Source organism: Hypanus sabinus, chromosome 16, assembly GCF_030144855.1.
Source record: "Hypanus sabinus isolate sHypSab1 chromosome 16, sHypSab1.hap1, whole genome shotgun sequence".
In the NCBI taxonomy this organism is placed as follows: Eukaryota; Metazoa; Chordata; class Chondrichthyes; order Myliobatiformes; family Dasyatidae; genus Hypanus; species Hypanus sabinus.
In genome coordinates this window covers 66,477,813-66,549,901 of record NC_082721.1, presented here as the reverse complement: position 1 = coordinate 66,549,901, position 72,089 = coordinate 66,477,813, and the positions used below count along the sequence as shown (strand labels likewise).

The 72,089-nt window shown below is 42.4% G+C and overlaps 1 protein-coding gene across 1 annotated transcript; it reads left to right on the top strand.

Annotated features, from left to right (window-relative positions):
* Window positions 1-21,776: 21,776 nt before the first annotated feature.
* Window positions 21,777-51,594, top strand: LOC132405909 (adhesion G protein-coupled receptor E1-like). Its single transcript, XM_059990888.1, has 15 exons — window positions 21,777-21,933; window positions 23,048-23,179; window positions 27,327-27,412; window positions 30,123-30,218; window positions 32,492-32,666; window positions 34,555-34,674; window positions 37,829-37,983; window positions 39,265-39,435; window positions 41,337-41,531; window positions 42,885-43,120; window positions 44,651-44,717; window positions 46,744-46,835; window positions 49,840-50,008; window positions 51,386-51,472; window positions 51,580-51,594. Exons 1-15 carry the CDS (start codon window positions 21,777-21,779, stop codon window positions 51,592-51,594), a joined length of 1,953 nt encoding a protein of 650 aa, XP_059846871.1.
* Window positions 51,595-72,089: the final 20,495 nt, after the last annotated feature.

Genomic DNA, 72,089 nt, shown 5'->3' with positions numbered 1-72,089 from the left:
CTTTCTGTCCCTGGCACACTCTTTTCCCTCCCCTCTACACTCCTCTCCCTCCCTGCCCTCCCCTCCCCATTAACTTTTCTCATCATATTTCTGGTGCTTCTCCATTCCTTTCCATTTCCAATTCTACAACACTACCCCCTTTTTTTCAGCAGGGTTGCAAAAATCTATCCAACCTTCTCTTAAATATATTTACTGAGGTAATCTCCACTGCTTCATTGGGCAGAGAATTCCCCCCTCTGGGAAAAGCAGTTCCTCCTCATCCCCATCCTAAATCTACTCACTGGAATCTTGAGGCTGCATACCCTAGTTCTAGTCCCACCTATAAGTGGACACAACTCTCCAGTCTCTACTTTATCTATCCTTTAAAAATTTTATATGTTTCTATGGGATTTCCTCTCATTCTTCTGAATTCCAGTGAGTACAGACCCAGGCGATTCAATTGGATTCAAAGTTGACTTGATCATTGAAGACAGAAGGTAGTGGTAGAGGGCTGTTATTCCGACTGGAGGTCTGTGACCAGTGGTGTTCCACAGGGATCAATGCTTGGAGCTCAGTTGTTTGTGATATTTAGAAATGATTTTAATGAAAATGTGGATGAGTGGGTGAGTAAGTTCGCAGATCATTCAAAAAAAGTTTGATATTGTTATGGATAGTCTAAAAGATTGAAACAGAAACATAGAAAACCTACAACACAATACAGGCCCTTTGGCCCACAACGTTGTGCCGAACATGTCCCTACCTTAGAAATTACTAGGCTTACCCAGAGCCCTCTATTTTTCTAAGCTCCATGTACCTATCCAAAAGTCTCTTAAAAGACCCTATCGTATCCAGCTCCACCACCACTGCCAGCAGCCCATTCCACGCACTCACCACTCTCTGAGTAAAAACTTACCCCTGACATTTCCTTTGTACCTACTCCCCAGCACCTTAAACCTGTGTCCTCTTGTGGCAACCATTTCAGCCCTGGGAAAAAGCCTCTGACTATCCGCACAATCAATGCCTCTCATCATCTTGTACACCTCTATCAGGTCACCTCTTATTCTCTGTCGCTCCAAGGAGAAAAGGCCGAGTTATTCAACCTATTCTCATAAGGCATGCTCCCCAATCCAGGTAACATCCTTGTAATCCCCTCTGCACCCCTTCTATGACTTCCACATGCTTCCTGTAGTGAGGCGAATAGAACTGAGCACAGTACTCCAAGTGGGATCTGACCAGGGTCCTATATAGCATTACCTCATTACCTCGGCTCCTACATTTAATTCCACAATTGATGAAGGCCAATACACCATACACCTTCTTAACCACAGAGTCAACCTGTGCCATCATATTTGACCTACCTAAATGAACTATTTCACACTTACTTGGGTTGAACTCCATCTGCCACTTCTCAGCCCAGTTTTGCATCCTATCAATGTCCTGCTGTAACCTCTGACAGCCCTCCACACTATCCACAACACCTCCAAACTTTGCGTCATCAGCAAACTTATTAACCTATCCTTCCACTTCCTCACCCAGGTCATTTATAAAAATCATGAATAGTAAGGGTACCAGAACAGATCCCTGAGGCACACCACTGGTGACCGACTTCCATGCAGAATATGACCCGTCTACAACCACTCTTTGCCTTCTGTGGGCAAGCCAGTTCTGGATCCACAAAGCAATGTCCCCTTGGATCCCATGCCTCCTTCCTTTCTTAATAAGCCTTGCATGGGGTACTTTATCAAATGCCATGCTAAAATCCATAGACACTAAATCTACTGCTCTTCCTTCATCAATCTGTTTAGTCACATCCTCAAAAAATTCAATCAGTCTCGTCAGGCATGACCTACCCTTGACAAAGCCATGCTGACTATTCTAATCATATTATACATCTCCAAATGTTCATAAATCCTGCCTCTTAGGATCTTCTCCATGAACTTACATGAGGTAAGACTCAGTGGTCTATAATTTCCTTTGTTATCTCCACTCCCTTTCTTGAATAAAGTGACAACATTCGCAACCCTCCAATCCTTCACAAACTCTCCCGTCCCCATTGATGATGCAAAGATCACCACCAGAGGCTCAGCAATCTCCTCCCTCGCCTCCTACAGTAGCTTGGGGTACATCTCATCTGGTCCCACCAATTTATCCAACTTGATGCTTTCCAAAAGCTTCAGTACATCCTCTTTCTTAATATCTACATGCTCAAGCTTTTCAGTTCCATACACACTTTCCCTCTGTCACACTTGATATGTCCTGTTCTTTCAAGTCTTATCCTCTTGCTCTTCACATACTTGTAGAATGCCTTGGGGCTTTCTTTAATCCTGCCTGCCAAGGCCTTCTCATGGCCCCTTCTGACTCTCCTAATTTTCTTCTAAAGATCCTTCCTGTTAGCCTTAAAATCTTCTAGATCTCTAACATTACCTATCTCTCTGAACTTTTTATAAGCTTCTTTTTTTCTTGACTAGATTTATTACAGCCTTCGTACACCACGGTTCCTGTACCCTACCATAACTTCCCCATCTCATTGGAACGTACCTATGCAGAACTCCACACAAATATCCCCTGAACATTTGCCACATTTCTTCTGTACTTCTCCCTGACATTGTTTTGGCAGAAAGGAAGAGTTTAGTTTAGTTACTGGTTTCATTAGTTCAGTAGAATACTAAAGGGCCTGTTCTTTGGTCCTTGGCCAATTGGATGAGTCCAGAGTCCAGTAAAGGTGCTCTTGGCCCATCCTTTGAGCATCTTCTCCTGGTTGAAGAGGGAGAGGAAATCAGTGGACCAACCTTTTGAGGATGTTGGACCAGATCTCAGACGACAGACATCACCCTGAATGGACCCGACATGAATTCACAGTATTGTTGAGGGTGGATCACATGTGCCAGCACATGGCCCAGTGGGTGAATGATCTCTGGCAAAGATGCTGCCATTGGTGCTGAGGGAGGAGACTAGACTCGAGCTTCTGAGGAAGTGAGAGTCACCAGACCCAGGTTCAATATTGACCTCAGGTAGTGTCTGTGGACTTCACAATGTTCTTCCAGGAAATGTTCCTCTGGGTCCTCCAGTTGCCTCTGACATCCTAAGAATATTCAGGGTTAATTCTCACAGGAAACTACCTCTTAGTGTAGGTAAAGAGCAAAATAACCAAAGGGGAGCTGATGGGTATCTGAGGGAGAATGTTGCCAGGAAACAGGGAAATAAGAAGGGAAACAGGACAAATGGGATTGCTCTGCTGGAGCCGGTGTGGTATGGATGGGCTGAATGGATTTGGGTGCCACACAAGTCACTAACATGGCAATGACCACCCAGTGCCACGAGAGGGGCATCCGCCCAGTCACCTGGTTTTCCCGAGTGCTTGCTTCCAGAATCGTTGGGGATCTCCAAAGTCATTACGTCCTGGTGACTGATCTTGTTGAGAGCTGGTGGAGAACAATGGTCGGTTCCACCAGTGTTAGGGAGTATCTGAGCCAATGTTTGGAAGGTCGTCCCACAAACTGTGTGTGCATCCTGGCTGGATTGATTAGGCGAGAACATTTCTGTTAAAGGTACAGGCCTAGTCTCTTATACCCTCTGGATCCTTGACTGGGGACTGAGCAGGAAAATGGTCAGAGATGGAGGACCAGCTATAATTATCATACTGACAGCACAGGCTTGGAGGGTTGAATGGTCTCGTCTTATCTTCTATGCTTCTATGTGGAGGAGGGGCTGTCATCGAGCATATCTTCATGATCTGGTGATGAAGCCTCCACCATTTCCTCACTAGTTAGAAGTGAAGCACAGCCCAAATTATCTGGGACTTTCCATATGAGTCTTAGTAAATTATGAGCTACAGGTCTGTCAGTGGACTCTTCAAACCTCAGTACTTTTGTCCCGGCACAGGCTCATTCACAGCTTGTGTCTGAGTCTCAATCTGTGCCCCTGTCCAGGAATTCCACGCCAGACCTCAGCCTCTGGTCTGCCCCCTCACATCTGTGTGATTGGATGTGGTAGAGGTGGCTTTACTCTGTATATAACTCATGTTGTCTCTGCCCATGATATATTTATGGCACAATGTGAAGGGAGCTTCATTCTGTACTTACCCCATGATATCCCTGCTCAGGATGTTTGATGGGATGACACAGAGGGAGTGTTACTCTGTATTTAACCCACATAGTCATTGCTCTGGAAGTATTTGATAGGATAGTGTTGAGCAGCAGTTCCTAACCCTTTTTTATGCCATGGAGCCTGACCTTTTACCGAGGGTTCCATGGACCTCAGGATGTGAACTCCTGGTATAGAGGGAGATTTAAATTGTATTTAACCCTCTCCTGCCCTGTCTCTCTACATTTGCTTTGTGACACTGAGTGGATGAGCAAATCCCTGCCCTCATTTAGTTGGAGTTTCTGAGCAAACCCATTTGATCCTAGATCTGAGTAAACATCAGGAATGAGTATTATTCCAACTCTAACAATTGCTGGGTGAGTGGATTGTGCTGCCAGACTGGTGGTTCAAAGTCCAAAGTACATTTATTATCAAAGTATGTAGAAATTATAGAACCTTGAGATTTATCTCCCAACAGGCAGCCACGAAACAAAGAAACCACATATAAAGAGCAAAATAACCCATATAAAGACCATGGAACACCCAATGTGAAATGAAAAACAAACATCTTGCAGATGGTAACTGCAAACAAATAGCGTTTTGAACTGAAGTCTGTCAAGAGAGCCCCACAGTCCAGCGCAGAGCTGAGTAAAAGTTGTGGAGCATCGATCAGAACCGGCTCATACATTGCCCCAGGCTTCAACATCCTGATCTTTTCAATCTGGCCCTGTACTTAACTCCCTGTCCGAACAATGGGTTCTGCCACCTGGACACACAGGACTTTGCCTTCTTGATTCAGTTTGTATATCTCCATCCGCACATCGTGTTCAATTGTTTCAATACCATCTGGTGCCGGGACCCTATGGCTTCAATTCAGCCTATTCCTGACCTTTTACACTCTTCTACTCTCTTGTTGATGGGTTTGCCATGTTGAATTGACTGCAAATCCAAAGAGAAGTTGTCCTGCTTGGTGGCGCAATAAGATCAGCGCCAGACTCCGGAGCGAAGGTTCCCGAGTTGGAATCCAAGTTGGGTTGAGCGTCGAGCGAGCAACTCGGCCTCATAAAAACAAGAATAGCTAGCTACGGAAACAAAAGATGGTGCTCTGATAAGGGCTATTGTTCTTCTTCTTCTTCTTCCAAAGGGAAGTTATAGACAATTACTTGTGATGATTGTAGTATGTGTCATCCTATACCACCTAGGAATTCATTTTCTTGCAGCCGTTTTCTGCAACATAAACAAATGTGATAGAATTTATGAAAAACTATAAATAACAAAGGATGACTAAGAACTGAGTGCAAAAGAATTCAAATCATGCAAATAACAAAAAAGTAAATATATAATACAGAGAACATGAGATGTAGAGTTCCTGAAAGTGAGTCGAGAGGTTGTGGAATCAGTTCATCATTGAGGAGAGTGAAGTTATCCCTGGTAGTTTAGGAGCCTGATGGTTGCTGGGTAATAACTGTTCCTGAACCTGGTGTTGAGGGATCTAAGGCTCCTGTATCTCACCAACCAGGAGTTCCCCTCTTCTCAATAGTCCCATCAACAAAGCAGTACAGAGCCTGAAGACCCACACTCAATGTTTTCCAAACAGCTGCCATCAGTCCTGTCATCAGATTTCTGAAATGTCCATGAACTCACAAATACTATCTCATGACACCTTGTTTGGCTCACTCTACCTCACTGAGGCCAAACGGCAGCTCTCCGACACCTCCTCGTACTTACCCCTGGCACAGGACCCCACCGAAAAACATCAATCCACTGTCTCCCGCACCATCTCCACCCTCATCAACTCTGGACACCTTCAGCCAAAAAACTCATAATTCCCACACCCCGCACAGCTCGGATTTACCTCCTCCCCAAGATCCACAAGCTTGACTGTCCCGGCAGACCCATAGTTTCAGCCTGCTCTTGTCCCACCGAACTTGTGTCTGCTACCTGGACTCCATTTTATCCCCCATAGTTCAGTCCCTCCCCACCTACATCTGGAATACATCCCATGCCCTTCACCTCTTCAATAAATTTCAATTCCCTGGTCCTGACCATTTCATTTTTACCATGGATGTTCAATCCTTATACTCCTCTATCCCCCATCAAGAAAGCCTCAAAGCCCTCCGCTACTTTTTGGTTAACAGACCCCACCAGTTCCCCAGCACCACCACACTCCTCCAGTTGGTGGAGCTTGTTCTAACTCTTAATAACTTCTCCTTTGGTTCTTCCCACTTTCTCCAGATCAAAGGCGTAGCCATGGGCACTCGCATGGGCCCCAGCTATGCCTGCTTCTTTGTGGGTTATGTGGAACAGTCTATGCTCCAAATCTATACTGGCACCACTCCCCAACTTTTCCTCCGCTACACTGACAACTACATTGGTGCTGCTTCCTGCACCCATGCTGAGCTCGTCAATTTCATCAACTTTGCCTCTAACTTTCACCCAGCCCTTAAATTCACTTGGTCCATCTCGGACACTTCTCTCCCCTTTCTTGATCTCTTGGTCTTCATCTCTGTAGACAGACTATCCACTGACATCTTCTACAAACCCACTGACTCCCATAACTATCTTGATTATACCTCTTCCCACCCTGCCCAATGCAAAGATGACATTCCCTATTCCCAGTTCCTCCGTCTCTGCCACATCTGCTCCCAGGATGAGGCTTTCTGTTCCAGGACTTCTCAAAAGTCTTCTTTCTTTCAGGATCATGGTTTCCCTTCTGGTGTCATCAAAGAGGCCCTCATCCGCATCTCCTCCACTTCCTGCACTTCAGCCCTTAACCCATCCTCCCATCACCACAACAGGGACAGGGTTCCCCTTGTCCTCACCTACCATCCCACCAGCCTCCGGATCCAACATATTATCCTCCGCAACTTCCGCCACCTTCAACAGGACCCCACCACCCAGCACATCTTTCCCTCCCTACCCCTCTCAGCTTTCCGCAGGGATCGTTCCCTCCGTGGCTACCTGGTCCACATGTCCCTCCCCACAGAACTCCCACCTGGCACTTAACCCTGCAAGCGCAAATGCTACACCTGTCCCCACACCTCCCCCCTTACCACCATTCCGGGCCCCAGACAGTCCTTCCAGGTGAGGCAACACTTCACCTGTGAGTCTGTTGGAGTCGTCTATTGCATCCAGTGTTCCCGATGCGGCCTCCTCTACATCGGTGAAACCCGACGCAGATTGGGGGACCACTTCGTCGAACACCTATGCTCCGTCTGTCACAATAGACAGGACCTCCCGCTTGTCACCCACTTCAACTCTGCCTCTCATTCCCATCTAGATATGTTCATACATGGCCTCCTCTACTGCCATGATGAGGCCAAACTCAAGTTGGAGGAGCAACACCTCATCTACCGTCTGGGTAGCATCCAGCCTTGTGGTATGAACATTGAATTCTCCAATTTCTGGTAATTCCCTCCCCCTCTCCCTTCCCCTATCCCAGGTCCCTCTCTGCCTCTCTCCCCTTTCAACTTTCTGCTTCTTTATCTCTACAGTTCTTTCATGCTTATCCCCTCCCCTCCCCCCTTTATCTTTCCTCTGATTGGTTTTCCACCTGGCGCCTCTAGGCCCTACCCCCTCCCCCATCTCTATTACTGGGCTTCGGCCCTCTCTTTCCCCCATTCCTGATGGGGTCTCGGCCCGAAACGTTGGCTACTCTTTTCTCACGGATGCTGCCTGACCTGCTGAGTTCTTCCAGCGTTGTGTACATACACCTTGTTTGGCTATTAGTTAATTTTTATAATTTAAGTGTTCAAAGTAAATACATTATCAAAGTAGTTAAATGTTACCATGTGCCACCCTGAGATTTTTTTTTTTGAAGACATTTACATGAAAATAAAGAAATAAAGTAAATTTTATATAGAACTCTACATAAAGAAAGACTAACAAACAGCCAAAGTGCAAATGAAGGCAAACTTGTTTCTCACACCACCAGGTTCAGGAGTTATTACCCTATAACCATCAGCCTCCTGACCCAGTGTAGATAACTTCAACAGGTGATGTGGAGTCATGTGAGCTTTGGACACCCGTGTCAGAAGTCAACACCGGTGGCTGGATTTTGGTCTCTGAGAACAAAGCTCTGACACTCCTGTGTTCAACGCCATCAATCCAAAGAACGGTTTTACCCATCTCAGGAGGTGGGGCTATTAACTCTCTCTCCCTCCCATAGCTGTCATCAGCCCTGGCTATGTTCAGTATTGGGGTGTTGTGTTCCAGGAGAGAAGGAGTAAAAATGATGGAACAAAAGTCTAACTGCTTCATTTTCTTTCCTCTAGTTATCTTGTGCTGTGGTTTGTTCCGAGACATTCTGTCCCAAGATCACAAGTGTCAACCAGGTCATCGATTTGATCCATCACTAAACAAATGTTTCGGTGAGTTTTAAATTCCCTCAAGTGACTGAGATTGGTTGAGGTTTAAGTTGATGATACAGTCCAATTAATGGTGTCAATGAATGTACACTCAGTGCTCACTTTATTAGGTACACATGTACACCTGCTCATTAATGCAAATGTCCAATCGACCAATCATGTGGCAGCGACTCAATGCACAAAAGTATGCAGACATGGTCAAAGGGTTCAACTGTTGTTCAGACCAAATGTCAGGATGGGGTAGAAATGTGATATAAGTGACTTTGACTGTGGAATGATTGTTGGAGCCAGACGGGGTGGTTTGAGTATCTCAGAAACTGCTGATCTCCTGGATTCTCACACACAAGACTCTAGAGCATCCAGTGGTCGGCAGTTCTGTGAGTGAAAACACCTTGCAATGAGAAAGTGTTATGTTTTGTAACTCTGAAACATAAAACTAATTAAAAGCAAAACCACAGAGACACAGCCAGGGATAACTCATGTACATTTTGTTTCATTTAAAAGAACCAGAACACTTAATCAAAAAATATATTTACAATATTACTCAAATTACTCAGAGCCATGGGTAACTCATGAACATTTAATTTTGTTTTTAATTTAGTGGGATGTGCAAGTATGATGTGGTGGCATGATGACATATGCCATTCACATGCTTTTAGTTTTTACACATAACCCAGAATTAATCATTTAAATGAATACAAAATACTTATTCAAAGAATATATTTAGAGAAAGCTCAAATATTTCTGAGGTATTAAATAGACATCAGAAAGTTCAGAAATATAATTTAATTTATATTCCACTCTATATCTCTAAATAAAATATTCATTTCTTTGAGATGTAGAGTGAAACAGGTCCTTCTGACCCAACAAGCCACACTGCAGCAACCTATCTATTTAACTCAAGCCTAATCACAGGGCAATTTACAATAACCAATTGGCCTATCAACTGGTACGACCTGGGGCATTGGGAGGAAACCACAACACTTGGAGGAAATCTACACACTCCTGGGGAGTGTGTACAAGCTCCTCCCAGACAGTGTCGGAATTGATCTCTGAACTTCGGAATGCCCTGAGTTGTAATAGCGTTGTGCTAACCGCTACACTACTGTGGCGTTCCTGTGTTATTTTCTAAGTTCCACCAACTACAGTAGAATCCACTTGTAATGGAGAGCAAAATATTTACGATTGTAAAGAATGTTTCCTCTTTACACAGATATCAATGAATGTGAAAGGATTTCATGTGGACCTCGCAAAAAGTGTTGGAACACAATTGGTTCTTACAAGTGTCAATGCAAGGATGGGTACAATGCAATCATTCAGGGCTGTGAAGGTGAGGACTTTAAATAACTATGAAATCAAGAATAAAATTCTTAGTTACATTAGTTACAGGTCGATGGGAGTAGGCTGTTTAAATGGTTTGGCATGGACTGGATGGGCTAAAAGGCCTCCTTCAGAGCTGTACTTTTCTTTGACTCTATGAGGCACTACGGTCGAGAGGTGGTTAGTGCGACACTATTACAGTTCAGGGTGTCAGAGTTTGTAGTTCATTTCCAGTGCCATCTGTAAGGTGTTTGTACAAAAGTCTGGGCAGAGTAGTGGAGATGAAGTTTAACTCTGATAAGCGTGAAGGTGGAGATCTCAAAGGTTAGATATATACTGTGAATGGTAGGACCCTAGAGAGTATTGAAGGGTGAAGGGACCTTAATGTGTAGTCGAGTAATCCCTGAAGTGTTTCTCTGACTGTGCAGATATCGACGAATGTAATTCCTCTCCGTGTGCCCGTGAAGCAACTTGTCAGAACACAGATGGTTCATTCCAGTGCATCTGCAGCACCGGTTTTCAGTCGACTGAGAAGGCTGGCTCCAATGGAAGGAGGAGCTGTGAAGGTAAGGACCGTAAATAACCGTGACATAGAATGAAGGTCAAATTGCCAATCTCCAGGATGGTTATGTTCAAAGTCAAAGTTCAGGTTATTGTAATATGCACAAATATACGTACGTATGCATTAGTGGAATGTAAAACTTACCTGATGGGCTGAATGGCCTAATTCTGCTCCTATGTCTTTTGATTTTTCAATCTTACCTGCAGCAGCATCACAGGCACTTAGCATCATATAAACGTCATTCACAACACTCTGATTAATTGGTCCTGTTTGGGAGAACTCCGAAATAACAAAAACTAATCATGAAAGTTGCCAAGATTCCCTTTAGTTACTTGGGACAGTATGCCATATCCAAGAAAAGAGGTTCTGGTAATGGAGAGGGTTCACAAGGATGATCCCGGGAATAACACGGTTAATGTATGAGGAACGTCTGATGGTTCTAGGCCTGTACTCACTTGAATTTCTTTAGCAGAGGATGGTGAATCAGAGGAATTCATTGCCTCAGATGGCCATGGAGGCCAAGTCATTCGGTGTATTTAAAGTGCAAGTTGAGGGGGACGTCCGGTCGGCAGCCATATAGAGTAGTCGCAGAGAACAAGCGCTCCGTTCTATTTTCTATCTCCACACTCCTCCTTCCCCCTTCTCTCATACCAACCTGTTAGACTTTTTGCTCTTCCACCTGTCTGCAACTACACTTGCTTCACAATCACTTCAAGGAGTACTAAGCCTGGGAAAAAAGCCAAATCAGTGGCTGGCCTGACTGGAGGCCATCTCTACACTACTAGACCAACATCGTGCGGCGTTAGCAGCCGAATTCAAATCTTCTTTCAGCCTGCTGGAAGTGAAACTTGACCAAATACAATCCAAAGTGGAGGACAATGGCCAACGCTTACCTTCTCTCAAGCTCACCACGAGCGATCTGATCCAGCACGTCAGTGAACTGGAAACTATCTGCTCCAGCTTACATGAAAACAGTATCAGGTTAACGTCTAAAGTTACTGACTTGGAAGTCCGGAGCAGATGGCAGAACCTACGCACCCTGGGCTTGCTAGAATCTATCGAAGGCGGGCGTCCTACTGAATTTTTTTCCACTCTGCTTTGTGAGATTTTTGGGAAGGAGACCCTCCTGGCCCCGCCAGAGGTTGACAGAGCCCACCGTTCACTAGCAGCTAAATCAGCCCCAGGACAGAAACCATGTCTGGTTATTCTGTGCCTGCACCGCAACAAAATTAAAGATCTGCTGGTCAGAGAGGTCCGGCGGAGAGGGAAGCTAGAATACTACGGCCAACAGATTCGGGCTGTGGAAGACTACTCTCCTGAAGTTTTGAGCCTGTGAGCTGAGTACAGAGAAGTAATGATGGAGCTATGCATCCAAGGACTCAGGCCTCTCCTACTATCTCCTGCGCATCTCCGCATCACACTTCCCAGCGGTGATAAGAAGTGGCTACGCTCCATTGACAAAGCACAGAACTACATCAATAGCCTCCCCACTGCATGGAACTCTTACATACCCTCTGCAGGCAACGTTAGTAGTGCCTGGATAGCGAGGTCTGGTCTGACTTGGCCGGGTTAGGTGCTGAATACTATGAAGGGTGGAATAATATTCTCTCAAACTGCTCTCTCTCTCTCTCTCTCTCTCTCTCTCTCTCTCTCTCTCTCTGTCTCTCTCTCTCTCTCTCTCTCTCTCGTATTTCCTTTTATCTCCAATTCAATGAACTCTACAACCTTACATGGGAAGAGCTCTGGGTAAAGTCTGCTTTTTTAAGATTATTTTTTCACTTTTTTCAAATATAAGTTTATATTTCTGTTTTATGGTTCATTTTTCAGAGCCATGTTTAACAAACTTTGGGGAAATTGTTTACCTCTCATTAAGCACAATGTCAGTTTAGGTGTGTCAAATGCTTACTCTTTCCTTTAAATAATAATGGGGTGGCAGATGATGCTATGAGTGATAGCAAGTTGTACTGTTGGGTGACTATTGGTCTTAAGAGCTTGTTACTATGTTCTTTGGCAGCTGTCTTGTGGGTTGGGGTGGGGGGAGGATATTCTAATGCCAATACTGTTTTAAGAACCCTTAAAAGTCCTCGTTCTGCAGGATTTATTTCTGCTCTGCTTCTCTTTGTTTTACACTTTTGCCTCAGAGCTAATACCCGAAATCTTGATACTGCTTATGCCTATTAATCTGTATCTTTTTTAAAGGATAATGGTTACTCAGTTGAATTTTGTCATGTGGAATGTCAAGAGGCTGAAGCACCCTGTTAAAAGAAAGAAGGTGTTCTCGCATCTCAAACAGTTTAATACAGCAATTGCATTTCTACAAGAAATACACATTCACAGTTCTGATAATTCCTATCTTATGTCACGATTGACGGGGTAGCACTTCCACTCCACTTTTCAGGGGACACTCAATTCTCATTAACCAAAACGTTCCCTTTGAGCTCCACAACACAATATCAGACACAAACGGCTGTTTTGTCATTGTCTCGGGGAAATTATATAATACATTGGTAGTGCTGACTAACATATATGCTCCTAACTCAGACGATGTGGGCTTCTTTGAAGATTTTTTTCCTGCACTGCCTGATCTCAGTTCACACTCTCTCATACTAGGTGGAGACTTCAACTGTTAATTAGATCCGGTGCCAAATCAATCATCTCCTTTTCCCAGAGTACTAAGCAAATCTGCTTCATTAATTCAGTCCTTGCTTTCCAACTATGGGCATCTCCGATGTATGGCATTTTCTCCACCCAAATAAGAGAGAATATTCTTTCTTCTTATGCATTCATCACTCCTTTACTAGAACTGATTATTTTATAATCGATAATCAGCTGATTCCTTCGGTCTGTTCCCGTGTTTATCAGAGCTTAGTGATATCAGACCATGCCCTGGTTGTCCTGTCCATAACTCTTCCTGGCCTTCCATAAATAAATAAGCACTGGTGTTTCAATTCAACCTTACTGTCAGATAATGATTTTGTAAAATTTATGGAGGACCAGATAATCTTTTTCCTTAACACCAATATGTCACCTGAAACCTCAGGCCTGGTTGTTTGGGACACTATGAAAGCATACCTCAGGGGTCAAATAATCCCCTACTCTGCGAATATGAAAAGAAAGACCCATAAAGAATGACTAAATCTGGCCAATCAAATTAAAGAAATAGAGTAACAATATGCTCAATTTAAAAATCCAGAGCTATACAAAAAACGAGTGGAACTCCAAACTAAATTTGATCTCATTTCCACTCACCCAATTGAATGCCAACTTTTGAAGAGCAAGAGCCGGTTTTATATCCATGGTGACAAATCTAGCAAAATTTTAGCCAACCAATTAAGGGACCTTAAAGCCAAACAACACATCACAAAACTTTGAATGGAAAACGGAAGCATCACCTCGAATCACTCTGAAATCAATGACACATTCAGGAATTATTACTCCTGACTTTATTCTTCTGAATCCCCAAGCGATAACATTTTGGTCGAGAATTTTTTAATCAGCTTAAGTATCCCTACGCTCTCTCCTGATTTCAAAATGAGACTGAGTGAGCCAATATCATTAGAGGAAATATCCTCAGCCATCTAATCAGTGCAAACTGGTAAATCTCCAGGACCCGATGGGTTCCCAGTAGAATTCTTTAAATCATTTTCATCACTGCTCTTACCTCAATTAACCTTGGTTCTATCTGATTCATTTAAACAAAGTAAATTGCCAGCTTTATTTAATGAGGCACGCATCATTCTTCTAGCAAAGAGAGGCAAGGATCCAACAGAGTGCTCGTCATACTGGCCAATTTCTCTGTTAAATGTCGATGTCAAAATTTTAGCTAATGTCTGGACCTGTAGACTGGAGAACGTCCTACCCTCAATTATTTCTGAAGACCAAACTGGCTTTGTCAAAAACTGCTTCCCCCTTTTTTTAACATACACCGTCTCTTTAATTTTTATATTCAACTTCAATTGGAATCCCTGAATGTGTCACTTCCATTGATGCAGGGAAAGTGTTCAACCATGTGCAATCTTTGCTGCTTTAGAAAAATTTAGAAAAATTTGATTTCAGACCAAGTTTTATCATGTGGATTAAATTGTTATATTCGTGTCCCACTGCCTCTATTTTGACCAATGCTCAGCAATCCCAACCCTTCAACCTCAAACATGGAATCCGCCAAGGGTGCCCCTTAAGCCCTTTACTTTTTGACCTGGCCATAAAGCCACTGGCGATTGCGTTCTGTAGTTGTGCGGACCTGATGGTGATTTGGAGGGGGTGATTTGAACACAAAGTTTCCCTTTATGCTGATAATCTTTTACTTTTTATATCAAACCCAATCACCTCCTTACCCCCCCCCCCCATGTTCTCACTCCTTGACAAATTTAGCCAGTTTTCTGGATACAAACTTAACTTACACAAGAGTGAACTTTTTCCAATAAATAGAGAAGCACAAACATTAGAGTTTCATAACCTCCTTCTTAAGGTAGTGAATAACCAATTTACTCACCTTGGTGTTACAGTAACAAGGAAATATAGGTGTCTTTTTGGAGAAAACTTTATTAATTTGTTAAATCAAACAGAACAGATCCTAGTGCAGTGGTCACCCCGTCCATGTCCCTGATGGGCTGAATCAACGTCGTTAAAATAAACATCCTTCCTAAATGTTTATACCTTCTTTGATTCATACCAGTTTTCATTCCTAAAGCCTTTTTTGGCTCACTAGACTCAGTCATATTGCCCTATGTATGCAAGGGCAAGTGTCCCCGACTGAATAAAGTTCATCGTCAAAAATCTACAACCGTTGGGGCATGGCTCTGCCCAATTTCCACTTATACCACTGGGCAGCTAACATTCATTGTCTCATCTTTTGGTCTCATTTTTATAATCAGTTTGACTGCCCATTATGGGTGACAATGGAGCTGAACTCTACTAAGAATGTTTCCATCTCTGCATTTCTTGGATCCGCACTTGCTTTTCGTACATCTAAACCAATTGCTAATGCTGTCATCAGGCAGACCCTGAGAGTGTGGGCTCAGCTCAGAAAGCATAGTGGCCTCCATGGCTTCTCTCTTTCAAGTCCTATTCTCTCTTCCAGCCTTCTATACATGATTCAACATTTCAAGACTGGTACAGAAAGGACATCAGACACTTAAAGATCTTTTTTTTTTAGACAACTGCTTTGCATAATTTGAACAATTGTCTGCAAAGTTTAATCTCCCCAACACACATTTCTTCAGATATTTGCAAATTAGACATTTTATCTGGCCCTGATACCAAACTTCCGAGACACTCGACACAAACATCATTGATTTGTTTCTCTGTATGAATCCATTGCACAAGGGTCTAATATCTATTATCTGCAACAAGATGGCAGCTCTAAGGTAAGCCTATCATGACAAAATTAAAACTGCCTGGGAGAAAGATTTAAATTTTTCATTGTCGGAGGAGGCATGGGATAAAGTCCTCAAATTAGTTAACTCAACAGAGCCCGGGTACAAAAGGGAGCAATCCATGTTTACTATTGAGAGAGATTTTCCCTGTTCACACAGATATCGATGAATGCAAGTCCTCACCTTGTCATGAACATGCAACTTGTATCAACGTAATGGGATCCTACCAGTGCATCTGCAACGCAGGGTTTCAGGCATTACCTGCGACCGCCAACCTCACGGCAGGGAAAGTTTGTGAAGGTAAGGACTTTGTCTCAACGTGAAAGTGGTGAATAAATCCCATCTGATTGAGGATATCAGTCCTCCACAATTCACCTACAGAGTCTATTAACTAAAGAAGAATTTAATAGGCTCTGTCCTGTGTAAATTACACAGGGGAGTCATTGCGGGAGGTGGGGGAGTTATCATTGGTTTTTCTATTGTTTCCTTTGACAAATCTGATCATTAGTTCAAATGGGAAGGGGAAAGGGTCTGACAAGCAAATGGGAATAGCTCAATGTGGTCAGCATGGATGAGATGGGCCAAAGGGTCTTTTTCTCTGCTGTATTACTCCATGACTTTATATTTCAGAGTTTGTGAAATGAATTCATTGACCAGTCATGTTCCTTTCGGAACAAGAAACAGAGTACTGCATTGTCCAGGGACAGGTGTGACTGGAGGAGGCACCTCTGGCTGCCATGGTGATTACTATTGCAAACTTGATTCCCAAACTCCCACACAGTCTAATGTCAGCCTCTCAGAGCAGGTTCAGTGAGGGTCTGAGTAATCCATGGGGACACGGAGGGGAATAGTCAGAGATGGACCATGCAAAGATGAGAGGAGCTTGGAGTTTGGCATCTAAAATGGTAACATTTCTCAGTTCTGTATGATCGTAGGAAGCAGCATCAATGCAATTGTTGATGGACTGCAGAAAGCTGAGGGAGATGGTCTGGACAGGATTGAAACAAGGACTCATGTCCCACCAAAGTTCAGGTGTAGCTTGTCCCATGTGAATTCGTACAGCCATGCCGATGACCATGAGAAAGTGAGAGACGAGTAATGAGTAATAGATATCAATGAGTATGAAGCCTCTCCGTGTCACCCTCTCACAACTTGTTACAACATGTCAAGTTCCTACCTGTGCAACTGTAATGCAGGTTTTCAGGCAACTCCAGCGACAGTCAGCTTCACTGCAGGAAGGTTTTGTGAAGGTAGAGACTTTATATCACCATGAAAATGAAAATTAATCACAAGGCTCTGAGGGTGTCATCAATCTTCCTGGATTATCTTGAAGATATTCTTGGAATTAAAGAATTAACTCACAGGGTCTGCATTGTGTAAATCGCATGGTTGGTAAACGATGATGTTTTCTTTGTTTTATCATTATTTCCAGATATTTTTAGATACAGGGACAGAATTCATGGACTAGGCAGGTCCTTTGGACATAGGAGATCATGCAATACAACTGTGAGGACTGTCCAATCTGATTGACAGTGCTAGCTCCCATGGTCACTACTACTACAATCTTGCACCCCAAATTCCCACATGGACCAACATGTTACTCTCTGAGCCCATTCAGTGGAGAGGCTGGGATGTGATCAACCCCGTTCTGGGGTCAGGGCAACATTAAAGATGAGTAGAGCTACGGGCATCCAGTACACCTCTCCACTGGGAGGTTCAAAGGTCCAATTTAATGTCAGAGGAATGTATATAATATACATCCTGAAATGCTTTTCCTTCGCAAACATCCATGAAAACAGAAAAGTGTCCCAAAGAATGAACGACAGATAAACATAAGAACCCCAAAGTCCCCCCAGCTCCCCTCCCTCACGCGCGTAAGAGCAGCGAGCAACAATCCCCCTCCCCCACCAGCAAATAAAGCAAGCATCGGGACCGTCTCCGAGCACTCACCGTGAGCAAAGCAATAGCAAAGAGACAGTCTTGCAGTTACCCCACAGACTTCACATTTCATCTGGCATTTGACATTCCACAGGTTCTCTCTCTCCCTGATAAGGGAGAAGGAGGTGTCTCCATTTTATCCCCAGTGAGTGGGAGACATAACAAGAACCCGCTGGTTTATGACATTAAAGGTCTGTTACATTGCTTTTTTTTTAGCTCTGTGCCTAAAGGTTGCACAGATTCCGGGTCTTTGGGACCACAGCAGATATCCCGACTCCCCCAATGACACATGTGTCTCCTGCCGTGAAACCGACCCTCGATCCGCCCGTCTCCAGAGCCCTGAGATCTTAAGCTTCAGGATTCGAGCCGGACTCTCAGGCTGAACCCTCGGTGTGCCGAACAACGGGCATTCCTGAAACCCTGAGAACAGGTCCCATTCCCACAAAGAACCTATGTCAGTGTGTCACTCCGGGGCAGGGTCTTCACAAGAACCCTGAATGGGAAAAATAAAGATATTAAAGATGGAAAGAGAGCTGTTTTTGAAAATCCAACAAATCAGAATGCTCTCCATGGCACATCTTTAGCATTCTAACTAGTGACATCACTAGAGAAGGTGCGGCTACTGCTGATTCCTCCAGTGGGATCTGCAGGTGTTGATAGGCAGCTTCCAGATCCAATGACCAGGAGAGCAGGCTAGCAACCATCTCAGCCTCCAGCAGGTGGGAAGCTATTGGTTCCCTGATTCAATTCAATCCAGGCTGGTCTGGACTTTAACTCCACACACCCGTCTTTCTGCCACGACTCTGAAGTCCTTTCCCAAGAAAATCACTGAATTGTTTGTTCCAAGGAAGGTCTGGTCTGTGTTTAGCAACATGCCTATGTTTTGCTCCATGCAGACCCACAGAGCGTACCTGTAACAAGGAGCAAACAGTGTTTATCATTGTGAAAGATTTTGTCCTTTCTCACAGATATTGACAATTGTGAATACTCACCCTGTGACAAATATGCAACTTGTAACAACACAGTGGGTTCCCACCAGTGTAACTGCGTCATATTGTTTCTGACATTTTCTGTGACTGCCAGCCTCACCACAGGGAAGATCTGTGAATGTAAGGACTTAATATAACCACGATATAGAGAATCAATTCAAAGTAGTGGTTGTCATTGACATCCCTTCAACATTGTCCTTCAGATACCTCGAAGTAAAGAAGGATATTCTGTGCAAGTCCCTCAGGAGGGTTATTGTGATGGGCATGGATTTCATGACCTGTTGAGATTCTCCAGGAACAATTCTGTCCAGAATAGCCATTTGTATCTGGCATGGTGGTGACAATTCTGATCCTAGATCACAAACTCCACACGATCCGATGTGGAGACCATCTGGGAGCAGGGTCAGTGAGGGGCTGGAAAATCCATGGAGATACCGGTGTGATCCAGAGAGGGAAGGGGAAGAGTTAGAGATAGACCTTGTAACTGAAACTCCCTCACTGTAGGCTCACAATGAGTTAACTATCCCACCGTGAATTCAATCTCCGATGGTGATGAATGGAAAGGTGTGTCTTCTGTCACTATGATAGTGTGGTGAGTACTCATGGAACAACCAACAGCAATCTTGTCAGTAGGAAAGATGTCTTTGTGTTCCAACATCTTATCAGTTATTCTCTGTTCCCAATCCTCTGGTATTGGTGAGTCATCAAAGTTGACTGACTTCAATGTCAACTTTCCTAATAGAGGAGACTATTCCTTTGTTTTTCAATCTTTTGATTGAATTTTTTGAAAACAGATGCATAACAGTCATAACAGTAGAAAGGGAGTGAGATTACATTGTTGGCAGTTAACATATGAGTAAAAACTATCGGTAACAGCATATAATAGACCTCTCAAACCCTAAGTATAAACAGGATACCAGAAAAAAATAAAAAGATGGAAAAAACACTCTAAAATTAAAAAAAAACAAAAACATAGAAATAGGAGACTATTTCTCTTCCTTTTTCTTAACTGGGAAACTAGAAACTCCTGACACCTCCTCCTGAGGTGTTGCTGACAATCACTGTTCTCCTGTTAGTATAGACAGCCAAAGATTTCTGCAGTTCAGGTCTCACCAGCACTCCTGCAGACAAGTGTGGCTTTTCTTCCTGATCGTCAGGGGCATCCACAAAAGTGGCTGGGGCACTGGGCATTCCTGAAAATCTGGATGTTCCAGTCACTCGAACTCGTCCAGTAGAAGGTAAAGTGACTGGTTTAGACTGAGTACACCACACAGTTCCTCTTTTATTCTCATCACCCTGCACAGGAGAAACTTGCTCATTCACAAAAGCAGCTCTGAATACAGGGAGAATAGACAAAGTTCTCAGAAAGTTCTCTCCCTTTCTCTCTTTCCATGCTCCCGTGAGCTTTCTCACAATGGAAGTGTTTGTTCCCACAAGAATGGCAACTTTACCTTTGACAACTGGATCTGGGCAAAACAACACAAGTGTATCAATAGTCTCAGCTACCGCAATATCTGCTTCTGAATACACCAGTGACAACAACAAAAAACCATCATGAGGGGAATCATCAGCACTAAGCCCCCAAACCTCAAGGGCACTGATCAGAACCAACAGGAAATGAGTCAAATCCCTGTTGAAAAGGATCTGTAGAGTTAAATAACTTGAGAACCCGTGTCAAGTCTGACTCGATCATAAATACCTTCAGTCTGTCTGGAGACATCAGAACTTGGCCCCACTAAGCCTTCAGGAATAATGTTTTGCATCTTAGTATTGCTGTTAATACACTGACTGGAATGTGTTTGCTCCAGGATGTCAGACTGTCCCTTTACTGGGTCCCCCTGTTGTTTCCCATCTTTTTCTGTTTGATTATCCACTGATTTACTTTTCGAAGATTTTCCTGTCACTCACAATCTCATTTGGAATGTCCACCTTCTTCACAATTGTAACAGAAAATACCAGTTCTATCCTCAGTAAGGAAACCCTTTGCAGCAGCTTTCCTCTGCTTTGTGAGTTCCAAAGGTGGGTCGGGCTAGACTTAGCAAGCTCACCATGTATCCATCCCCGAGATTCAGGTGTTGAGATTCTCGATTGTAGATAAAACCGAGAGTGAAATGTGTCATTTGTGCTAACAACCAGCATACCCGAGGTTGTGTTAGGGGCAGCCCACGAGTGTCACCACACATTCCAGTGCCAACATAGCAAGCCCACAATGCTCAGAAGAACAGCACAGAACACAAGAAGTAACAAAGCAACAACAGCAAAAACAAGCCCAGTTCCTCCCTCCCACCGACGCACATACACAGTCCTTTAACCCCAGGACAGGCCTCGAGCAGACCGGACTTGGGCCTACAGACACCAGGTTTCTTCCTCCCCAGTGGACTCATGGAGATCTGCAGATCTGGCTCCAGCCAATGGGCCTTGACTTCTGGACTTCTGATTGGACCATCAGACCTCAATTGTCAGCATCGATTCCAGGGGACAGCATTCACCAAACACCAGGCCTCGAACATCAGACACCTATTTCCAAACCCAGGGGGTCATTCCAGGAGGATATTATGGATGACTTTTTAAGACACGTGTTCATTTTAGTGAGAGATGTCCCAATGACAAATCATTTCCTCAGTTGCAGCTGCTGTGGAGGAATTTGAATTCCGATTGGACCCGGGGTGCTGAGGCCTGTGGAGCAGCATCTGTAGTAGATGCAGCACTGTGCCTCCCTGATGCTAGATCCAGGGGAATCCATGCAGGAAATGGTTAATAATGTGTGATGTAGAGTATGAGGAACAAAGATCTGAGTGATGTTCCTGTGGGACTCCACACACCATTCACTTTCCAGTCGTCATTATCATCATCTTCACTCAGAGGGTGGAGTGAGAGTGGAACGAGCTGCCAGTGGAATTACACACTATCCTCATTATCTGCATCTTCAGACAATACAGATTCAGTTATGCAAGGAACCTATTTCTACCAACTTCTCCTAATATGCGTCGTAAACTCACAGTTATGCGAGGAGCACTGCTTTCCCACCAATACAAGTCAGGTGGACAAGCCTCACAGTCTCACCCCCGCCAGTCTCACATTGGTTTTGGCAATGTGTGTATGTGCGACCTTGCACTCTTAAACTTTTGCTGTTTTTACCTACGGTGCAGTGATTTTGTGCTCGATGTATTTAACTGTGCCTCCTAAGCGTCTGATGTCAATTTCTGGGCCATCAGCCAAGCAGCAGAGAACCACTTTAACACTTGAAAAGAAGCTGGAAATTCTAAACAGGGCATTGTCAGGTGAAAGTGACACAGCTCTGGGATGCTACTTCGGCCTGGGTGAGTCCACGATCAGAAACTTAAAGAAAAATGCTGAGAAAATAAAAAATGCTATAATTGATTCACTACAAGTGTCTTCAAAGATTGTTACCAAAGTGCATAACCCAATTATGACAAAAATGGAGAAAATGTTGAGTTTGTACATTGAGCATGAAAGAAAGGAAAAAACAACACTTAGTTCCGATCATCTTCACGTGAAAGCTTTGGAAATTTATGGTCGCCTTTGTTTAGAGGCTAGTGAGGAAGTGTCAAATGATATTGTTAGCTTTAATGCAAGTACGGGATGGTTTTCTAAGTTCGTTAATTGTCACAGGCTTCACAACTTAGCCGTGCGTGGTGAGCAAGCTAGTGCTGACCACGAAGCTGCTGATCGCTATCCTGTGTAGTTGCGGGCTATGACAGCTGAGTCAGGCATCACACCAAAGCAGGTGTTTAATGCAGACGAGACCGGGCTTTTTTGGAAGCGTATGCCGAAACACACTTACATAAGTAAGGATGAAAAGACTGCATCAAGTTTCAAGGCAGCAAAGGATAGATTGACTCTGCTTATGTGTTCCAATGCTGAAGGAGACTGTAACATGAAGCCTCACTTAGATTATCATTCACTAAACTGCCATGCTCTTAAGGGTTTGAGTACTGTACACCCTAGTATGTTAACTTTCTATGATTTATTACATTGAAAATTAGCTTAAGTTGCTGAAACATAATATGAACGTTGCCTTGTGGTACTGCTTTTTTGTCGTATTGATATGAAAATGTGAATAAGTCACAGATAAAACATATTTAGGAAGTTCTCCGGACGTAGCCCTATTTTCTCCATTTAAATAATTATTCACATTATGCATTTTCACATTATGAATTGACAGTGAGGAACGTACCCCCGCATGTATTGGAAGCAGGGTCAATTACAACATTTAACAGAAATTTGAATAAATACATAGATGGGAGGGGTATGGAGGGCTAAATTCTGGGTGCAGGTCAATGGGGCTGACAGAATAACAGTTCAGCACAGACTAGATGGGCAGCAGGGCCTGTTTCTGTGCTGTAGTCCTCTATGACTCTATGACTACATCTGTGTTGGTAATATTTGTACCTCTCTTCCTCTCTACAACAGATGTGGATGAATGCCAGGATGAAAATGCGTGCGGAGTGAACTTGACCTGTCGTAACTCTGCTGGGTCTTTTTACTGCGTCTGCAAAGCAGGATATCAGCAGAAGCAGGGAGACACTCAGCTGGCCTGTACAGGTGAAAATAAAATAATTACTGAGAGCTGAGAATTAAAACAAACAATGCTGGAAACACTACAGAAGTCCCCAGAACCTATGCAAAGAAAAAGAGTTTGTGTTTCAAAGACTGGCTCACACGGGCTTCTGTCATAGAAACTCCAGCTATTCCTGCAGTATTAATACTTACACTGCCTTTAAGTAATGCCACACAAGGGTGTATAGACGATACCGTAGCCTGAATCCTCCTTGTCGAACATGGGGTCCTCTCGGAGGTTTCTTGAAAGCCTGTATCACCCGCCCTTCGTTGTTGGTTAAAGGGGTTAAGATTAAAGGGTTCTCGCATGGTAAAGGAAGCTTCTCTTGGGTCTCTTCCCTTTTCACACGCTGCCTGCACACATCCCAACTCTTGTCCCCGTGCTTCGGCCCTTCTCTCAAATCCCCTCTTCTTCTCCGATGCACGTGCCGTCCCTTTACATATTAATAAGGAATGTTATGGCATCCTGCTAATTTTTGTTTTGCCATTCCCGACTGGCTAATTTAAAAGAATGTGCTACCTCTGCTTGGAGACAATTTATAAACGTTTGCACTGTCAGTGGGTCATTTCCTACTGAGGGTATCCCTACTCTAAATTCCCAAGTATCTTCAAAATGGACAATAAAATCAGTAATAATCTCTCCCCCCTTCTTTTGCTGACGTCTAGTTACTTTTCAGAAGTCAATGCACCGCCTGGCTCCTGTGAGAATGGCATAGTTTGCTCTGTTCAGCCAATCATTCATTCCGTCAGTAGGACTCCTCTCACCATTTCCTTCGCTCCCCGGTGGAGGGGCCCAGTCCTCTTGTGGTCCTCGGGTCGCTTTCGGAAATCCTGTTCGGAAGTTCCAGATAAAGGGAAGGGGTGTGATTCAAGGATATATGTCCGGTGTCTGAGGCCAACGGAGCCGAGAGCCCTGCTGGGGCCACCTCGGTCTTTTGCATAATTTGTTCGTCTTTAATATAGGTTTAACCTTTGGTGGCTGGTGTCACTCAACCACCTCCTTCCATTTGTTAAAACACCACATCATATACTCTAAATCCCAGTTAGGATCTCCTTCCCTAGCATTTGTTTCACTTCCCCAATACTGAGCATTGTTTAGACCAAATGGACCGCCATAAAGCCAATCGCTACCACTCCAGCACAGAGATCACTAAAAAAAAAGTTACAGAGTACCTGGGGCATCTCCCATTTCCAACCAAACCTTGTCTGCGGGTAAACCCAGGAACCAACGAGCTGCTCCGTCCTCCTATATTGTTTCCGTCTTCTGTCAGGTGTTCCTGTTCGTGGCTGCTGTCGTTACGGGATCAGCAGACTGAGTCCTGGCGTGCGGTGTTGATCCAGAATTCCTTTTCCGATTCCCTTTCTGGGGCTTGCCGTTCCTGTTAACTATTTTACCTGACTGTTAATTGTTCTGTACAAAGGACGTAAACACTCAAGAACATACAATCTAATATTCTATATACTGTAATCCCTTTTGCCCTTTTCTATTGGCCAGTGGGGCAGACTCCAATTTTGAGGTCTCAGCTGCCTTCGTTTTAATACCGTATTTTAAACAGAGCTCACAAGCCCCTTCTTCAAATCCCCGTCTTTGTCTGAGTCCGGTGTGGGGCAGCTCTGCTCCCTACCTCGGTCTGACTTCTATCTTACAATCAAGTCTCGCGGTGGGGAGCCTGGTCCGATGTTGACGATAAGCAGGTTTTTCGGATGGGTTCGTTGAGATCCCGTATCATCCTCGTCACCAGATTCTGTTCGAGAATTTAGTACCGATCAAACACAAAGCAGGCTCGAAGCTAGTTACCACCTTAATTCGTGAATTCACGGGGAACCTAACCACATGTCTCCGCCAACACGAGGTTATAATTCAAATTTATACAGTAAATTTAATCAGCCAGTCTCCAGACATCGTGGATCCGATCCTCTGAGAGACAACGTGATTAGCCGCTTGTTTGGTGCTCTGATCAATGCAGGACCGATCGTATAGGTGCTAATGTCCTGTACATTGCGGAAATTGATGACGTGATCAATTGTTATTACAAAGAAGACAGTCCCCACAATTCTGCCAACACCCAGTTCTCAAACCCTTTCCTCCACTAGAGGGTCATTGTTCGTCTCCGCACCACCCACCCTCAACTCCACAACTCCGCCCGATCCCCGGCACCTTTGGTGTCCAAAGGACTACAAAGGTCAGCCTTGAATCTCCATAGTGTTTTGAGAAACCAGATCTGACTGAATTCCAAAGGTCGGCAGCCCTCTGATGAGGAATTCCTCATGACCCCAGAGCGCCAGTCCTCAGACTGATCTCAGACAGGGACAGCTCACCCCACGATGTTCAGCCCCCTGGCCCCAGTCCTCAGACTGATCTCAGACACGGGCAGCTCACCCCACGATGTTCAGCCCCCTGGCCCCAGTCCTCAGACTGATCTCAGACACGGGCAGCTCACCCCACGATGTTCAGCCCCCTGGCCCCAGTCCTCAGACTGATCTCAGACAGGGACAGCTCACCCCACGATGTTCAGCCCCCTGGCCCCAGTCCTCAGACTGATCTCAGACAGGGGCAGCTCACCCCACGATGTTCAGCCCCCTGGCCCCAGTCCTCAGACTGATCTCAGTCACGGGCAGCTCACCCCACGATGTTCAGCCCCCTGGCCCCAGTCCTCAGACTGATCTCAGACACGGGCAGCTCATCCCACGATGTTCAGCCCCCTGGCCCCAATCCTCAGACTGATCTCAGACACAGGCAGCTCACCCCACGATGTTCAGCCCCCTGGCCCCAGTCCTCAGACTGATCTCAGACACGGGCAGCTCACCCCACGATGTTCAGTCCCCTGGCCCCAGTCCTCAGACTGATCTCAGACACGGGCAGCTCACCCCACGATGTTCAGCCCCCTGGCCCCAATCCTCAGACTGATCTCGGACACGGGCAGCTCACCCCACGATGTTCAGTCCCCCGGCCCCAATCCTCAGTCTGATCTCAGACACGGACAGCTCACCCCACGATGTTCAGTCCCCTGGCCCCAGTCCTCAGGTCAGTTGCAGGAGGAACAGGTTGGACTGGTCTCTGTGAGTGGTGGGAAGGTGATGAGTGAGCAGAGAGTGGGGTTGTAGAGATGGGGGAGTGTGAACAAGATTATTTAATGTATAATGGAGATAATTAAATTCAGCTCCTTGTCACTTGGTGCTGAATGGTCTCACCGCAGCCCATTGAAACAACTTCACATCAAACATGTGTCCTGATGTCACACACAGAAAATGTTGGAGGAACTCGCCGGTCAGGTAGCATCTAATAAAAGAAATAAACAGTTGTCATTTTGGGCTGAGACCCTTCATCAGGACTGGAGAGGAAGTGTGAAGAAGCCAGAATAAGAAGGTGGGGGGAGGGAAGGGGACAAGCTGACAGGTGATTGGTGAAGTCAGGCGAGGGAGAATGTAGGTGGGAGGGGGTGAGGTATGAAGTAAGAAGCTGGGAGGAGAGATGTGGAGAAAGTAAAATGGGCTGAAGAAGAGAAAGCTTTTAGTCGAGGAGAGTGAACTGAGGGAGAAAGGGGAGGAGGAGGGACACCAGAGGGAGATGATAGGTTGCTGAGGAGAAGAGAAGGGATAAGAGGAGATCCAGATTAGGGAATGGAAAAGAGAGAAGGGGGAGGGTGAGAAATTACTGGGAGTTTGAGAATTCACTGTTTATGCTGTCAGGTCAGAGGCTAACCAGACAGAATATGAGGTGTTGTTCCTCCAACCTGAGAGTGCTGATCACTTACACATTTAACTGGTTTCATGGCTGTGGAGATGTTTACAAATTGTCCCTCCCAAACCAGCAATGAGGCCCATACCAACATTTCCACATTAGTGTGGCTTGTGCCAACATTACAAGTACAATGCCAACCATGGTATCTGTTCCTTTGGGTGCCAGTGGGTGTGGGATTGGATGAGGCATTCACAGTTGTTCTTGGGGTCAGAAGATGTGGCGTCGAGTCACAGTCCTGTGTGTCCGGGTCTGATGCTGCTCGTTGTGGGAGTACACCAGCTTGGAGTTACAGAGGTCAGCGCTTCCCTGTCTGATCAGTGAACGGCAGGAAGGTTGGGGTAGAGTCGGCAGGTAGACGCACTGATCTCTAAAATGCCATCTTCATTCCAGTGGATCCACTTTCCTGTCCTGTCTCTGAGAAGCAGAACTCTACGCCGTCGCAGTGCAACTTCGATTATTCAGCAAACGCCAAGCAGGTATGAGAACTCACTCCGTTTCTCCAAGGAGCAAACTTAACTTCCATTATCCCTGGATGTGGATCTGTTGGAATGTTTTCCTGCATATGCAGTCCTCACCAGAGTCAACAGTGCTTCTTGGGCTGTCAGTGATCATGTGGGTACCGAAGAGAATTAGTTTTAATTTGGCATCATGTTCAGCACAGAAATTGTTGTGGGGGTCTGGAATGCACTGCCTCGGAAGGTAGTGGAGGCCAATTCTCTGGATGCTTTCAGGAAGGAGCTAGATAGGTATCTTATGGATAGGAGAATCAAGGGATATGGGGACAAGGCAGGAACTGGGTATTGATAGTAGTTGATTAGCCATGATCTCAAAATGGTGGTGCAGGCTCGAATTGCCAAATGGTCTACTTCTGCACCTATTGTCTATTGAATGGCCTGTTCCTGTGCTGCACTATGCTATGATCTATGTATTATGGAAAACAGAGCTAGAGAGGAGCAGATGTGAAGAGAGGAGTCTGGACGGGGTAGAGAGGGCAAAGGAAGGTCCCAGAACTAATGGGCAGAATCTGAAAGTTAGGGCTATGCCTTTCAGGAGTAAAATTTGAAAAGACTTGTACACAAAATGGTGGTAGAAGCTAATAATTAAACAACTCTCTAAACCAATCTGCTCTGCCTACACAACATTCATATCCATGATTCTCTGCACTTCCCTGTCCTTATCTAAGAGCCTCTTAAATGGCTCTGTCATAATGTAAAGAAGATATAAAGGAATGAGTTTAACATTAGCATCAAAGGGAATTTGAGGGACAGCATCCACAGTGGGCTGAAGGGCCTGTTTCCATGCTGTCTGAATTCATGACTGAATTTCAACTTGATCAGCTGATCGTTGGTCCATGCCTGTGGATCGTTTGGCCAAGATCTGTACCACAATTCTGCCAGACCCTGTACAACATGTTGGAATGCTCTGAGACTGTGAAGGGCATTGGATAAAGGGTAAGTCTGATTTTAGGCCATTCCTTCCTGCTTTTCCATTCTCAGTATGCAGTTTAACCTGGATTTTGTAACAAACTCTAAGCAGGTATGAGAACTTCTGACGTTCACTCACTCCGTTTCTCCAAGGCGCAAACTTAACTTCTATTACCCCAGACGTGAATCTATTGGAATGTTTTCCTCACTAGATGTATCCCTCTCCCTGCTTCTGTCCATCACTCTTTTCTGCATACGTCTCTTCTCCTCACCCATCAGAATAAACACTGTTCCTCACTCTTTGTGTAATTCCAGCTTGCTGCTTTTACATTTGAGCAGCGACCACATGTTCAAATTCACTCTCTAGATGTGGGTGTTGGTGCCACAGCAAACATTTGTTGTCCATCTGATTTATACTAATCCAAGACTCATTCTTTTTTATTCCATCTACTTTCCCATCGATATCCCCTAAATTCATCTCCTTACTTAGGGCAATTCACAGCAGGCAATTAACCAACTGACCTGCACATCTTTGGGATATGGGAGGAAACCTGGAAACTTTGCTGATTAGTGAAGCCACACCAGAGACCCAGGTTCTACCTGGACATTGGGTGCAGTTTGTATCGTCTCCCTGTGTTTGTGTGAGTTTATTCCACTTGTCCCAGTTTAAAACTTTCCTCAAGGAGAGACTGGTAAACTGGATCCATTTGTAAAGTGTTTAAAACTGTAACAGAAGTTATTTATTGATTCATTTGGAGATAGAACATGGAACAAGTCTTTCTGGCCAGTGAGCTGCATGACCCATCAACCTACTAATTTTACCATTAGCCTAACCACAGGACAATTTACAGTGACCAATTAACCTACTGACCGATGCATTTGGAAGGATCTGGAGCACCAGAGGAAATCCACAAGATTCACAGGGAGAAAATACAAACTCCTTCCAGACAACACCAGAATTGAATTCTGAACTCTGGAACACCCTGAGCTGCAATAGCCTTGTCCTAACTGCTAAGTTTCCTCAACAGCCTGTGATGCTGCCTGGCCTGTGGACTTCTGGGACCAAAGTGATGCAGGAACTCGGCAGTTCAGTCAGCATTAATGGAGAGGAATATGCAGTCGAGACTCTGACCTGAGACCCTTCAGCAGGACTGTTCAAAAACATCAACTGTTTATTCCCCTTCACAGATGCTGCCTGACCTGCTGAGTTCTTTCAGCATTTTGTGTGTGTTATACTGGATTTCCAGCATCTACAGAACCTCTTGTGTTTAGGATTTTCGGGACTATTAGAAAGATAAAACACTTTAAATAATTTTTTCTGCCCCTCAGAGTAAGTTTAACATTAGTATCAATGGGAGTTTGAGGGTCAACATCCACTCAGTGGGCTGAAGGGCCTGTTTCCATGCTGTCTGAATCCATGACTGAATTTCAACTTGATCAGCTAATCATTGGTCCATGCCTGTGGATTGTTTGACCAAGATCAGTCCCACAGTTCTGCCAGACCCTGTACAACATGTTGGAATGCTCTGAGACTGTGAAGGACAGTGAATAAAGGATATTTTAGGCCATTCCTTCCTGCTTTTCAATGCTCAGAGATGTCCTTTCATTGACCACGTGACCTTCAGTAGGAGTTGCCATCGGACACTATGTTAGAGTCACCTGTGAAGCCAAAGAGTTTTAAAGGCTTCATTTTCAAACATTTTTTTTCAGATTGCTTGTGATATTTGATTATTTCTTTGTTTGATTGCTGTTGTATTTTCAGATTGCCCAGTTAAACTCTGCAAAAGATGTGCTGAAGTTAGCTGATTGCTACCATGATAAAATCTGTCAGAATTTCAGTGGGACAAAAGATACCACGGTAAGGAATTAGAAGCCCAACAGTTTTATCCTGGGGTAAAAGTGGTGTGTTCCTGAGGTGGAGAGAGTAAAGAGGATATTTACAAGAATATAGTTAGGAGGATTTTGACTGAGGAATGATTGATAAAGTTGGCTTTCTTGAAGCAGAGAGTACTGAGGTTATGTAAAGGTCTTTTCACCTATCCAGAAACATCAGTAACAATGGACATGAAGTACTTGGCAGAAGGTTGGGAAGGAAGTTGAACAGATACTTTTCTCAGCCAGAGGATCTTGAATACATTGTCAGAAAGAGAGTCATAGATACTGTATCTAAAAAGTACAGTACTTGGGGGGGGGGGGGGGAATTTTTTTCTGCCAGAACTGGCAAGGTGATTTGTTGTTTTCACATTACAGTCTATAAGAAGACTTTGGACAAACTTGGGTCAGTTTCTCTGGAGCATCAGAGGCAGAGGCTGAGAGAGGCATAGACAGAGTAAACAGTCAGAATCTTCCTCCCAGGGTAGAAACACCAAATACTGTCGGACATGCATTTAAGATGAGAGTGGGAAAGTTTAAAACAGATGTGCGGGACAGGTTTTTACACAGTGTTGGATGTCAGGAACAGGCTGTCAGAGGTTATAGTGGTGTTTAAGACACTATTCAATAAACACATTAAGTTTCAGGGAATGGAGGGATATAGATCATATGGATACAGAAGAGAAATGGTTTTAATTTGGCATCATGTTCAGCACAGATATTGTGGGCTGAATGGCTTGTTCCTGTGCTGTACTGTGCTATGATCTATGTATTATGGAAAACAGAGCTGGAGAGGAGCAGATGTGAAGGGAGGGAATATGGAGTGTGGTCGGGGTCGGGAGAGCAGAACAAGAGGGCAGAGTCTGAAAGTTAGAGCCATGCCTTTCAGGAGTGAAATTTGAAAAGACTTGTACACTCAGATGGTGGTGGAAACTCAGAACACTCCTCAGTGTTGAGTCAAAGGTGGATTCTAGACACAAGATGGATGGGTTTTGTTAACTGAAGGTAGTAACGGGATGGGGGAAGATCACCAGATGGAGTTAGGTTACATGGGTGTTACGGAATAGCGGTATGTTCTTACAGCACCTTTCTCACTGAATCATAGGATATTCACAACACAACAGGGAGCCATTCTGCCCATTGTATCTGTGCTGATACAACCCAATCCCATCTCAGTGTTGGTATCGTAGTTTCTAAATGGAGAAAGAGTAAGAGTTGAGAAATTGGGAGCAGGGGAACAGAAGGCAATGGAGAAAGAAAGGAAGTCAAAGATGGGAAGCAAAGGGAGAGAAAAAGGGAGTGGAGTAGAAGGGGAGAAAAAAAGTGGAGAAATATTCAACAATTAGTGCAGTAGGAATAAAAACAGGAAGGGGTACAAATCCTTCCATAAAGAAGAGAACTTCTTAAAGGTAAGCTTTCAATACCCCAGGAAAATCAACAGCCATGGAAAACTAATAGAACTGCCAAAATTCAAAGTAAATTTATTATCAAAGTACATATACGTCACCATATGCAACACAAAAATGTAAATAAATAATACTGAGTCGTAGAGTCCTTGAAAGAGAGTCTGTTGGTTGTGGAGTCAGTTCAGTGTTGAGAATCACAGACCTGTCATGAAATCTGTTGTTCTGAGCAGTAGTACAGTAGAAGACGTAACAAATTACAGTATTATAATAATGATATCGTCTTCATTTTTAATGAGTTCTATCGGGTTTCTTTGTTTTGTGGCTGCATGTAAGGTTGTATATAGTATATGTACTTTGATATTAAATGTACTTTGAACTTTAAAATAAGGACAAATAAATAGTGCAGACGTGGAATAATGAGGTTCACGGACCATTCAGAAACCTGATGGTAGTGGAAGAAGCTGTTCCTGAAATGTTGAGTATGCATCTTTAGGCTTCTCTATCTCCTTGATGGTAGTTATGGGAAGAGAGCTTGTCCTGGTGGTGATGGTCCTGAGTGATGGATGCTGCATTCTTGAGGCACTACCTTTTGAAGATGTCCTCAATGGTAGGGAGGGTTGTATCATGATAGGTCTGGCGGAGTGGACAACCCTTTTCAGTCTCTTTCAGTCCTGTTTTTAGAGCCTCCATTTCTGAACTCTGCAGGCCAGGCAGCATCTGTGGAGAGGGAAACAAAACTAATGATTTTGCTCAATGACCCTTCATTGGAAAAACATCATTTTCCATCTTTGGAAAATACAATATCTGTAGTATTTTGCTTCTCAATTCATGAGGTGTTCTTTTTCATCTGCAGCCTATGACAACATTTGTAAACAGTGTTCTTAATACTTCTTGGCTGGAGAGCATGAACACCACTCAAAGACTGACAGTGGCAGCAGCCACAGTGGATCTCTTGGAGAACATGGCAATGGCGATTGCTCTGCAACTATCCAGTTCAAAGTCAAAGACCATAGAAACAGACTCTTTCGGTAAAGCATTGGACTCTGAAGATTATCGAGTCTGTGAAATTGGTTTCAAGTTAAGGGAAGGAAATGTGGAGGTTACTTTCTCAGTAATCAGCTGGTTTTGAAAATGATTAATATTTGGGCTCTTGATAGAAATCTTTGTTTAATATTTCTAAAGATTAAAAATCAATCAAGCTGCAGGAAATGTGGAAGAAAGAATAATGTTAGAAGTAGTCAGTAGTTCAGGCTGCATTTCTGGAAAGATTAATAGTTAAAGTTTCATGCTGACGAGGTTAACCATTTTTCATTCTAATGCTGATGCCTAACCTGCTGAATTTACCAACATTTTCTGCTTTTATTTCTGATTTCATGAGGTTGCTTTGGAAGGCTGTGCTGAAACATGCCACGTCACTGATTGTGAGTGTCTGCTCTCATGTTTTGCACAATTTACCCTCACCCTCACTGCTGCCTGTTGCTCACAATGTCTAGGCTGAGGGGATACCACACCGTCAGAGTTGCCTCATTTGCTTGGGACATTCTGTCATTTGCTCTGTTGGGGAGAATACAGGACACTATATCATAGAAGACCAGGAGAATTCTACCAAAGATCCCAGACAAGTTTATCCACAAACCCTCATTTACATTATATAATGAGCTATCTAATTTCTTTGTGACCTCACTGTCTGCAAACAAACTACTCCAAAGTATTTATCAGCAGTGTAGTATCATAGAAACATTGTGCAGAAGGCCATTCTACCCATTGAACCCATACTAGGTCTCGACAGGAACATTACAGTCTGATCATCCCCTGTTTCTCGATAACCCTATAATTATTTACTCTCCGACACTCCATGCGTTTTTCCATTTGAAAGCTCATGGTGAAATAATTCCACTTCCCATCCATGCAGTGAGTTCTGTGACCACTCACTTTGTGGAAAGGGTTTCTCTCCCGGCACCCCTGGTTCAACAATAGTCACCTTTAAACCTCTGGTTATTGGTTCTCCACCCTTCTTCAATGGAAGACCATTGCGTGAAATGCGCTTCCAGCAATGGTGGTGGAGGCGGATACGATAGGGTCTTTTAAGAGACTTTTGAATAGGTACATGGAGCTTAGAAAATAGAGGGCTATGGGTAAACATGGTAATTTCTGAGGTAGGGACATGTTCAGCACAACTTAGTGGGCCAAAGGGCCTGTATTGCGCTGTAGGTTTTCTATGTTTCATTCTCTTCATTAACTCTGCCCAAAGCATTGACAATTTTGAAGATTTTTATCAAATTATTTCTCAACCTTCACTGCTAAAGAAGAACAATGCCACATTCTCTGGTCTGTCAATGGATCTTCCTGCTCTATTTTCTCTGCACTCCCTCTAAGCATGATAGCCAAACACAAAGTAGCTTAATCGTCTCTTAAGTTAATTCCACCACACTTCAAAAATAACATCGAGAAGGACATGCTGAAGTTGAGAAAAAGACTGAAGTCATGAAACTTCAGTGTAGGTTCTGTGCTCGTGATATAGGAGCAGGAATCCTCACTACTTCTGGTAAGGAGTCAAGATCACTGTCTGTGCCAAGGATAGGAGGTGCTGGTAAGATATTAGACTTGGTGAACTAACATATTGGAGCCAGAATTTATCATTTTACCTGCTTTTAATCAGTGCCACCAGACGGTGAAGAACGTGCATGAGTATTTTCACTCAGTTCTGTGGGAACTGAGACTAATTAATTTCTTACTACAATAAGCTAATTCAGCCCAAGAAAGCCCAGTTGCAAATTGTATCCATCAGATGGGATTCTCAGAAAGCCTGAACAAGACTTTGCAGAGAGGCATTGATTAAAGAGTTATCAGTAGAGAGAGAGAGAGAACATCCTTTTTGCCTCTGAATGCTTCACCTTACTTTAACTTTCCTCATAGTTCTTAAGGTCAAGGTGCCTGAAAGGAACAGTGCGAGTACAGTCCAACTGGTGAAATTGGACACTCAGAATAATTCCTTCGAGATTTACTGGAGAACCATTGCTGGAGAAAATAACACTGGTAAATTTCCTGTCTCTTTCCCATGCTTGTGTACACGGTATAAGAATGAGTTTGGCCAGTGATCTACAGACTCATTCACAGGGGATGTTTTACCTTGCCCAGGTTGTTGACTGAACTATTACTCTGTGGGATCAGTCTGTGTTCCCCTACATCAAAATATGCTGCTGTGTTTGATTTTATTGTGTAAACCTCGGTGAAGACAAATCTGCCTTGAGTAGAAATCAAATGCAGTTCAGAACGAGCAGTGCTTGGCTACTGTTTTCAGTCCATGTGTAATCAACAGTAATATCCAGTTGACGATATCAAACTCTGTATTAATCTGAGAGACCTCAGTATGTAGTTTGCAGACCGACAGATATTTGCTATGTTCAGAATATCTGCTCATCTGATCATGGAGAGGGTCAGCAGGAAGTTCAATAGAATGATTGTGGGAATGAAAGGGTTAACATATGAGGGAGATGATAAGAATGAGGGCGGATCTCACTGAAACATATCGAAAACTGAAAGGCCAGGGAGAGTCTTGCACCAGAGAGCACCGTCTCTGCATACAAGGACATCCCTTGGGAAGAGAGGTGTGCAGGTATTTCTTTAGTCAGAGGCTGTGGAGGCCAAGTGATTGGGTATATTTAAAATGGGGCTTGATAGGTTACTGATGGTGCTGATAAGTGGCAACTCTTTGCATGCAACTCAGGTGGGAATCATGAGGGTGTGCCTTCAGGAACATAATGGACTTTACCAAACCAAACCCATGGATAAACCAGGAGATCTGTAGACTGCTGAGAGCTGGATATGTGGTATTCTAGATCAGTGATCCATAGCTGCACAAGAAGTCCAGGTATCATCTACTGAAGGCTATCGTAAGACAGAAAAACCCATGCCAATTGAAATTAGAGATGGAATCAAATGCATGTCAGCTCTGACAGGATTTACAAGCCATTTCTTTCTCCAAAGAGAAACCTAACTTCATGAATGGCTGTGATGCTTCTCTCCCAGATGAGCTCAGTGCCTTTTATGTGGGCTTTGAAAGAGAGAATAAATCTATGCCTGCGTGAATCCCTGAAGTATCTGGTGACCCTATGATCTCTGTGCCAGAGGACAACGTCAGAACAGCTTTCAAGAGGCGTAAGGTCCTGATGGTGAACCTGGTAGGGAAATAAAACCTGTGCCAACCAACTGGTGGGAGTATTCAAGAACATCTTCAATCTCTCACTGCCGGGCAGCCGAGTTCGGAGTTCAATTCCAGTGTCCTTCGGAAGCAAGTTTGTACAATCCTTCCCGTGTGCGCATGTCTTTCCACTGGGTGTTCCGATTTCCTCCCGCCATTCAAAGTCAGACCGGTTCGTAGTTTATTGTCCCGTGATTAGGCTAAGGTTAAATCAGTGGGTTGCTGGGTGACACAGCTCAAGGGGCCAGAAGGGCCTGTTAAATGCTGAATCTCTAAATAAAATAGAATAAACTGTGCCTATCGCTACAATTGGATGCAATCTCACTGGCACTCCACTTGGCCTTGGATCACCTGGATAATAGGAACACTTACGTCAGGCTGCTGTTTATTGATTCCAGCTCAGCGTTCAACACAATCGTATCCTCAGTTCTAATCAACAGACTCCAAAACCTGGGCTTCTGTACCCCTCTCTGCAACTGGATCCTTAACTTCGTCATCGGGAAACCACAGTCAGTGCAGATCAGAAATAACCTCCTCCTTGCTGATAATCAAGACTGGTGCACCTCAGGGATGCGTGCTTACCCACTGCTCTACTCTCTCTACACCCATGACTGTGTGGCCAGGCACAGCTCAAATTCCATCTATAAATTTGCTGACAACACAACTCTTGTTGACAGAATTTCAGATGAAGTTGGGGAAGTGTACAGGAGTGAGATAGATCAGCTGGTTGAGTGGTATCACAACAGAAACCCTATACTCAACATTGGTAAGACCAAGGAACTGATTGTGGATTCAAGGAAGGGGAAGTCAAGGAAACACACATCCTCATCGAGGGGTCAGCAGTGGAAAGGGTAAACAGTTTCAAGTTCCTGGGAGTCAACAACTTTGAAGGTCTGTCCTGGACCCATGTTGATGCAATTACAAAGAAGGCATGACAGCGGCTATGAGTGATTCAGAGTTAGAGGAGGATTGGTATGTCACCAAAGACGCACGCAAATTTCTACAGGTGTACTGTGGAGAGCATTCTAACCGTTTGTATCACTGTCCGGTATGGAGCAGCCACTTTGCAGGATTAGAAAAAGCTGCAGAGTGTTGAAAACTCAGCCAGCTCCATCAGGGACACATTCAAAAGGCAATGTTCAAACAGGTGGCATCTGTCATTAAGGAAACCCATCACCCAGGACATGTTCTCTTCCTATTGCTACCATCAACGACACAGAAACAGGTACTGAAGACACACTGTCAGCCTCCCAGGAACCTCTCCACCATTAGATTTCTCAATGGACAATGAAACCACGAACTCTACCATTTTACTTTATGCTATCTTTTCACATGACTTATTTAATATAATTTTCTTTATGTATTCTACTTAGTGTAATTTAAAGGTTTATTATTATTATTATTATTATTATGCATTGCAATGCACTAATGCCCTAAGAAACAAATTTCACAACATAAGCCGATGATATTAAATCTGCTTCTGATTCTGGTTACCAAGGCATCAAAGCTTAAGGGGAGAAGGAAGGAGAATGGGGTTGAGAGGGATAATAAATCAGCCATAATGGAATGGTGGAACAAACCCAATGGGCTGAATGGCCTAATTCTTATCCTTGGTCTTAAGGTCTTATCTCCTTTCACAGAAAGGCACCATTTTCTGTGGATCTCCAGATTTTGAACCATCCATAAGACACAGGTCAGGAATGTGATAGATTCCCATTTACCTGGAAGAGTATAGCTTAACCAACACAAATTAACTTAACACCATCCATGATAAAGCAGCCTTCATGATGAGCTCCATGTCCATCCCCACTGACAGCTGATTTTAATACCCAAAAGACTTACAAAGCGCTACTGCAGTGGACGTGTTTTGTGTTGACCTGCCTTTATATCCAGTTGCTGGAGTGTTTCAGTGATGTCTCTCCACATTCAGCAAAGGCTGATCTATTATCTCCACAGAGTTTCAAGCTGTTTCCTTAATTGTATTCAAAGACTTGGAATCCCTGCTGAACCAAGAGATTAAAGGCGGCCGTCCATCTCAGAACAATGTGTCATTAAACTCCAAGGTGATAGCCGCCACCATCAGCAACAAGGCCATCAGCTCTAATCGGAAGGAAAAGTTCAATTTGACTCTGAAACTCAACCAGGTTTGTAGTTACAGTCTGTGATGTTCCCCAATTGAAGATGAACTTCATGCTAAAATGCAAAATGTGAGGTTGAACAGGCACAGATCCTGGGTTTGGGTATAACATTTCCATGGGAACTGGGTTTGGGCCATTTCAGGTCAGTTTATAGTGGCCATTCCAGTCACCATTACTCAGGGACAGTACAATGGGGCCTGATAGAGGAAGTGGAGATCCCTCATCTGAGAGAGATGGGGGAATGTTTAGAGACTGGTCATGAGACATATCAGAGCAGGAGTCCTTTGCTGTAATTTCTCAGGTCATTGAGTAACTGGTTACAAAGTACAACCACCATTTCATTGAAAGGAAAATACCCATTACTGCATTGTAATTACCCATTCAGCCATCGAGTTTGCACAGTAGCAGAGTGTTGACATAACACTTCACAGTGCCAGCAATAAGACAGAGTACTAATTCCTGCCAGTGTCTGTGAGGAGCTTGTTCTTTCTCTTTGTGACCACATGGGTTCATCAAAGACTGTGTTGGTCATTGACACAAATAATGCATTTCACTGTACCTTTCAAAGGTTTGATGTTCATGTGACAAATAAAGGTAATCTTTTCTAATTTTATTGCCCTGCACTTCACAAGTTTGATGGGACAATGTAGATGGAGCTTTGCTCTGTTTCTAACCGGTGTCTACTGTCCCGTGGCTGTGAAGATTTAAGTTGTTATTAGAATTTGTTACACTACTGGCAAGAAGGGCGATCTTATTAAAATGGAAAGATATTTCTTCCCCTACATTAATTGAATGGTTTTCTCAAGTGATGTTATGTCTTAGTTTGGAAAAAATTAAAAGTAGAATTTTTGATCCTCAATATGATTTTGAGAGAAGATGGGGTTCTTTTGCCAAATATATTCATTTAATTATCCTTCCAATTTTATTTTTTTTATAAATATGAAATGGCAGTTGATGACTTTTTTTATATATTTAGATGATAGTTAAATGTATTGCTCTGGGAGGTTGATTCTTAATAGGTTTTTTTTGTAGTTAGTGGGGTTTTTTCCCCCCAGTTTAGATGGGGTTCTGTTTTTATTCCTTCTTTTTCCTTCTATTTTTTTCCATTTTTATATTTTAAGATCAGTTTTTTCAACCTTATTAATTGTATACATATTAATCTGTTGAAGTTTAGTATCATTTTATAGCTGTTGAAGATTATATATCAATAAAAAGATTCTAAAAATGAAAATGAAATGAGAATATTTTCAAAAATGGTTGAAAGAATATGTTCCTATCTGGAAACAGGAAAAGGAAGATGGTGAAGAGCCAGAATGTGTCTATTGGAGTAATACCAAAGAGAGAAGTGTCTGGTTATCTGATGGTTGTGAACGGATCCATTCCAATCAGACCCATGTAATCTGCCAGTGTAACCATCTGACAAGCTTTGCTGTTTTAATGGCTCCAGTTCAGACTGAGGTAAGAAATTATTCAACAGAAAAATCTGTAGTCAGATGAAAAGGGTGAACGAAGAGAGTCAGAGTGAGAGAGACACAAACACAGAAACAGATCCTTCGGCCCACATTCTCCATGCTGATCATCGAGGGTCACCTGCATTAAAATTTGTTCTGTAGCTTTCTATATTCTGGTGATACAAATCCTCATCTAGATGTCGCTGGATGTGGTGATGCACCTGCCTCTGCCACCCCCTCAAGGCAGTGTGTCCCAATGGGTGAAAACAATCCTTCCACAAATCCCTTCAAAATCCTTACCCCGTCCGGTCAACCTCTGTGACTGCATTTCGACACTTCTGCTATGGTGTAGATTTTCCCAGTATCTATTCACTCTGTGCTCCATCAGCACCCTCTGCTGCAAGGAAAACAAAACACTGATCCATGCAAGTCAAAAGGATGGTTCAGAAGGCATATGGTGTGGTGGCCTTCCTTAGTTAGGTGTGGTTAGATCACTGTCAGAGCACTGAGTTCAGTTCTGTTTGCCTTATTATAGGAATGTTAGAAACGTAGAAAGCCTACAGCACAATACAGGCCCTTCAGCCCACAAAGCTGTGCCAAACATGTCTTTACTATAGAAATTACCAAGGGTTACCCATAGCCCTCTATTTTACTAAGCTCCATGTACCTATCCAGGAGCCCCTTAAAGTACCCTATTGTATCTGCCACCAGCATCGTTGCTGGCAGCCGATCCCACGCACTCAACACTCTCTGCGTAAAAAAACTTACCCCTGACATCTCCTCTGTACCTACTTCCAAGCACCTTAAAGCTGTGTCCTCCCGTGTTAGCCATTTACAGCCCTGGGAAAAGCCTCTGACTATCCACACGATCAATGCCTCTCATCATCTCATACACCTCTATCAGGACACCTCTCATCCTCCGATGATGTGGAAGATTTAGAGAGGCTTCAGAGGGGATTTACGACTGGAAAGCATGTCTCATGAGGATAGGTTGGGTGACCTAGGGCTTCGTGAATCACCTCTTCACCCTCTCCACTGTTAGCAGGAGGCTTGTAAGAGGAGGAGTCCCTCTGTCACCATTTCTCAGGAAATTACGTAGCCACAGTTTCAGAGAACAAGTCCAGCAGCTCACTCAGCAGCACTCTAGCCGTGGTCTACACAATGTTGCTTAAAGATTTACCATTTCCTGTCTGTACTGTACTTATATTTTATTCCCTGACTAATGCTGGCAAGTAATCGATGCCTTCTTTACTGCCTCAGTGACCTTTATTCCACCTTCAGGAATACAATGACTTGTACACACTGTTCCTCCACACACCAGGTCCTCACCATTCATGATGTAAGTCCTCCCCTTATTACAGATACTCAAGGGACCACCGACGCTGGACTGAGGAGCAACAAATAATCTGCTGGAGGACCTTATTGGGTTGAGCAGCATCTGGAGGGGGAAAGGAATTGTGAAAATCTCAGTTCCGAACCCCGTATCAGGACTGAGTTGACGTTCTGGTTCTGATTCAGGGTTTCAAACCAAAACAGCGACAGTTCCTTTCCTCCCACAGACGCTGCTCGACCCGCTGAGTTCCTCCAGCAGATCAATTACTGCTCCTACCTTTGTTAGTTGTGCCAAGGTTATGGTATGGTATTAGTTATGGCTGGCACTGTAGCGTTATTGATGGTGCATCAATTAGTTGCGCCAAGGATAGAGTACGGTATCAGATGTGGACAACACGGTAACATAGTGGTGAGCAAAATCACTTTATAGCAACAGTGATCACCAGTTGTGGTTTGATTCCCACCGCTGCCTGTAAGGAGTTTGTACCTTCTCCGCACGATCACCATGTCTAATGCTGTCCCTGGAGACTCTATCACAGCCAATTCCTGAGCGTGGTTCCCACTTTGTGCTTGCAGATTGACGACAGGCACTTGGAGGTGATCACCTACATCGGCCTCATCATCTCCCTGCTCTGCCTCGCTGCCTCCATCGTCGTATTTGTCAACTGCAAATCCATCCAGAATGCGAACACCAATCTCCACAAGCACCTGAGTATCACCCTCTTCCTGGCACAGTTCATCTTTCTGATTGGAATACGGATTAAACAGCTGGTAAGAAAACCAAATTACTACCTCCAATTCTCATATAGCTCCTGAATGTGCAGTTAGTCATATTCTGCAGAAAAGCCAGACTTAACGTGGGAGTGGTGGTATCTCAGCCCCTGCTCTCCCACCACTCTCCTCTGGTGTCCTCTCCTTCCATTGACCCATCATGACCAGCGTGCCATCCCTTTAATCAGATCCTCATTGCAATGGTGGCCAAAGCCTCCAAGCATTGGAGACCCTCCCCTTCCCCACGGACCTGTCACCACAGAATGTTGCCCTTTCCCTCCCTCTGCCCTCCTGTCCAATGACCTCACGGGACACTCCAAACCTCCCTATTCACATTCACCCTGGGGTGCAGTGGATTAACCGTGTCACTGAGTTTCCCGGTCACTGGAGAATGAGTGACATCAGCACACTTTGCAGATCTGGAGCTGCAACAAGATATTTTGTAAAAAGTACCAAAGTTGTTCTAAGTTTATAGACTCACAAGAGTTTGTAAACACTGGAAACCTGGAGCAAATCACAAAGGAGCTGGAGGAACAGAGGAGGTCAGGTAATGTGAAACGTCTAACGTCCGTGTCCCTTCATAGATACCTACTGACCCTTGGAGTTCCTCCATCTCCTTTGTGTATTATTCTAATTGTATCACTGAATTACTACTCATTAATAAATCTTTGTTCTTTATATGTTTGCACATTATCTCTTCCATTGTGTACATGTGTTGGTGTACTGGTTTATTTCACTGTCTCTGTGTTGGTATCTCTGAGTTACACACACAAAACACTGGAGAAACTCAGCAGGTCAGGCAGCATCTATGGAGGGAATAAAGAGTTGAGATTTCGGGCTGAGACCCTTCATCAGGATTGGAAAGGAAGGTGGCAGAAGTCAGAATCAGAGGGAGAGGAGGGGGAAGGAATACAATCTGGCAGGTGATAGGTGAGATGAGGTGACGGGGAAGGAGTGTGGGTGGTGGGGGTGGGTACGAATGCAGCAGTTGGGAGGTGATAGGTGAAAAAGTTAAAGGGCTGAAGGAAAAGGAATCTGATCGGACAGGAACATGGAGCAGGAGAGAAAGGGGAGGATGGGAACCGGGGGGAGATAATAGGCAGGTGAGGAGAAGAGAAGAGGTAAGAGGGAGCTGGAAAAGGTTGTCAGTCCATTTCTGATGCCATGTTTTTCTCTGTGTCCGTGTGAATGTCTTCAGCTGTGGTTATCTCTCTCGGTTTCTTTCCACTTGTCTGTAACCGCCTGTGCGTCTCTGACCCGCCTCTGCATGTTCCTGCCTGCGTCCCTGTCTCTGACTGCCCTCTGCTTTTGCCCCAAGCTGCTCACTATCCACTGTGTTGCCTCTTTCTTTAGGTTGTGTGCGCCCTGATTGCTGGGTGTCTGCATTACCTCTTCCTTGCCGTCTTCGTCTGGATGTTCCTGGACAGTTTGCAGCTTTTCATCATGTCCAGACACCTGACAGTCACCAATTACACTCGCACACATATCATCAAACCAAGATACCTGTACGTTTCTGCTTATGCTGTTCCTGCTGTGATCGTCATTATCTCAGCGGCAGTAAACCCTGGAGGCTATGGGACAGAGACCGTGTGAGTATTAAACGATAAGGAAATGTGATAGAGTGATGCAACTGACTGATGCAGAAAGAGCCTTTCATTCTATCTGGTCCATGCTGGTTTCCTGCGGATTTAGCCCATCAGTCCCATTGCCCCTCTCCCTATCTCCCTCTACCCCTGCATCTTATCCTCCCATAAATTGCCATCCACTCCCCTTTGATGCTTTCTCCACCCACCCACAACAAGGGGTAAGTTACTGACAATAACACACTGTTGGGATGTGGGATCAAACCGGAGCTCTCGGAGAAATCCTGACATGGTGATGGAGAGAAAATGCAAACTCCACTCGGACAACAACCGAGGTCAGGATTGTCCCGGGTCCTGGAGGCAGCGGCCCAATTGGCTGCACCATTGCCCTCACACAGGACATGAGCTGAGTCCTGTACCAGCTCTGAGAACAAAGCATACAATTCACCCGATATCCTTCATCAGAAACCTTGACAATACTGTATTAAATATTCCCCAAGTGGTAATTGCATGGTGAGGTGTAGGAAGCTGCCGTGAAACTTGTAAAAAGGAAAACATTTGCGAGGGTTATTATGGATCGTGTCTGAGATATTCCCGAGACTGGGGAGGGTTTGACTTCACACGCTGACAGCTCCTGTCCCAACTGACCTCAGCTGCTGAGCCACTGAGGGGTCCGAGATTGTCTATAGGCCGGAGGAGAATCTTAAGAATGATGGGGGAAACAGGAGGAGACCATTTTGCATCTCAAGGAGTCTACCAATGAACCCTGACTGGAACACATTTCCCTAATCTAGGTCCACAGCTGTTGACACCCTTATCCAACAAGTGTCCACCCACCTCGGCAACCTGGGATCAAAGGGGAGAGTTTCCAGTGACCTGATATCCCACTGATCTCCATCCAGGGACCTGCAGAAGTGAGTCTGCCTGAGATCGCAGCATCACAGAACATTGCAGAGCTGATAGGCTAATGGCCAATCATTCCCTCAACTTCTTCTGGGATTGACCACAATGAGAGAGGCAAACAAGGTTTCTGTTGAAACACCAGCTGCCTGATGCTGTTGGACTTGGTCACTATCAACCCCAGTCTCTGCATGTGGAGCGAGGGGGAGACGGGGTGGTGCCCGTCCCTGTCCTTGTCAAGTCCGTCCTGTGCTAAGTGGCCCCACCCTCCCAGTTTAATGACAGATACTCAACTCTGGACGGAGGTTGAGTTCCAGTGCAGAGCTGAGGGGGAGTCACGTTGTCACTGGTGTTGTCATTGGAGGAGATATCACAGCCAAGTCCTGTCTGTAGTTTCGGATGGACAGAACTTATCAAACAAAACTATATCAAAGAAGAGCACAGGCCATTTTCCCCCACATTCAGACCAACATCCCGTAACCAGTGACATGATTGGTCATCAACGCACTGCTATTGTTTGCGATCTTGCCATGCAGAGATTGGCTGCCAATTTCCTGCGCTGTAGATCCGCTGATGTTCTCAATGTAATTCACAAACTGACTGCCACCCGGTGACGAAACGCTTCCATCTCCACAGCTGTTGGCTGAAGCACGAGTCGGGGTTTAACTGGAGTTTCCAGGGCCCGGTCTGTTTCATGATTCTGGTAAGCTTCCTGTTTCTCTCTACACACCAGCCATTCCAGACCAGGGTTCTCTCTTGTTGTGTGCTTCACTTTCAGGCCCCTGTGTGTGTCTACATGGTGTGTCTCTATGCCCAGGGTTCACAGACACCAGATATCACTGTGCACTGGAGTCTCTTGGTGTCCAGGGTTGAGAAGGACGAGCTTGGGGTTTGCACTGAAGCTCAGTGCTCAGTGGGGAAGGACCAGAGTCAAGGGTGGTGCCTCTGCACTGGGTCTGTGTCCAGTGTAACAACCCCTCATGAATTACTCATAGACTGTGAGAAGCATTGTGTCCTCTCAATTTTAATGTGTCTGACACTCAGTGTGGTCAGCACATTTGATAACTGAAGAAGTATCAGTGAACCTGGCCCTCAGGTGTGTGTGAATGGCACCTCTGACCTAGGGGCTGGCCTTTGACCTTTGATCTGTTGTTTTCAGAATCAGAATCAGGTTTATCACCTGCATGTATTGTGAAATTTGTGAACTTGGCAGCAGCAGTTTAATGCAATACATGATAGAAGAAGAAAAAAATAAAATAGTACTAATAAATAATTAAATCAATTACAGTTTACATATATTGAATTAATTAAAAATCATGCAAAAACAGAAATAATATTGATGCACCATCAATAGCTCTGAGACGTGGGTTAAGGTAGGCTTTTATTGCCTGGAAGAAAGCACAAGCAGCAAGTGACCATCACAAAACATCCTGGAGACTGAGGAAGGGTCTGTGCCTCCAATCGCCTTTATACTGGGGTCTGTGGGAGGAGCCACAGGAGCAGTCAGCAGGGGGGCGTGTCCAGACAGGTATATGTAGTTCACCACAAATATATATTAAAAAAGTGAGGTAGTGTTCATGGGTTGAATGTCCATTTAGGAATCGGCTGCCAGAGGGGAAGAATCTGTCCCTGTATCACTGAGTGTGTGCCTTCAGGCTTCTGTACCTCCTACTGATGGTAACAGTGAGAGAAGGGCATGGTCTGGGTGCTGGAGGTCCTTAATAACGGACACGACCTTTCTGAGACATCTCTCCTTGAAGGTGTCCTGGTTACTTTGTGGGCTAGTGCCCAAGATGGAGCCCACTAAATTTACAACCCTTTCTCCTAACCCTGAGCTTCCTCTCCTAACCCTGAGCCATTGCCCCTAACAACTCCAACCCTGTGTTATCCTCAACCCCAGTCACTGACCAACACAAAAGATGCACACAGCCTGCACATCCTGGGTAGTTCCCTCCATTATTTGCCCATCCCCAGACCCTCTCTGAGTCGTGTGTGCACTGGGCCCAGTGATAACGGAATCTTTATGGTTGCTTTCATCCCTTTGAGACATCGGCACATTTGCAGATTAGATACCACTTTACCCCAAGTGTTGGGACAGTTCATCAAATGCTTCACACTTTGGAGATGATGAAAGATTTGATCTAAAAGCAATTCCTGTTGTTGAAGTATGGTATCTCTTTCCACCATCTTCATCATCCTATTATTTATCACTGAGTAGGGTGGGCCTAGTCCTTGGGTTTGGTTGTGTCTGTCTGCATAATTAAGAAGAACAGTGAGGAGGAATAGGCAGGTTGAGGGGCACCGGGTCATTGATTCAGGGCAGGATGGAGGAAAGAAGCAGAGAAGCTGGGGGCCTGCTTCCCAACCTTCTGGCCTGGAATTCCCAGCTCACAGATCCCACTGACTCAGCATAGTGGTTGAGGGTGAACAATTCCCAGTTAATTCCTCTCCTGGGTTTCATAGTCATCCCAGTGCATTTGGGTTCTGTGGAAAATCCCACCCCTTGGAAGAATGTTGGTTTTCCAAAATGTATGAGTGGAGAGTCTGAGGGGGAGACATGGGGGACAAGCAGAAACAAGAGAAAATCTGCAGATGCTAGAAATCCAAGCAAGATTTCTCTCACTCTTCTCTCGCTTTTTCCCTCCATCATTCTCTTGCACTCTCTCTCTCTCACACACTCTTTCTTGCAATCTCTCCCTCTCTCGCACTCTCTCTTTATCTCTCTCCAGGTCAATACAGTCCTTTTATTTTCCGCTCTCTACTTACTGAGACGCCATTTCAACTCACGCAACAAGGAGGTGTCGAAGCTTAAGGAAACCAAGTAAGTGACTTGATGGATGTATATAAGATGATATGAGGCATGGAGTGGACAGCCAGCATCTTCCTCCCAGAGCAACAATGGCTAATACGAGATGGCATAATTTAATGTGATTGGAGGAAGAGTATTGGGTGGAGGGTGGGGTGGAATCTCAGAGGTAAGTTGTTCACACAGAGAGTGGTGAGAGTGTGGAACACATTACCAGGGTGGTGGTAGAGGGGGGTACATTAGGGGCATTTGAAAGACTCTTAGATAGGCACATGGATGAAAGAAAAATGTCACATGAAGTTGCTGGAATTTTGTTCCATTCCTCCAGACAGAACTGGTGTAACTGAGTCAGGTTTGTAGGCCTGCTTGCTCGCACATGCTTTTTCTGTTCTGCCCACAAATCTTCTATCGGATTGAGGTCAGAAAATGATGTCAAGTCTGGTTCATCCTTGGGAGCAATTTCCAAACACCTGAAGGTACCACATTCATCTGTACAAATAATAGTACGCAAGTATAGACACCATGGGACCACACAGCCATCATACCGCTCAGGAAGCAGATGCATTCTGTCTCCTAGAGATGAAAGTACTTCAGGGCAAAAAGTGCAAATCAATCCCAGAACAACAGCAAAGGACCTTGTGAAGATGCTGGAGGAAACAGGTAGACAAGTATCCATATCCACAGTAAAACGAGTCCGATATTGACATAACCTGAAAGGCTGCTCAGCAAGGAAGAAGCCACTGCTCCAAAACCGCCATAAAAAAGCCAGACTACAGTTTGTAAGTGCACATGGGGACTTTTTGGAGAAATGTCCTCTGGTCTGATGAAACAAAAATTGAACTGTTCGGCAATAATGACCATCATTATGTTTGGATTAAAATGGGTAAGGCTTGCAAGCCGAAGAACACCATCCCAAACGTGAGGAAGGAAAATTGTGTGGATATATTGATGCAACATCTCAAGACATCAGCCAGGAAGTTAAAGCTCGGTCGCAAGTGGGTCTTCCAAATGGACTATGACCCCAAGCATATCTCCAAAGTTGTAGCAAAATTGCTTAAGGACAACAAAGTCAAGATATTGGAGTGGCCATCACAAAGCCCTGACCTCAATCTGAAAGAAGATTTGTGGGCAGAACAGAAAACGCATGTGCGAGCAAGGAGGCCTACAAACCTGACTCAGTTACACCAGTTCTGTCTGGAGGAATGGAACAAAATTCCAGCAATGACCCAAAATGTTTGACCCAAGTTAAACAATTCAAAGGCAATGCTACCAAATACTAGCAAAGTGTATGTAAACTTCTGACCCACTGGGAAAGTGATGAAAGAAATAAAAGCTGAAATGAATCATTCTCTCTGCTATTATTCTGACATTCCACATTCTTAGACTAAATTGACCCAATTGGTCCCAATTGACCTAAGAAAGGGAATGATTTCTAGGATTAAATGTCAGGAATTTTGAAAAACTGAGTTTAAATGTATTTGGCTGAGGTGCATGTGAGCTTCTGACTTCAACTGTATACTTGAATTAATGAACAGGTTTACAGATGTGCCTAATGAAGTGACTACTGGGTGTATGCCATGTTATCTGTTGTCTTGTAACAGCAAATTGACTTTATCTTTTATATTAGAATTATATTGTTTTACATTTGATCCCTGCTGAGTAAGTGGGGTGACAATTAGCAGTTTCCCAGGAAGGGCTTCTGTCCATGGTGCTGATCTCTGCGCATGGTGACACTGGAAGTGGGGAGCTAGTCAGCCAGAGTTCAGATCATTGACCAGAGATTGCATGTGGAAATCTTCTTGTGTACATGCCACGTGAGAACAGTGTCAGGACTGACATAATTGCTGCCACTTAACTCTCAAACCCAATGACTAGGAATGGGTGCAAAGACAATGTAAAATTGATGGTATCAACAGAAGATGGGACACAGCATTAAGGTCTCACTCAGAAGGCACTTCAATAATCTGAGCATGACCAGGCAGAGCCAACATTGTATCGTGAAGGGAAACTCATGTTTCCTATTGTGAATCTAATAATAATTATAGTAGCGAAGGAGGAGCCATTGGGTTTTCAGAAGGCATTTGGACATTATGGCAGAAGTACTCCTTCTGGGGATAGATCACATAGACAGATGAGGTGATTCTCAGCAGCTCTGAAGGCTTCTTCCCACTCACCATCAGGATCCATTCTTGGTTATGTGCACAAATTGACAAGTGTGCACTGTGGTGAAGGTTTACCAGGCTGATCCCTAGGCTGGATAGCTTGATGTTTGAGAGATATTTAAGCAGAATGGAACTTCACTCATTATAGATTAGAAGGGTACAAAGGGCCCCCTTTGAAAACAGATGATTATGAAAGGGATACAGAAGATGTTGAGCAGATGACGAGGCATTTAGAGCAAAGAACAGTTTCTGGATGGAGGTGACACGTTTGAAAATCGAATCATGAGGGACTTCTTACCTTGAAAGATTGTAAATCTGTACCCCAGAGTGATGCAGATATGGAGTTATTGAATATTTGAAAGACAGAAATTGACTGAGATTTGAGCTATGGGAGAGTCAATGGGTTTGCAGAGAGCAAGTGAGTATTGTGGAAACCAAGATTAGACCAACCATGATTTTACCAAATCACAGGGAAGATTCATAGTGGTAATTTCTACACCTAATTCATGACTTATGTAGCACAGCATCCTGAATTGGAAATATATCACTGCTCCTCTGTTGTGACTCGGTCTAAATCCTGGGACTCATTTTCCCACCATTTCATGGGAGCACCTGCACCAGAAGGAAAGCATCACTTCCAGGCAGTGACACACCACCGCCTTCTCAAGGGCAGTTTTGATGCAATAGGCAATGTCCTTTCCAGTGATGCCTGGGGCCCAGCAATGTATCTAATAAACACAAGAATGTGCTGTTGGCTGTTGAGAAAACCCTGAGGGTATGAAAGATCCCACATGAAGGGAATTTCTTCATTCCTGTGTTTTTCATTCTCCTGGTTTCTTTTTCCTTCTTCTCTACAGAACCCTAACCATTAAGGCTGCAGCACGGATGTTTGTTTTGGGATCCACGTGGATCTTTGGAATATTTCACGTTGATCAGAGCACTGCAGTGTTCTCCCACTTATTCACGATCATCAACAGTCTCCAGGGTCTGTTTGTTTTCCTTATTTACTGCGTTTTCAATCACCAGGTAAGAATCTCTTCCTAAGGACACATACTGTGAATGGTTGGGTACTCGGGATGTAAAGAAACAGAGGAACCTAGGAGTATGAGTTTGAAAGCAGTGTCAGAGGTGGACAGGGTTCGGAAAAAGGCATTTGGCACACTGACCTTCAGGGCAATGAGCATTGGAGATTGGACATTATTTTGCTGTTTCATAAGTTGTTGGTGAGGATGCAATTGGAATACAGTGTGTACTTCTGGTCACCCTGTTATCAGTAGTTAAATTGGAAAGAGCTCAGACAATATTTGAAGATGCTTCTGGATTAGAGGGCCTGAGTTATATGGAGAGGTTGACCAGCTTAGGTCTCTATTCCTTGGAACGTAGGAAAATGAGAGTCAACCTTGCAGAAATGTTTAAAAGTATGAGAAACATATATTGTGTAAGATGGGTGATAAGTCTTTTCCAGAGGGTTAGGGAGACCCGAACTAGGGGGCATAGATTTAGGGTGAGAGGGGAAAAATTTAAAAATGGACCTGAGTGGTAGAGGATGGTGAGTATATGGAGTAAGCTGCCAGAAAATGTGGTTGAGGCAGGTACAGTAGTATAATTCAATAAGTATTTGGATATGCACATGGAAGGTTGGGGGTTGAAAGGAGCAGACTCAATGTGCTGAATGGACTAATTCTGCTTCAGTGTCTCATGGTCTAAAACAGGAATTTGGAACTAACGGGTGGGCATCATGGTTGGCATGAGCTTGTTGGGTTGAACGGTCAGAAATCCTTGAAGATGATAGCATGGAGAGTTATGTACTTGGATCCTAAGTTGCCTCTGCACATTCATTTAGTCTTTTGATATGTGAATCTATCCTCTTCTTTTGATGTTGGTGGTTTGGCATGACACCTGAGCAAGCTGCTTCCTGTAAGCCTCAATGCACTTTCCAGTCCCAGTATTAGTTCCATGAACTTCTTCCATGGGAGGCAATGTGGAAAGTCTAATCCTATCTGAACGAGTATCTTGGAGATTTCCTTCTCTCTGAGTGATCCACTGAAGGTGCCAATGGGACACAGTGACTACGTAAATTGTAATTCTTACTTGGTCTGGGGACTCTGAAGGGTGATTGAAAGATAGTTTTATTCTACTAGGTAGGAATTAACAAATTCTTTAAAGCATGCTACAAAATAATAGTTAGTATGTAAAGGTTTCTCTCACCACTCATAACTGTGTTATGATACTTACAGAATCATTACAAAAATAGATAGAGAGGACCATTGCAAAAATAAATATCAGCAAATGGAAACAAGTGCAAATTCACAATTAGCACAAAGAATCAAACAATTTTATTGTGTAGAAATAAAATTCATTAAAACTGGGTGTGACTAATGTATCATTCTCATTTTATTGAAGGTGGTTGCTGAATTACGGAAGTGGTTGACCAGTAAACGGAAGAGCATCTCCATCATGTCCACAGAGGTGGAGATGAGCATTACTGAGGTGAGAAGGACAGAAATCTTCAGAAGGTCAGGCTGTGTCCGCGGAGGCAGAAATAAACTAAGTGTCTTGGGCCGATGACAGTAATGGTTCTCTTTTGACATCTGTAGAAGGAGAAAGAGTGAATGTTTCAGGAACTTCATTCCTCCAGTCAGGCATGGGCTGAGAAGTGGGAAATAATTCACAATTGCCCCCTCCATCAAGAGCACATCAATCCACTTATCCCTGAGATTCAATGATGTAATTGAGTCCCTTCCATCAACATCCTGGAGCTGTCACCATTAACTAACTGAACCTGACCAGCCACATTTACTGTAGAATACATGTGGAATGAGCAGCCAGAGGAATTGCTTGAGTTAGGTACAAAAACAACTTTTAGATGGTAGTTGGATGTAAATGGATAGGAAAATTTTAGAGAAATGGGATAAGCTTGGATGGGGCATCCTGGTTGGTATAGGCTAGTTCGTGACGAGGCCTGTTGCCATGCTGTATCAGCATCAGATTTCAGAATCAGTTTCTTGGAACAACCTGAAAGATCTCAGAGATGGTATTTGAAATAATGGGCAAATCGATTAAAAACCGACGCACACCATGCTATTGCTTGCATGTTGGCCGGGGGTGAGGTGGAGCAGTGTCAGTGCTTTTGCTGGTGCAAGTGGTGGAGGAAGCTGAGGGGGAGGACCTTTACTTGTGCATGGGAGGGGGAGGGTGGGTCATTGGGATTCTCATATTCCTGTCAGTCAATCCTTGGTGTAATTTGTTTTGTGGATGTCTATGAAGAGTGAGAGTTTCAGGCTATACTCTGCATACTTTCTCTGATATTAAATTAACCATTTAATCACCAGGAAACCAGGCAAAGCTGATCTAGCTGAACATGAATTTGATGCAGCTTTTACATTTTCAGTTGATGAGATTACCTGTAAAAGTACATTTTGACAACAGAATGACATCTAGACGAAGAGTTAATTGAGGAACAGACAAGTTCCAGATTGCAGAATAAAATGATTACCACAGGTATAGCAATAAATCCAATTTTCTGACACAATGATGAGGACATGCTATTTCATAATTAGTGAAGTCCCTGAAACTTGGGCAGCATCGCTGCTGCATTCAATGTCTCTACTTTAGTCTGCGGTTTCCTGTTTCCACATTAGAACAACACACATCACTATTTATTAATTATTAGACCTCACAATTCATTCCCCTACAACACAGTTTTATTATCACTGACATATGCTGTGAAATTACTTGTTTTCTGGTCCCAGAACTCTGCAAAACATAAAAGTTACTAAGAGTTACAAAATAAATAATGCAAAAGGCAGCTGGATAGAGTTCATGGTGTGTTCAGAAATCTGATGATAGAAGACTCCTATCCTCGTCCCTGATGGTGGTAACAAGAAGAAGACATCTCCTGGATGGTGAGGGTCTTTAAAGATGGATGCACCTTCTTGAGTCTCCTCGAACTCCTAATGAAGTAGATGGTATTTGAGCAGGGCCAAGCCACAGGATTTTGGACAGAGTAGAGCCATGAGCTCAGCACACATCCTTGACTGTCAGTGAGGAGGAGATGTTATGACTGATCCATAATGATCGGTCTCCTGATAAGGAAATCTATGACTGTGAATCACTTGGTGATAATAGTGGGCCCGACACACTGCTGGATTCCTACAACATCCTCTCGTGATCTCAGCTCGAGACCCACACCCCATCCCCGAACCACCTATTTAAGTCCCACATTGGTGGGGTTACTGCTCCTGACAATGGACAGTGAACCCTCACAGCTGAAACTCTGATCCATGCAAATAATGAGATTGTTTCTGCCTCCACTTGGCTTTTTGCTGCACTCTGCTGTTGCATGAGATCTGATGATTGAATAACAAGTCAGTTTGCTCTCCTTGCTGGGAGTGGTGTCTGCAGGGTCTCGGCAAGGTACCTTGGCCTTGCCCCATCCTCTGCCCACCACACACGAGTAGGCACCAGCTTCCCAACAGACCATTGTGGGCCAACACAGGTGATGAGCACACTGTGGTTCTTGTTCCCATTCAAGCCCTCCTGCTGACCATGAATGCCAAGGAGCTTTGACTCTTCTGGCAGAACCCCCAGGGCAGTGAATAGAAGAATTTTACCTCCTTAAAGTTGGTCTTAACCCAATTTTGTCTGGAGTAAGACAAATAATGGCAATCTCATTTTGTTTTATCTAGACTTATAAAGTAATACAATCAGATTCATTCATGACCCAATGACAAGATTCTTCTAAGTGGAGTTTCTCTCTTTCATTCTCTTTGGCTCTCGCTCTGCGTCTGGCTCTGAAGATTGTGGGTTCAAGACCCACTGCCAAGAATGGAAAGCTACTTTGCGGGAGTGGTCTCACCAGCAGAATTATTTGGCTTGTACTGAGCTTGTAAAAAGGCAGAATCTAACTGGAATTCTAGACGTGTGTGCATATGAAAGTGAGTCTGTATAAGAATATGTGTGATATTTGCTGTTATGATGAGTGTGATTATCAATAAATGTCAGGAATTTTGCTAAGTTTTAGCAAGTTTTACACAGATATCCTGTTATTTTAATTGCTGTTGCTTATGAGATTTATGAGTTCCCATTTTATCCTGTGATTGGCTAACTCAGCACCAGAGAAGCATCACGTCTCTCCTCTTCTGCCTTTATAAATGGCAACTCAGTGCCAGTGTTGTGCGCTACATCCCTTTTGAAACCATCTATACAAGAAATAAATATGATATTTTAGTGGGAATAAAGCTCTTTATTTATGAATTTGTTCATGCTTGAAAATCACTGTACTATTGATCAAAATTCATAAAATAAAAGTGTCTTAAATAAATAAATTTTATTGTACTGAGTCCACTGTGTAATAATTAAAAGTGATGAGATTTTGAACTGTAGAAAGATGGTTGTACATGGATTATCACACGGTGAGAGGAATGACCCCCCCCCCCCCATCATACTAGAGAAATGGGTGTGGCAACATGAGTCAGTGTTACATCAGGGGTCTGTCCTCGACTGACCTGAAGACACATGAGATGTGTTCTTGGTGGAACAGCGGTCACCTTCACTCCCCACAGACACTGGACATCACTGTCTCCAAGCAAGGCCACCTTTCAGCCCAGATATTCCCCACAACCAGCACAGCTTCTGGGGGCTGGGGCTGGAGGGATCAATGTCTCCAATGGAATGACCATGGAATGGTTTGCAAATCCCACCACTAATCCCTTTCCCCTCTTCCCCCATCAACTCACCAATGTCTGTTGTAGGAGGCCCAGTAGAACTGGAACCTCAGGGAATTGGAGAAGGAGTCTGTCTCTGTTGGTCCATTGACCCTGTTTTGGGCCAGATCAATGCCTCCTGGTCCTAAGGATATTCCCTCAGTTTTTTGAGTTGAGGCTCAATTCCAAGGAATTATAGGAACAGTCATTATTGCCCACTTTTTCCTTCCATTGCAAACCCCCCTGAAGCTGAAGGTGGCTTGTTGAAGACATTAATGCTGGCCCATTTCTACTAAAATTCCTGTACTCTGCTGAGTGACATTCCTGACCTCTCCCAAGCCCCTACTTTTCCTTACCTAACTCTCCTTTCAACCCCTATCTTCCTGACCTTCTCAGTCCAACTAACTTCTCTTAACTCCACCTCTGGTGCTTTCCTACAACCTCATCCTTCATAGATTCCTCCTCCTCCCACGCCCCCCCCCCCCCCATCGTCTCTGCTCTGGGTGGAGTGGGAAACGGTGGAGACCACAAAGTGAAAATCTTCCTCCTTTGGGACCTGGATCTTGGTGAGTTTATTGTTGTTCTCTGGGCCTTCAGTTACAATAAATCCATAAATAAGCAGTAGAAGAGAATAGTGTGTTACTGTTCATGGATTCATAGACCATTCAGAAATCGAAGGGTGGAGAAGAAGAAACATTTCCTTAAATGTAGGTCTGGGTCTTCATTCTGAAGCTGTGGTGTTTTAAGAAGGGACAGTCCATCATTTAGAACCCTCACCATCTGGGACATTCCCTTTTCTCATTTCTACCATGGAAGGAGGAACAGGAGCCTAAGGCCCTACACCCATCATTTCAGGAATAGCTACTTCTCCTCTGCCATCAGATTTATGAATGGTCCATCAATTCTACCTCACTATTCCTCCTCTGCTCTATTTATTTATTTTTGTAACATATAGTCAGTTTTATGTTTGCACTGTACTGCTGCCACAAAAGAATTCATTTCATGATATACTGAATGTCAGTGTACTAAGCCTGATTCTAATTCTGCCCTTGGTGAATTCATTGTTGGGTCTCTCACCATCAAGCCTGTGTTTGGGGGTGGTCCCCATGTCTCACTAATTCTCACAGGTCCACCAGAAGTTGCCCTCCTCCTTTATGAACTCGGACCTCAGGAAGTTGTGGGCTGCAGACTCCCCACCAGAGAGCTGCGTCTATATGAAAGGGTTTTCTTTCCTTCCACTCCTGAGGACCCGCTCTGCGTCGGTCTATTCATTGTGGTGCAGAGAGCTGTCACATTCCTACGGCTCCCAATGTCTCCCCCCACACGTGACAGCCCAGGCACTGTAGACACACACACACCTGTTCTCCTGTTGTCCAATCCTGTCCCTGCAGTCTCGTCCCGTCCTTTCCTCCAGTTCAACAACAGCCTGCAATTGCCTGTCATTCTGGGTAAAGATGTAGATCAGCTTTATTTATCACATGTACATCAAAACATACCATGAAATGTGTTGTTTCTGTTAATGTCCAACACAGCTCAATCATGTGCTGGGCGTCCCACCGGTGTTGCTACACTTCTGCACCAGTGTAGCATGCCCACAGCTTACCAACCCTGACCCGAATGTCTTTTTGGAATGTGGGGGAAAGTCGGACCACCTGATGGAAAACCACGTGATCACAGGGAGAACTTAAAAACTCCTTAAAGATAATGTCAGGAATTGAACCCAGATCATTTGTGCTATAAAGTGTTATGCTAACTACATTACTGTGCTGCCCTCAAACAGCACCGTGCCATCCTATTCCTCCAGGGACTGACCTAGACGTCAATCTCTGGGCGAATCCTGAAACAGAAGATCTCTCCGTGCAGCATTTCTTTCACAGGCCCTGATGTTTGACATTTACCACCGTCTGAAATGACCCAGCAAGTGACTCAGTTGCAACTTTACTGTAAACAGAGGAAGAGTAAAATGGGGTGAACCACCCAGCATCAACCTGGACTCTGGATTGGAACCCAGTCAGGTTGTTCCAAGCGAGATTTTCCTCCTGAAGTTGCTAAGAAACATTCTGGATTTGCTCCGGCTATGTGTATGGCTTATCAAAAAAAGCTGTATCCATCACTTCAATACCCAGCTAAATTAAGGCTTTTTCTGTAGGGACAGGAATGGACAACAGGAGAACGGATGTGTGTGTGTCTACAGTGCCTGGGCTGTCACGTGTGGTGGGAGACATTGGGAGCTGTAGGAATGTAACAGCTCTCTGCACCACAATGAATAGACCGACGCAGAGCGGGTCCTCAGGAGTGGAAGGAAAGAAAACCCTTTCATATAGACGCAGCTCTCAGGTGGGGAGTCTGCAGCCCAAAACTTCCTGAGGTCCGAGTTCAGAAAGGAGGAGGGCAACTTCTGGTGGACCTGTGAGAATTAGTGAGACATGGGGACCACCCCTAAAAATTCTGGGTTCATATTTTTGATGACCCAGCTGAAGCATTGCATTTTATTAATTCTCTGCCTGATGAGTCTGAAGCCTGAATTTAGATGATTTCAACTGTTTGATTGTCTCACGATGTAAGCAGTGATGAAATCAGAAGATTTGATGGTTATACAAAGCCTTTACCTTAAAATGTACTTTTATCTCTGAAATAGACTGGTTTGGATGGTTTTAACCTCAGAAGACATTTCAGGAGAACTGTTGAAAGACTGTAGATAACTTTGAAACATCTAGAAATTTTTATTCTGTTTGTAGCATTTAAATGAATTAATTGCTTTTTTGCTCTGTATGCTTTTGTCAAGATCTTTTAAGTAATTATTTGGATTTCTTAATTTTTAAAGATAGATTGGTTAATTTAAAGGTGGCGATTGTTTTTCTTCTGTGCAAATATTTCATGAATTTTTTTTGGACTTATCTAATATTATGAAAGTTATTCTCAATATTGAAGGTCATTTTTCTTTAAAAATAAAACAATGTTCCTTCCAAGTCAATTATATTGAGTTATATGTCGACTGTAATGAGTTTTATATCTGGAAGAGGGAGAAATGAATTTTTTTCATTTTTACTCTTTATTTAGGCAGGTGGAGTTTATAATTGCTTTGTATGCATTCTTTGGGGCTTGCATCGATTGATATCGACTTATTCCTGGGCTTTGTCGTTTGGGTGGATTTTTTTATTTTTTATTTTTTAATTTTTTATCCCCATTATGGAATTCCGGAGCGTACGCTAATTATTATTACTGTTGTTTATTTCCGCCATTCTCGATTATCTGATCCTGACATGCATCTAACTATTTTGTTTAGATACAAAGTCTCATGATGATATTTAAACAGTTAAATGTTTTAAGTTGGAATGTCCATGCTTGGAGCCATCCTATTAAGCGCAAGAAAACATTTAAAACTATTAACCGATTCCAACCTGATACAATCTTTGCACAAGAGATGCATATTAGGTTATGTGATAAAAATTGATTTTTTAAATTTTGGGAGGATTCTCAGTTTCATGCAAGCTCTCAAAGTTAAATTGCAGGTGTTTCTATTTTTATTGATTCCAATATTCCTTTTAACCAGGAGGATAGTATAGCTGATATTAATAGTAGATTTTTGATCATAAAAGGAACAATTCATAACAGGAAAATGGCCTTGGTTAATACTTATGGACCAAATTATCCCTCATTTTTTAAAGCTGTCTTTGCTCTATTACCTGATCTAAATAAATATATGTTATTAGTGGGTGTTTAATGGATAAGTCATCATCCAAACATCAACACCCTAATCATTCTGCATCACTTATTAATTCTTTTTTAATTGATTATGGATTACTTGAAATTTGGAGGCATATGCATCCTAGAGATACAGAATATTCTTTTTTCTCACATGTTCATAATAAATATTCAAGAATTGACTATGTTATAGTCAACCCTCGACTTCTATTTCATGTTCAGAAATGTGAATATGATGCAATTGTTATCTCTGAACATGCTCCTCTAAACCTAATATTTGAACTGAAAGATGTTGCTTCTACCAGACCACTTTGGCGTTCTCCAGAACATTTGTTACAAAGTTCAGAATTTGTTGAGTTTATTGAAACTCAGATAAAAGAGTTTATTCTCCTTAATAATATAGGAAATGTCTCAAAGTTAGTAATTTGGGATACATTAAAAGCTTACTTATGTGGTCATATTATTTCATATATAACTAAGTTGATGAAACAGACAAGAATGGAATTAGATAAAATCTCTAAACAAATTGAAGACTTAGATAACATTATTGCAACCTCTCCTGTTGTTTTGTTTAAAAGAAGAGTGGAATTACAATCACAATATAATTTATTATTAACTTATCCTATTGAAGGATATTTGCTTAAATTGAAAAGTTAGTTTAATATTTTTGGGGATAAAAATAATAAGCTCTTAGCTTCCCAATTAAGGGGAGCTAGAGCTAAGAGACAAATTTTAAAGATTCATAAGGAAAATAGAGATAAAGCAAGTAACCATGAAGACATCAATAATACTTTTCAGGATTTTTATTCTGATCTTTATAGATCCCAATTTCCTGCAAATTCCTCCAAAATGAAGGCTTTTTTTTACATAAGATTAAATTTCCTCAAATTACTGTTGTTGAAGATCAACAGATGTTTGATGCTCCAATTACTGAGCATGAAATTCAGAAAGCTATGTTGTCAATGCAATCAGGTAAAGCTCCTGGGCTTGATGGTTATTCAGTAGGATTTTACAAAAAATTTGGAAGATTACTTTTTCCATACCTTTTGGAAATATTTCATGAATCCTTTGAGAAGGGTAGTTTACCTTCTTCTTTTTATGAAGCTTCTGTTTCCTTAATCCTTAAGAAAGATAAAGATCCTGCTGAATGTCCATCTTATCAACCTATTTCATTATTAACTATGGATCGCAAAAATTCTCTCTAAGACAATGGCTAACCATTTGGAAAATAGTTTAACTAATATCATCTCTATGGATCAAATGGGCTTTATTAATGGCTCTTACTCTTTCTCCAATGTTCAAAGATTGATGAACATTATATATTCATCATTATCTAAGGAACCCCAATGTGTTATTTCTCTTGATGCAGAAAAGCATTTGATAGAGTTGAGTGGTCATATTTGTTTAAAGTATTAGAAAAATTTGTTTTTTGTAATAATGTCAATAGGTAGATTCAAATGATCTATAAGAATCCTATTGCTATGGTCATTGCTAATAATTTCAGGTCTTCTTTTTTTCACTTTCACTTGGTACTAGACAGGGATGTCCATTAAGCCCTTTATTATTTAATCTCATACTGGAGCCTTTGGCCATGATACTCCGTGAAGCTAAAAATATTCATGGTATTTCTATGAATGGGACCATACATAAGATTTCTCTTTATGCAGATGATCTTTTGGTTTTTATTTTGAACCCTGAGGAATCAATTCCTAATCTTTTGGAAATACTAAAAGATTTTGGAAAATTTTCAGGATATAATCTTAACTTGAATAAAAGTGAATTGCTTCCATTAAATCCTCCTGTTTTTATATATAATATTTTATTTATAATTGTTAATTCTTTTAAATATTTAGGTATTATGATTACTAAAGAATATAAAATCTTTATAAGCTAATGTAATTCCTTTAATGGACTCCATGAAACAACTATTTTCTAGATGGAATCCATTTACTCTTTGTTTAGTAGGTCATATCCATGCTGTGAAAATGATGATGTTACCTAGATTTTTATATATTTTTAAAAATATACCTATCTTTTTAACTAAAAATGTTTTTGATCAAATTGACTATTATTTCGTCCTTTATTTGGAACAATATAAGACCAAGAATTCATAAGTATCATTTACAAAAATCTAAAAAAGATGGTGGACTTGCTCTTCCTAAATTAAGATTGTACTATTGGACAGTTAATATCTGAAAATTATGTTTTTGGATATATTTTTGGCTCGATAAGAGCCAAAAACCAGCTTGGATTGATTTGGAATTAAAAGCTGCCAAACAATTTTAACTAACCTCATTATTAGGAGCTCCATTATCTTTACAGCTTTCTAAACTTCCAAATTTAAATCTCTACCCTGTTATTAAACAGTCCTTACAGATTTGGTTTTAGTTTCACAATTTTTAAAATATTAAACAACTTAAATTGTCTAGTTCTCTATATCGAAATTTTTTTATTTAAGCCTTCAATAACCAATCCCAATTTTCTCTGATGGAGAAATAAGGGGATACATTCTTTTACAGATTTATTTTGTGATGGTCGATTGATGACTTTTAAAGAGTTAATTAGCAAATATTCTCTCTCTCATTCACACTTTCTGCAATATTTTCAGACTAGACATTTTTTACAACAATACTTATCTAAGTTTCCATGTCTGCAAGAATCTGATTTGTTGGATACCATTTTGAATTTGAATCCTTCAATAAGAGGTTCCATTGGTAGAATTTATAACTTATCTTTACTACAAAAAAGATAACCTCTCACTAAAGATTAAGCAAGATTGGGAGAGAGAACTTAATATGACCTTTGTTAATGAAGATTGGTTGTGAGTTCTGAAAATGATAAATTCTTCTTTGATATGTGCCAATCATTGTTTAATTGTTCACCGTTATTATTTAACAAAGGAGAGACTATCCAAAATATTTCCTAGTAGAGACAATTACTGTGATAGGTGAAAAACTGAAGTGGCCACTTTGTCACATATGTTCTGGTCATGTTCTTCATTAACATCCTTATGGCAATCTTCATTTTCTACAATTTCTAAAGCTCTGAAAATCAATTTACAAGCGAATACATTGACTATTCTATTTGGAACAGATCCACATCATATTCAGGGTATTTCATCTTCAGCTCAACATGTAATTGCATTTGTTACATTGTTGGCAAGAAGGGCTATTTTATAAAACTGGAAATATACCTCTGTCCCAACATTAATTCAATGGTTTTCTCAAGTAATGTTATGTCTCAGTTTGGAAAAAAATTAGAAGTAGAACTTTTGATCCTTGATTCAATTTTGAGAGAAGATGGGGCTCTTTTGCCAAGTATTATCATTTAATTTGAATTATTTTATATGGTTTCTTCCAATTTTATTCTATATAAACATGAATTGGCAGTTGATGATTATTTTTCTTTATTTTTATAGATGATGGTAAGACTTCTTGCTCCAGGGGTTGATTCCTAATGGGTTTTTTCCCTCCTTTCTTTTTTTTTGGAGTTAGTGGTTTTTTTTTAGATAGTTGGGGTTCTCTTATTTTCCTTTTTCTCCCTATTAAAATTTTTTTTCATCTTCATATATTACGATCAGCTTTTTTTCTTCAGCTTTATTAATTGTACATATATCAATTTGTTGAAGTTTTGTATCATTTTATAACTGTATCAATAAGCAGATTCTAAAAATGAAAATAAAGTACACTCAGCAATGAACAGAGAGGCAGATGATAGGTGGAGCACAATGAGACACAGGTGGCAGTAATACAGGCAATAATGAGAAACAAATGAGGGCGAATTAATCAGTATTACAGGGGCTGGAGTAGGGTTAGGGTCGGGACAGGAGCACATGGGGCATAAAAACAAATGAGAGCACATGGCAATACAAAACCACAGACTGATGGCTAGGGGAACACACACAAAAAGACTGAGTTCACCTGCAGGTACCGACACCTTTTGGGCTACAATGGCCCAGAACCTCAGTGATAGGCTACATCACATCACGGCGTATCACACAAGTCTAAGGGCCTATGCAAGCAGTATCATCTCTGTTGGCCTCTCAACTGTATTGCTCCCCTAATCAGTAATTCCTTTGCTCATATTCCTGCCTCCCATCATGGTGAACAGCATTGTTGCATTCCTGTTGATTTACATTCTTCCTTGTTTGTTTTGATCCAACATGACAGCCACCGACATCCCCTTATGATGGTCAGTTCCACATCTTGGAACTGAGAAAACAGAATTTTATTGTTGATAAGAAGGGTAAGCGGGAATATATTTCAATAGATTGCCTTAAGCTGGCCCACCATGAATTGGAGAATTCTGCTACCATGTCCTTTATGAGAATGTCAATGCATCTCTGGATGACCCAGAGGACTCTGCTGTTCCTCTGCCCATGGAACATAGGACCTGAGCTGGGTAGTTTGTCCAAGCTCCAATCAGGCTCACAATTCTGGCTTAAGTGATTTCCATGTGGGCTGTGGTGGGTAACATAATTGGATGATACCTCCATAATTGATAACCATCGACATTATATGGGCTTCATTTGAAGAGGTTGTTTTGATACTATGGCACAATTATGCAACGGAGTTTTATTCCATGTCATGTACAGTTCCTGATGTTCAATAAATGAGTTGCTACGGTGTTTCATAAACACAAAATGTCTCTGCCATTTTAGTTGTAAAAAGCTGCATGGTTATATGTTGGGCATGTGTCCATCATTGGTCAAGGGGTGTGATTGTAGTTTCAGGGTGGGTCTGTTGTTCATCAGCAGTGTAGTTCTATGTTGTGAACATGTCTGTAATTGGCAATGGTATGGTTATATGTTTGAAATTGGTTCATCATTGGCCAGGTATGTGGTTCAATTTTGGGGAAGTGTCTATTATTGGTCATGGTCTGTGCATCACTGGTCAGGGTGTAGTTGTAGTTTTGTGTGGGTGTATCATTAGTCAGTGGTGTAGTGATATCTTGTGGCTGTGTTTGTAATTGGCAATGGTGTGTTTGGGATTGGTTCATCATTGTGTAGTTGTAAGTTGGCGATGTGTCTGTCATTGATTTGGTGTGTGGTTATATGTTGGGGATGTGTCCATCATTGGTGAGGGATGTGGTTATATGTTGGGGGTTTGTCCGTCATTGGTGAGGGATGTGGTTATATGTTGGGGGTGTGTCCATCATTGGTGAGGGGTGTGGTTATATGTTGGGGGTGTGTCCGTCATTGGTGAGGGATGTGGTTATATGTTGGGGGTGTGTCCATCATTGGTGAGGGGTGTGGTTATATGTTGGGGGTGTGTCCGTCATTGGTGAGGGATGTGGTTATATGTTGGGGGTGTGTCTGTCATTGGTGAGGGGTGTGGTTATATGTTGGGGGTGTGTCCATCATTGCTCTGGGGTGTGTCGTGTGTGTGTCCAACATTTGTCAAGATGTGGTTTTATGTTAGGGATGAGTCCATAATTGATCAGGGAGTTGTGTGTTGTGTGTGACTCCATCGTTTGGGTAGATGTGGTTATATGTTGCAGTGAGACCATCATTGATCAATCTGGTTATAGGTTGGTGAGAGTCCATCACTGTTTTGTATATGGTTATATATTGTGGCTGTTTCCATCAATGGTCAGTGTGTGCTAATACGTGGGAGTGTGTCTATCATTATTCAGGGTGTGTTTATCAATCGCAGACATATATTCGCTGGGGTGTGGTTATGTGTCAGAGGTGTGCCCATTATTGGGCAGCATGTGGTTATATGTTGCAGTTTCTCCACTATTGGTCAGGTGCATTGTTACACAATTACTGGTGATTTTATTAGGTACAAGAGTGGAAGATGGTGAGGTTTTCTGCTGTGTAGCCCATCCACTTCAAGCTTCGATGTGATGTGTATTCAGGGACACTCCTCTGCACGCCATTGTTGTAACATGTGGTTATTTGAGTTACTATTGCCTTCCTGTCAGCTTCAACCAGTCCAGTCATTCTCCTCTGACCTCTCCCATTCACAAGGTGTTTTCACCCACAGAACTACCGCTCATTGGATTCTTTTTTTTCTGCTTTTGGCGTCATTTTCTGTAAACTCTACAGACTGCTGTGTATGAAAATCCCAGGACATCATCAGTTTCAGAGATATTCAAACCAACCCATCAGCGCCAACAATTATTTCACTGTCAAAGTAACTAAAATTACATTTCTTCCACATTCTAATATTTGGTCAGAATAAAAACTGAACCTCTTGATCATGTATGCATGTTTTAATGCATTGATTTGCTGCAACATGATTGGCTGATTAGGTATGTATTAACTAGCAAGTGTACAGGTGTACCTAATAAAGTGTGTGTGTGTGTGTGTGTGTGTGTGTGTGTGTGTGTGTGTGTGTGTCTGTGTGTGTGTGTGTGTGTGTGTGTGTGTCTGTGTGTCTGTGTGTGTGTGTGTGTGTGTATGTATACATACATATACACACACACACTTCAATTCCCCATCAAGAAGGCCTCAAAGCCCTCCGCTACTTTCTGGAAAATAGACCTCACCAGTTCCCCAACACCACCACACTCCTCAGGTTGGCGGAACTGGTACTCACACTTAATAACTTCTCTTTTGGCTCTTCCCACTTTCTTCAGACCAAGGGTGTAGCTATGGGCACTCGCATGGGCCCCAGCTATGCCTGCCTCTTTGTGGGTTATGTGGAACAGTCTACGCTCCAGATCTATACTGGTACTGCTCCCCAATTTATCCTTCAATACATTGATGACTACATTGGTGCTGCTTCCTGCACCCATGCTGAGCTCATCAATTCCATCGACTTTGCCTCTAACTTTCTCTCAGCCGTCAAATTCACTTGGTCCATCTCAGACACTTCTCCCCCCCTTTCTCGATCTATTGGTCTCCATCTCTGGAGGTAGACTGTCCACTGGCATCTTCTATAAACCCACTGACTCCCATAACTACCTTGATTATACCTCTTCCCACCCTGCCAAATGTAAGAATTCTATTCCCTATTCCCAGTTCCTCCGTCTCCACCACATCTGCTCCCAGGATGAGGCTTTCCATTCCAGGACATCCCAAATGTCCTCTTTCTTTAAAAATCGTGGTTTCCCTTCTGCCATCATCAATGATGCCCTCACCCACACCTCCTCCATTTCCCACACTTCGGCCCTCACCCCATCCTCCCGTCACCACAACAGGGACTGTGTTCCCCTTGTCCTCACCTATCATCCCACCAGCCGCCGGATCCAACATATTATCCTCCGCAACTTCCGCCACCTTCAACAGGACCCCACCACTAAGCACATCTTTTCCTCTCTACCCCTCTCTGCTTTATGCAGGGATCGTTCCCTCCGTGACTGCCTGGTCCATACGTCCCTCCCCAAGGATCTCCCACCTGGCACTTATCCCTGCAAGTGTAAGTGCTGCACCTGTCCCTACACCTCCCCCCTTACCACCATTCAGGGCCCCAAACAGTCCTTCCAGGTGAGGCAACACTTCACTTGTGAGTCTGTTGGGGTAATCTATTGCATCCAGTGCAGCCTCCTCCACATCAGCGAGACCCGACACAGATTGGGGGACCGCTTCGTCGAGCCCCTCCGCTCCATCCGCCAAAACAGACAGGATCTCCCGGTTGCCACTCACTTCAACTCTCCTTCACATTCCCATTCGGATATGTCCATACATGGCCTCCTCTACTGCCATGATGAGGCCAAACTTCGGTTGGAGGAACAACATCTCATATACCGTCTGGGTAGTCTCCAGCCCCTTGGCATGAACATCGGATTCTCCAACTTCTGGTAATTCCATCCCTCTCCCTTCCCTCATCCCACCTTCACTCTGTCTCCTCTTCTAGCTGCCTATTACCTCTCATGACTCTAGCTTCTCTTCTACTACCCATTGTGCTTTCCCCTTAGATTCCTTCTTCACCTCTTCTACCTATCCCTTCCCCCACCCCTTGATCTTTCCCCTGAATTGTTTTCCACCCTCCCCCCACCTTCTTCATAGGGCCTCTGCCCCCTCCTTCTTTAGTCCTGACGAAAGGTCTCGACCCGAAACATTGACTGCTTCTTTCAATGGATGCTGCCCGACCTGCTGAGTTCATCCAGCTTTTCTCCTCTAGCAGTTGTATGTGTTACTTTGGATTTCCAGCATCTGCAGACACTCGTGGTTATGTGGTGTATGTTACAATGTATCCATCATTAGTCAGCGTGTTAACAATTGGGAGTATTTTCATTATAGGTCAAGTTGTGGTTGTATGTTGGTGTGTTTCCATCAAGTGTCAGGGTGTCGTTATATGTTGGGAGTGGAGCTATGATTGGTCATTGGTGTGGTTATATATTGGAGGTGTATACCCATGACTGTGTCACCAACCAACGCTCCAATCTGCTAATTAAATTTGCTGGCTACACTACACTCAAATAATAAAGAGGCAGCTTACAGAGAAGAAGTCATCACCCTGACACAGTATTGTCAAGAAAACAACCTCTCCCTCAGTGTCAAAAAAACAGAGGAGCTGGTTGTGGACTACAGGAAGAATGGAGACAGGCTAACCCCTCTTGACATCAATGGATCTGGGATCACTGGAGACCCGAGTCACCCCAACCACAAACTGTTCCAGCTGCTACCATCTGGGAAATGGTGCTGCAGCATAAAAACCAGGACTAACTGGCTCCAGGACAACTTCTTCCACCAGGCAATCAGACTGATGTACTCATGCTGACACAACTGTATTTCTATGTTATATTGACCATCCTGTCTATGTAATACTATCCTATTACATTCTACTTGTTATAATTACTATAAATTGCACATTGCACATTTAGACAAAAACATAATGTAGAGATTTTTCATTTCATTTTGAAATCTTTTTCATTAATTATTATTGAAGATTGACAAAAAGATACATTAAGTCAATATATCATTATGTACAATATGGAATTAAATTAGCAAATAATACATTAACAAAGCTAAGCAATATATGAATAATAATGAGAAAATAAAGTGTTAAGAATATTTTTTGAAAGAAAAAGGAAAAAAAGAACCCCTGCTAACTATAAAAAAACCCCCCAAAAAAAAACCATTGGGAACACAACCCCAGAGCTATACATCATACAAACTTAGACAAAAAAAAATCAAACTGCCAACTCAAATCTACTTAAAGAAAAAAAAATCGGAAGGAAACCATATTAATTAACTCAAATCAGATGATAGTAGCGGGCAAATGAGCCCCACCTTTTCTCAAAATCAAGTCGAGGATCAAATGTTCGGCTTCTGATTTTCTCCAAAATGAGACATAACATCACCTGAGAAAACTGTTGTATCAAAGTAGGAGCGGAAGCATCTTTCTATTTCAACAGAATAGCCCTTCTGGCCAATAATGTAACAAATGCAATTACATGTTGGTCTGAGGGAGAAATACCATGAATATATTGAGGCATTATACCAAATAAAACTGTCAATTTATTAGGTTGTAAATTAATTTTTAGAACTTTAGAAATTGTGGAGAAAGCAGACTTCCAAAAACGCTTCAATACAGAACATGACCAAAATGTATGTGTTAATGTGGCTGTCTCAGTTTTACATCTGCCACACTGACTGTCAACATTAGGAAACATTCAGACACTCTCTTCTTTGTCAAATAGTAATGATGTACAATTTTAAATTGAATTAAAGAGTGATTGGCACAAATCGAAGAAGAGTTAACCAACTTCAAAATCCGCAACCAATCTTCTGTTATCAGGGTCATGTTAAGCTCTCTCTTCCAATCTTGCTTAATCTTAAGTGAAGGGTAATTGTGCTGTTGTAACAATAGATTATAAATTTCCCAATAAAACCCTTCACTAAAAGATTCATTTTTAAAGTAATATCTAACAGGTCAGAGTCTTGTATATATGGAAAATTACTTAAGTGTTTTTGTAAGTAGTGTCTGACCTGAAGATATTGCAGGAAACGTGAATACGAGAGAGAGTATTTAATTACTAATTTCTCAAAAGACATCAATCGGCCATTTTGGAACAGATCCGTGAAGGAATAAACTCCTTTATTCTTCCAAAGAAGAAAGGTAGGATCACTTAATGAAGGTTTAAATAAATAATTTTGATAAATTAAACTAAAAAGTTTAAATTTTTTGAGATTAAAAAAATTACAAAACTGGAACCAAATTTGTAATGACTGCTTAATCACAGGATATAAATTTAAATTAGTAATTTTGGCCATTTGTACAGGTAGAGAAACTCCTAATAATGAGGTTAAATGAAACAGTTTCACAGCATTCAATTCCATATCAGCCCAAGGCAGTTGTTCATTTCTATCAGCCCAATATAACCTAAAACACATATAACATATATTAACATCCCAATAATAAATTCTTAGATTAGGTAAAGTGAGATTTTCATCTTCTTTTAATTTTTGTAAATGATATTTATCAATTCTTGGTCTTTTATTATTCTAAACAAAAGATGAAATAATAGTCAACTTAATTGAAAAACTTCTTAGTTAAAAAAGGGATATTTTGAAATACATATAAAAATTTTGTTAGAATCATCATTTTAACTCAATGAATTCGGCTGACTAACGAAAGTGTAAGTGGATTCCATCTACAAATCTAGCTAAAAATTCTCCAGCCAATTATCCATTATTTTTGAAAGAATTTTAGCATCCACATTTAACAATCAAATAGGTCTACATGAAGCACAGTCAGTAGAGTCCTTATCTTTCTTAAGAATTAAAGAAATCGAAGCTTCATAAAATGTGGGAGGTAACTCTCCTATCAAAAAAGAATCTTTAAGCGTCTCCAACATATATGAAGAGAGCAATTTTTTCAAAGTTTTTATAAAACCCTACAGAATAACCATCCAGTTCAGGAGCTTTACCAGACTGCATTGAAAAAAATAGCTTTCTGAATTTCACTTTCAGTAATAGGAGCATCAAGAGTTTGTTGATCTTCAACAGAAATTCGAGGAAAATTGATCCTTTGTAAAAAGGCATTCATTTTAGAAGAATCAACTGGAAACTGAGATTTATAAAGTTCAATATAAAAGTCTTGAAAAATTTTATTAATATCTTCATAATTACATGCTAAACTACTATCTCCCTTATGAATTTTAAAACTTTGTCTTTCAGCTCTAGCTGCTTTTAATTGAAATGCTAATAGCTTATTGTTTTTATCTCCAAACTCATAAAATTGACTTTTCAATTTAAGCAAATTTCTTTCAATAGGATAAGTTAATAATAAATTATATTGTGATTGGAGTTCAACTCTTTGTTTAAATAAATCAATGTTGGGAGAGATTGCATAAATATTACCCAAGTCTTTAATTGGTTTGGAAATCATTTCTCACTCTGTTTTTGTCTCCTTCTTAAGCTTAGCTGAATAGGAGATTATCTGAACACACAAATATGCTTTAAATCTATCCAATATAATCAATTTGGACACATCTCCTGTATTATTAAAAAGAAAAAAAAATCTTTTATCTGAGTCTCAATAAATTTTACAAAGTCCGGACATTGTAATAAATTTTCTGGTAAATACCAAGGCAAATTTGCAATAGCGACATCATTCAATTCAAAGGCTAAACTTAAAGGTGCATGATCTGAGAGAGCTATCGCATCATTTTCACATTTCTGGACTTTGGACAAAAATCGGAGATCAACTATAAAGTAATCAATTCCCAAATATTTTTTGTGAACATGTGAATCTCTATCATTAGGATGTAAATGTCTCCAAATTTCAACCAGACCAAAATCAATTAAAAGAGAGTTAAGAAGTGATGCAGAACAACTTGGAAGCTGCTGATTAGTTGAACTCTTGTCAATTAAAGGATTTAAGCAACAGTTGAAATCACCACCCATTAACAACATATATTCATTTAAATCCGGCAGTAAAGCCAATACATTTTTTTAAAAAAAGGATCATCTACATTAGGCCTATATAGGTTGACCAGAACAAATTTTGTATTACAAATTGTTCCTTTAACAATTAAAAATCTACCATTAATATCTGACACAATATCTTCTTGGATAAATATTAGTTTTAATGAAAATAGATACTCCCTTTGTTTTATTTTGAGAAGTAGTGTGCAATTGAAGGCCCTTTCACATTTTAATCTATTTAATCTATTTTGATCGCCTGTTTTGATATGCATTTCTTGAGGAAAGATTATATCACTTTTGAATCTATTAATAATTTTAAAAGTCTCCTTTTGCTTAATAAGATGGTTCCAACCACGTACATTCCAACTTATAACATTTATCTGTTTAATTGCTATAAACATTTTATTTTATTTAACACATAAACACACGCATACCAGAGCAGGCTAATCAAATCTGGCGGTGATAAGTATAACCATATACAAAATATGCATGCTCTGGAACTCCATAATGGGAAAAAAATGCAAAAAAGAAAACTAAAATTAATCTTATAATTAAAAGTATAAATCAAAACTAACCCCAATCCTCCCACCACCCCAAAAAGCCCAAAATTCGGCAAAAGATAAAATGCCTCCCTATAGAGTAAAAAAAGAGACTCCGCAAGCTGCCCATTTTATAATAGTGGTTTTAAATAGCTTTCCTCAATTCCTCCCCCCAGTTACAAAAAAAGACAACATACAACACTAAAATAGAAAAGCTCTGCAAAGGAAAGAAAAATATTTTACTAAATATAAAAAGCCAAACACTACAAAGCAACACACCACCATATCAAGTCATATTAACTGGTTCTTCTGCCCACTTACTGGCCTTGCTTCTAACTGATATATATGCAATTTAAATATCAATTGGCTTTAATGCCTTCCATTACTTTACAGAGTATTATTGTGCTGGAAAATGGACACTGTTGAGCCTGGGTAATCATTAAAATATGAAACAGATTCCCAGCTAAAATGGTTAATGCAAGAGGGCACGACTTTACAATGATCAGAAGAAAATGTAGGGATCTCAGAGATATTTTTTTCCGAGACCAGTGGGTCCATGGAAAGATCTGCCATGGGTTGTTATAGAGGCAGACACAACATGGACGTTCAAGAATCCTGAATAGGCTCATAGTAAAAGATGAATAGAATTATCTACAGGACAGAAGCATTAGATTAATCATGAAGTAGATTAAAAGGTAAGCAGAACGTCATGGGCCAAAGGGCCTGCACTGTTCAGTTTTTCTCTACCACTTCTAGTTCCCCATATTCAGCATAAAAGTTCAGAGAAAGAAATGTTTATATTTAATCCTTAAAAGCATGCTGGGAGAATTCAAAAACAATCTCCAAGGACACCAAAAACAATAAAATTAAACAGAGAAAAATACCGATGTAATCTCTAGTGAAGAAAAATCAGCACTATTTTCCATTTAACTGACACGCCCAATGAAAAACTGATTTAAAGGAAAATTATCATCTGTCGATTAAGCACTTCCAACTAATATATATGTGTGTGTGTGTGACCTTATGAACTATGAAAACTATCACTTAATTAATGAAAAAAGGAGGATAAGAGCAAATAATCAAACAATCTGTCCATTGTCTTAATTCGCTCAGTAGACTGAACAGATTTCGGAAAAGTCATTCATCATTCACAAAGTTCACATCTTCTTTAAATGGTCGATTGAGCAAAACACATCTTAAGCAAATCAGAAATATTGAAAGCTTATCTTCTTTCTGAAAGAACGATTATTCTGCAGATCTAAAACCATTCAAACCTCAGCTACAACCGGAATAGAGTTAACATAATCCAATGCCTCTTTGGGGTCCAGAAAAGCAGA

Bases quoted from the DNA above. Each gene is read 5' to 3' on its own strand.
- LOC132405909 (XM_059990888.1), top strand. From the start codon at position 21,777: ATGTATTTAACTGTGCCTCCTAAGCGTCTGATGTCAATTTCTGGGCCA. The intron at 23,180-27,326 runs GTGAAAATAAAA...TCTTCATTCCAG, and splicing joins CACTCAGCTGGCCTGTACAG to TGGATCCACTTTCCTGTCCT. The intron at 50,009-51,385 runs GTAAGAATCTCT...ATTTTATTGAAG, and splicing joins ACTGCGTTTTCAATCACCAG to GTGGTTGCTGAATTACGGAA.